The 72,089-nt window shown below is 35.0% G+C and overlaps 4 protein-coding genes and 2 long non-coding RNA genes across 7 annotated transcripts in view; 2 read left to right on the forward strand and 4 right to left on the reverse strand.

Moving 5' to 3' along the window:
• Nucleotides 1–5,584: 5,584 nt before the first annotated feature.
• Nucleotides 5,585–16,522, reverse strand: LOC135152961 (uncharacterized). The gene is made up of 5 exons (XR_010292329.1): nucleotides 15,521–16,522; nucleotides 14,898–15,426; nucleotides 14,410–14,591; nucleotides 13,535–13,581; nucleotides 5,585–5,875 (listed from the first exon to the last, which is right to left on the reverse strand). It is a non-coding gene; the product is annotated as an uncharacterized LOC135152961 (long non-coding RNA).
• An 8,388-nt stretch (nucleotides 16,523–24,910) lies between these two features.
• On the forward strand, nucleotides 24,911–26,890 carry LOC108221421 (uncharacterized). Its single transcript, XM_017395299.1, has 3 exons — nucleotides 24,911–25,852; nucleotides 25,978–26,343; nucleotides 26,708–26,890. Exons 1-3 carry the CDS (start codon nucleotides 24,911–24,913, stop codon nucleotides 26,888–26,890), a joined length of 1,491 nt encoding a protein of 496 aa, XP_017250788.1.
• A 2,871-nt stretch (nucleotides 26,891–29,761) lies between these two features.
• On the forward strand, nucleotides 29,762–30,241 carry LOC135152786 (uncharacterized). Its single transcript, XM_064093889.1, has one exon. The coding sequence runs from the start codon at nucleotides 29,762–29,764 to the stop codon at nucleotides 30,239–30,241; it is 480 nt and encodes a 159-aa protein (XP_063949959.1).
• An 18,517-nt stretch (nucleotides 30,242–48,758) lies between these two features.
• LOC108221920 (uncharacterized) lies at nucleotides 48,759–50,016 on the reverse strand. Of its 2 annotated transcripts, XR_010291931.1 has the most exons (3): nucleotides 49,753–49,978; nucleotides 49,466–49,622; nucleotides 48,759–49,386 (listed from the first exon to the last, which is right to left on the reverse strand). It is a non-coding gene; the product is annotated as an uncharacterized LOC108221920 (long non-coding RNA). The 2 variants fall into 2 exon arrangements; XR_010291930.1 differs by lacking the exon at nucleotides 49,466–49,622 and having other exon boundaries at nucleotides 49,753–50,016.
• A 19,695-nt stretch (nucleotides 50,017–69,711) lies between these two features.
• On the reverse strand, nucleotides 69,712–71,109 carry LOC108221419 (uncharacterized). The gene is made up of 2 exons (XM_017395298.1): nucleotides 70,179–71,109; nucleotides 69,712–70,130 (listed from the first exon to the last, which is right to left on the reverse strand). Exons 1-2 carry the CDS (start codon nucleotides 71,107–71,109, stop codon nucleotides 69,712–69,714), a joined length of 1,350 nt encoding a protein of 449 aa, XP_017250787.1.
• A 365-nt stretch (nucleotides 71,110–71,474) lies between these two features.
• Nucleotides 71,475–72,089, reverse strand: part of LOC108221897 (uncharacterized) — a 2,122-nt gene continuing 1,507 nt past the window's right edge. The window contains exon 2 of the mRNA XM_017395755.2: nucleotides 71,475–72,089. This exon is cut by the window's right edge and continues 162 nt beyond it. Within this exon, the coding sequence (XP_017251244.1) occupies nucleotides 71,647–72,089 (443 nt within the window). The 3' untranslated portion in view covers nucleotides 71,475–71,646.

Raw genomic sequence — 72,089 nt, forward strand, 5'->3', positions numbered from 1 at the left:
ATATTTGTTTGAAAAAAAATCAATTAAATTAAATCTGTGGGTTTTGTATGTTAGTTTTGGAAAGCAAGCAAGCAGCAACGACGAAAGCGCAGAGATTTTGGCGGAGACGGAATCACAATGCGCTTGCAAATCAGAGATTTGGAAGTGAGCAGCAAATGAAGAAACATAGTACTGGAAGAAAAAGATGCCGGAAGCAAGGGGGAAAAAGAGATCATTCGAAAAAGGAAGCAAAAGCGTCGTCTCAGAAAGCAATATGGAGAGACTGAAGAGAATGAAGAGAACAACAACGACGGCGTATTAGAGAGAGATGAATTTGTGAACGGGAGTGTTGCCTTTTAGGAGAAGATCAGTGGGGGAAGGAGATCATAGAGGTGAATGTGATGGTGTGGTGGGGACGGAGGAGGGGATGTTGGTCCGGTGGTAGGCGGCAGCGGCACGGAGGATACGAGGGAATGAGAAGTGAAAACCTGTTTAGGCTGAGTTTATATGTTTGCACAAATGGGGTTAGAAATGAAAAAGTGAATTAGATAAGGTAGTATATTTGAAAATAACATTCAAAATATAATATATTTGAAAGATTTAAGAGAGAGTAGTATATTTCTAAATAAGATCTAAAAAGTAGTATACATGGCAAATTCCCAAAAATATATTACTAAAATCTAAATTTATTCTACTTTAATTTTTCAATATTTAGAGATCATTTAGGAATAATTAATCATTAACGGTCAAAGTTTGGCCAATTTAATTTGACCACAAAAAGTCAAAAGAGTCAAAACAAGTTGGACGGGGGAGTACTATTTTCTATCTTATTTCCCAGTAAGACTTCATTTCTCTTATTTACCAATTATTTTAACTAAAATTACCCAAACACAAACACACACACACACACACACACAGATATATATATATATATATATATATATATATATATATATATATATATTTGTAATTAAACATCATGTAATCAAACAGCGATCGATAAAACAATTCGTTCCGATAAATACCCGATTAAATATTACCGAATCCGATATTTGAAGTTTAGATTTTCCTCTTAATCCTATGTGCGTCGAACCAAAATCCGAAACTCATTCCAAACCCGATCCAAACCCAAACTTGATATATTTATTAAACACAAATATTATAAGTAATAATATAGTAATATTTTAAATTCAAGACAAATAATATAAATCAGATTATTTCACCAGTTCTTTAGTACTCAAAATTTAAAAAATTCCATCATCTTATTTGCTAAAGATAATTATTTAATTTTTTTCAAATAATAACAACCACACAATTTTTATCCCCCCCACTCTCTACGACTCTGCCCTCATCCTCCGGCACTAACATTGCAGCATCATCGTCGACATCTTTGTACAACCCCGTTAGAGTTGTGCTACCATCCCTCTCCACCGTTGATCCCCAGCCTTAGTTACATATACCCAAAATCAATACACACGCCATTGCTCCATATCTCTCCCTCCCTCCCTCCAGGGGCGGACGCAAACTAAAAGTATAACCGGGGCCAAAAAAAAATTCTTACAAAAAGAGCAAAATATTTTATTATCAATTGTACTACATCAAAATAGAGATCTTCGCTCTTTTAAGTCACTAAAACCATCTATAATCGAATCCACAATAATAGTACAAGCAATTTTTTTTTTCAAGATTCAATATTAGACAATCAGTGAGATATCCATCATGCATTTTGTTTCGAAGCTTGTTTTTAACAAAACTCGTGGCTGAAAAAGATCGCTCTGTCGTAGCTGTAGAAACGGAAAGTGTTAGAATAAGAGCTACCAGTTTATACCCAAGTGGATAGATGTTTGTTTTTCTCGTCTTCTTTAACCATTGAGACAAATTTGAAATTGTTGACAAATTTCCAAACGTTTGATGTTGTCGTTCATGATCAATAACTGCATCCTTAACTGAGCCATCTCAAATTTGGCAAAAATCTTGCGGGTATAAATTCTGAACTAACTTTAGGATATCATTAATCCTAAATGATTCTTGCATCTCTTTTGGATCTTAAATTGTCCACTTAAAACAAGTAACTCAACTGTTTGTTCATTGAAACTGCTATTCAGTTCTTGTAATTGAGAGTCTAGCACAACAACAAATATATCAACATTGTAGTGATGCTCGATTGTCAAATTGCCTTCTTGATGTCGAGCTCTTCCTTTTATTGAAATATATTGAATACTCAAGTCATGTAATGGAGTATTAACTAAATCGCAAAAAGTCTTCACATCTAAAAGCAGCTGATTCTATCCGTCTTCTCACAATTTTTGAATTAATAACTTGGTTGAAGAAGCAAGTTGCATTGCATTTAATATGTCTTGATCTTTATTTTGAAGAGCATGACAAAGCAAATCAGTAATATCCATAATTTTCTTATCATGTGCAAAATTAAAACAAACTCAAATGAAGTTAGTGCCTCATATGCTACATCCGCATATGCCTTATATGTTGCATCTGCATCTGCTCGTTGAGTGGATATAGTTCCATCTTCAATAATATTGAGTAAGGCTTCACAAGTGGCACTAAAAATTTTCAACAAGTTGGAAACAGATTTTAAATGGGAACTCCAACTAGTATCCCCAGCCTTTTGTAAAGCGCCAATATGATTTTTTTCCTTTACCACTCTAAAGCTCATCATTGCAAGATAATAAGTAATATGGAAGCATGAGCAGCTTTTAGTTGATCATTACGCTTACACGAGGATCTAACAATATTGATAATGTTATTTAACTTATTAAAAAAGTGATGCACGAGAATGACATCTCTTGAAGCAGCAACTAATGCCAATTGTAGGTGATGAGCCATACAATGAACATAATATGCATACGGACAATCTCTCAAGACTAAAGCTTGCAATCCATTCCATTCCCCTCGCATGTTAATTGCACCATCATAACCTTGACCCATTATTATTGAACATTAAGATTGTGATGAGACAGAAGATCAAAATTGTTTCCTTCAATGTAATTGATGCAGTGTCCTTAACATAGACAAGGCCAAAAAACATTTCTCGCACATAGCCATCTTTGTCAACAAATCATAGCACAATAGGCATTTGTTTACATTTAGATTCATCCCGAGATTCATCAACGATCAAACAAAGTTTTTTATCGCCTATTTCATCATGAATGGCCTTCTTCACCTTTGTTGAAAAGACGTGCAAAATCTTTTTTTTGCATTCTTGGTGATGTGTAGGTTAAATTTTTTAGAGCATTACCTACCACTTTAGCCACTTTATCATTATAAGAGGCTTTGACATTCAGTTTTTTTTTATAATTTCCAGTATTTAACGAATCTTTGGTTTCATCATGACCTTTAAAAGCACTTTCTTAATATGCTAGGAACCTAGCTACATAAACTGAAACTTCCAATCAAGTCTGTTCTGGCAATTTATTCAGAATTGTGTCTCTCAAACCTCTGTACAATCTGTTGACCTTGATTTATAAGATCGTCACATTCTAGTTCAGCATTGCGATGAAAAGAAGAAGAATCTTTTCTAGCAGGTTCCACTAAAGCACAATTTCTGCAATCCCTCACTTTATTCCAAGATTAAAAACCATTTATTGTGAATGCATCAATTCCAGAAGGCCCATATTATGGTCGAAACAGGTAACACGGAAGACAAAATGCAGCATCTTTACTTACGGAATATTCTAACCATGACGGAAATTGTTTAAACCATGATGCTTGAAAATTACGTGGTGTTTTTCTTTTGATCTTGGATACTTTGAAAAAATAATTTGATATGGGCATGTCTTAATATAATGTAAGCTCTTCGGATTTCATCACGACTTTCAATAGGATAATCCCAAATTGGAGGTCGTAATCCCAGATCCCGCACCAATGAATTTATATCACCATCTCTATTTTTTTCAATTTTTTGCAATTTTGATGGGCTGACTTTCAGAATTTAAGTTACTAGAATTATAAACATTGGTTTCCGTATCTAAAGGTGTTGATTGAGGCTGAAAAGGCTGAGAAATTTCAGCATTCTTCTTTTGAAAAATTCTTCAATTGTGGTTAATTTTACCATTTATAACCGGTGACAAATTAACGATCACAAAGAGACAGAGTCACATACACACATTTTAATCTTAAGAATAACATTAATATGTAAGACAAATCCTAATTTCTAGAATCTATCATTACCCTGTATGAGAAAATTAGCCAATTAGGGATTCTACAGACTACAATAAACAACACATAGTAAATTAATCAAATAAGGATGTAAGGTATTTATAAGTTGTGTACCTTATTAGTCTTTTAGATTAACTTGTTGCTTGCGCCTTTTTGAATTTTGGCACCGGGCGAACTGAACTCCAGAATCGCAGAGAGGAAGTGTCGAGAGATATTTTCATGTACAGAGTCTGGAAACTAGAAAGGAGTTTCTTAGTATAAATTACTTTTTTTTATTTACTTGTCTATTTGGATTTACATGGGCCAAGCCAATTATGGGCTATTGGGATAATTCTATTAAATTGATTGTATGAGGGGGGGGGGGGGCATTTTCAAATTTTATAAATAATTGTATATGGAATATAAAGTATTAATACTCAGCTGCTGAAAGGATGGGGGGCTACAATTACCCATGGTCTAACACGAAGTCCGCCCTACCTCCCTCCCCCCCCCCCCACGTCACGAGCTCCGTCGCAACCGCGACCTTCGTCTATGACTTCCTCCTTCGTATCTGCACCGCGGAGGCACATACATACCATCAAATTCTCTCCCCCCCTCATTCCTCGCCCTCACTTACACTTTCAGCACCGCGGCGGCTCAATCGCCACCGCCGGCAGACACCCACACATTATCACAGTCGTCCCCTGCATTTTCCCCTCCCTTTCCCTCTATTTTGCAGCATCCAGGAGCCTTCGCTGGCGATTTTTTTTCTGGTGGTGATTTCCACTTTTTTCCTTACTTCATTTTTCTCATATTTGAGCATAAAGTCTCTACTTTTCCACCCAATTTTTGATAGAAATAGAGCTCATTCCTCTTAAGATTATCCTGAATAAATGACTCATAGGTTGTCTCCAATCCAGGGTCATGTAGATACCAATCTTTCCGGAGTCCGAAGATGAGATAATAACTGTCTCCCTAAACTCCCAATTACTTCGATCATTGTGTTTTGGCTTCCCATCATGAACAACATTTCCCTGGCTTTGAAAATTACTCTTTTTCAGACTGTTATCTTAAATCTCTGTAGTATCTGCAATCATATCGTCATCATGTGCAACTTTGCCATAAGCCTTAAAGGAGTCCCTTGATGGCATATCATATTTAAAACTAGCTTTATAGCCCGTGCAAGGCACGGGCATGTTCTAACTACGTCTATATTTGAACTGTTGGATTGTTGAAGATTTAAACATATCGATTATTGAAAAATAATGTAGATATATTAGTTATTGATAAAATCTAGAAACATGCATATGTGTGTATATGGTCATTAGGAGGAAAAATGTTTGCAAATTTACATGGAAAAAAGAAAGACAAGAGTATAAAAATTGGAGCCTGGAGTTCATCCGTGAATATGGAATTAATCATGAATATGGAATTAAATACTATTGCACTATCTTGAAAGGACCACGATAGAATTTTAGGTTGCTAGTTGTCATTCACCACAATGTTAAAATCCATTATCTGACAAAAAAAAAAAATCTGTAAAACATTGTCAATCTATACAAATGGAAACCAGTTCCTGATGATGGTGCCTACGAAGGAATATTATCGAAGAACGAATGATGTTCTTAGCGGAGAACGTACGTTCAATGTACTGGTACAATAGTTTCTTCCTGGCCAAAAAATAGTTACTGAAATCCCTCAGCACCAGGATTTATAATTCCAGCAACTGAAGGTGTCTCTCCTGTAAATACAAAAGGACATTACAGAGCATCTATCTCAATACATATTAATATCTTTCGAGCTGCACTAACTCAAATTAGCATGGTTAGAACCCAACCTTCATGCATTTGCAACTTCATTAAAAATTACAGCCTCATTATGTTTTTGGGCTACAATACGAAAATTGCTGAAATTACATTGGAAAAAGAGTTTTTTTTATTTTTGTAATATAATATTTATATACTGTAATATTATGTGTGCATATTCTTTTTGACAGGATAACCTACCTAATTTCTTGAGAAACACGATAACTATATCAGATTATTTCTTTACTAATCATAACATATAACTCGCGTTGTAACTACAATACATCGATATACTCTTCAGCTTTGTTGACTTTTTTGATGATATCCTCACAAAGAATATTAATATTGTATTACAAGCATCGTGATTATTCTGGACTAAGTACTTTGGGCTCATCATTCTGCTAGGCCGCCTCATTAATGAGCCCCCACTACTTAGAAGATATATGAAGACTTGAGAGCTCATCATTCTGCTAGGCCGTCTCATTAATGAGCCCCCACTACTTAGAAGATATATGAAGACTTGAGGGCTCATCATTCTGCTAGGCAGCCTCATTAATGAGCCCCCACTACTTAGAAGATATATGAAGACTTGAGGGCTCATCATTCTGCTAGGCCGTCTCATTAATGAGCCCCCACTACTTTGAAGATATTTGAAGACTTAAGGGCTCATCATTTTGCTAGGGCGCCTCATTAGTGAGCCCCCACTACTTAGAAGATATATGAAGACTTAAGGGCTCATCATTCTGCTAGGCCGCCTCATTGATGAGCCCCCACTACTTACAAGATATATGAAGACTTGAGGGCTCATCATTCTTCTAGGCCGCCTCATTAATGAGCCCCCACTACTTAGAAAATATACGAAGACTTAAGGATTACGCCCGGAGGGGTCATCACACTAGGGTTCATCACCCGAACGCTCATCACCCTAGGGGTCATCACCCAAGGGCTCATCACCCTAGGGCCCATCACCCAATTATTCACTACAAAGATGAATAGTGAGCCTAGGTCCACATTATCCTATGACCTCATTATTCTTAAGAGTCATCACTGATGAAGACTACTAGCCTAGGGGTCATCATCCTAGGGCTCATTCTCCAGATAGGCCCCCTAGGACTCATCATCTCTACTACAATTGTCCTCATCAGAGGGGTCACCAACCTTATTTTACTAAGTCCTTTGGGCTCTCACTAGGGCTACGCCCTCTATCTCGGGCTCCCTCGCCCCATAAAAGGATGATCGGGCTCCCTCGCCCCATAGAGGATGAACGGGCTCCCTCGCCTCATAGAGGATGAACGGGCTCCCTCACCCCATAGAGGATGATCGGGCTCCCTCTCCCCATAAGAGGATGATCGGCTCCCTCACCCCATAGAGGATGAATGGGCTCCCTCGCCTTATAGAGGATGATCGGGCTCTCTGTCCCCATAAGAGGATGATCGTGTTACATCACCTCGTAAGATGATGAATGGGTTACATCACCCCGTAAGATGATGAATGGGCTCCCTCGCCCCATCGAGGATGTACGGGCTCCCTCGCCCCATCTGAGGATGATGAAGACATGAAGGCTCGTTCCAGGACCCGGTTGGGCCCACGAGTATGGATCTCGAAGTCTTTACCTCCGCTTATTGGATCATTATCTACATTCCGACCCGCTCCATGACAGCCTCTTGCCATATTGGCCTAGGCCATGTGAGTACGGGCTTCTTCTGACAGCGGCCCTCAAGATCCTGCGGACCTGGGCTCTGATGGACCGGACTAACACTTAGCCCGTGCTAAGAAGTTTGGCCCGTAAGAACTACGTGGTAGCTTGAACCCCTATAAATAAGGGTACGTAGGCCTCTTGTGCTCATGACCCGGTTCTTGCTGAGAAATGTTTGAGAACACTTTCTCTCTTTCTCTCGAGGATCAAACACAAGATCAGCTACATCATCCATCACTTCCCGTCCCGTGTTCTTCGCGGTTCCTTCCTATATTCACTCGGATACCCACATTTGTTGTTAACCAGTTTCTCCCGTTAACAATTTGGCGACCACAGTGGGAGATCAAAACATCTTAGGGAGAAAGATGAGCCGTAGGAAGAATAAGTCCAGGAGAGCAGGGAGGACCTTTCAAGGAGCCATCGATGAGGAGAACAGTGCGGTCCCCCATACTGATGATCCCGAAAGGGGACCCCTGGACACTCCTGAAGGAGAGATCCCAATATATGATCCCATCATTAAATATCTCTGGGAAGATGGTGACTATCACATCTAAGGTGGCCAATATGGAGAAACAAACCATCAAGACGAAGAGAGGTTTTAAGAAGATTGTTCGCCTCTCAAAAGGCAGGAGAGCCTCAAAAGTGACCCCCAAGAACTTGGAGAATGATTTTGAACGAGAGGTCGAGGACGAGAGGACACTTGAAATAGACGAGGTGCCCTTAAGTCAGCTAGAGAGGCCAAGCAAGCAACAAGGAGGACAGGGAGCGCCAGCGCAGAGCGGAGTAACCCCCTCTCATAATGACGAGAGGAAGCGGTCTCACCACCCGAGGTCATGAGGGAGAGATCCCCTCCTCATCATTCCCGCCAACAATCTGGGCTGCGGAACAATGAGGATGAGGGAGAATCTAGGATTCGGGGCAGCAGGAGAAATGATCCTCCGCCTTCTCTTCATGACGATAATTATGAGCGTGGCCCCCTTAATGACGACGATCGTTTGGGGAATTTGAATGTGCAAGACTTGAGGAAGATGCTGGTACAAATGGAAGAAGAGAATAGGCTCCCTCCAACAATTTTGCCACGTGCTCCCTTCTATCGGGCTCACTTTTAACGGGGTTGATAGCGTCTCAAAGCTAGCGCGGGAGAGCCCAAGTGCCCCGAGCTAGTGTTAGAGATGCCAAGTGCCCATGCCTAGCATGCATGGGAGAGCCCAAGTGCCGCAAGCTAGAGGCCAAACATTTTGCAAGGAGAGAAAGGGAGCGCCAGCACAGAGAGGAGTGATCCCCCCTCATCATGACCAGAGGGAGCGGTCGCACCACTCAAGGTCCACGACGGGTGAGATCCCCTCCTTATCATTCCCGCCGACAATCAAGGCTGCGGAACAATGAGGATGAGGGGAAATTTAAGATTCGGGGCAGTGGGAGAAATGATCCTCCCTTTCTCTCTATGATGATAATTACGAGCGTGGGCCCCTTAATGAGGACGACCGTTTAGGAAATTTGAACGTGAATGACTTAAGGAGTACTATGGAGGGGTCGTCACCCTAGGGGGATCATTACCCTGAGGGGCCATCATCGCCCTGAGGGATCGTCACCCTGAGGAGTCGTTACCATGAGGGGTCCATGTTTGGAGGGTTCCTCGCCTTGTGGGGTCGCCACCCAGGAGGGGACATCGCCCAAGGGAGTCGCTACAAGTATCAACAACAATTTGCAAGGAGAGAAAGGGAGCGCCAGTGCTGGGAGGAGCGATCCCCCTCTTATCATGACAAGAGGGCGGTCGCACTACTCAAGGTCCACAACGGGAGAGATCCCCTCCTTATCATTCCCACCGACAATCTAGGCCGCAGAATAATGAGGATGAGGGAGAATCCCGGATGCATCTCAGTAGGAGGAATGATCCTTTTCCATCTCTCCATAATGAGCATAATGGGAGTGGCGGCCATAATGAGGATGAGCGCCTTGGAAATTTGAACGTGCATGACTGAGAAGGACACTAGGTCAAATGGAGGAGGAAAAGAGGCTCCCTCCAACTATTGTGCCACTTTCTCCCTTCTCTTGGGCTATCTTAAAGTTTCCTGCTCCCGTCAACATGACGCACCACGTGCCCAAAGCTAGAGTTGGAGAGGCCATGTCCCTCGGCCTAGCGGGGGAGAGTAAAAGTGCCCCGGGCTAGTGTTGAGAGACTAAGTGCCCAGGCCTAGAGTGGGAGAGCCCAAGTGCCCCAAAGTAGAGGTGTCCGGCCTAGCGCAAGAGAGCCCAAGTGCCCCGAGCTAGTGTTGGAGATGCCAAGTACCCCGATCTAGCATGAGAGAGCCCAAGTGCCTCGAGCTAGCGTTGGAGAGGCCTAGTATCTCGGACGAAAGGACACTTGAGACGGACGAGGAGCCCCCAAGTCAAATAAGGTGTGCCCCCGAACCTTCTCTCCGCAGCCCAACTCCATCTGCTACTCGGACCACCAGTGTACTTGATCGTATGAAAAAAAATTAATTGAGCAAGATTTGCGACTCAAGCTAGAGGCCAAGCACGCAACAAGGAGGGAAATGAAGGGCCAACGTAGGGAGAAGTCACCCCCCTCTCATCATGACGAGAGGGAGCGGTCTCACCACACGAGGTCACGACGGGAGAAATATATCCCCTCCTCATCATTCCCGCCAACAATCTAGGTTACGGAACAATGAGGATGAGGGAGAATCTAGGATTCTTGATATCAAGAGAAATGATCTTGCCCCATCTCTCCATGATAATAATTATGAGCGTAGCCACCTAATGACGACTACCGTTTGGGAAATTTTAATGTGAAATTCTTGAAGAGCACCCTAGAGGGGTCGTCGCCCTGAGGGGTCGTTACCTCGAAGGGTCCTCGCCTTGAGGGACCGTCATCGCCCTGAGGGATCGTCACCCTGGGGAGTCATTACCCCAAGGGGTCCTCGCCTGGAGAGATCCTCGCCCTGTGGGGTCGTCACCCTGGAAGCTTCATCGCCCATGGGGGTCGCTAAAAGTATCAGCAACGGGCCTAGAGATTGCTACCTCTTGGCCTCGCTGCCCCTTGGCCTCATTTTACCTCGGGGTCGTCATTGTTGAAAACTGTTAGGCAGCCTTCCTTATTTAGAAGATTTATTAAGGCTTAAGGATTTCTCAAATGAGCCTCCCTTACTTAGAATATTTATCAAGTTCAAGGTCCTACCCCACATGAGAGGGCTCATTACGAGCTCACATGATGTCCCCCGGGGTCGCTACACTTAGGCCTCGCTATCTTGGGGCCATTTCACCAGGGGTCGCTCCATCTGAGATTGCTATACTCAGGCCTCGCTATCTTGGGATCGCTTCACTAGGGGTCGCTCCCACGTGGTCATTCCCTGAGGGCCACTTCACTCGGGGTCGCTGTATCTCGGTCGCTTCATCAGGTGTCGCTCCCTGAGGGTAGCTTCACCTGGGGTCGCTCCACCGGGGGTCGTTGTATCTCAGTGTCTCTTCTCTCGGGGTCGCTTCACCTGGGGTCACTTCAGCGGGAGTCGCTGTATCCCGGTGTCGCTTCTCTCAGGGTCGCTCCTTGAGTGTCGCTTCATCTGGGGTCGCTACGCCAGGGGTCGCTGTATCCCGGGGTCGCTCCCTGAGGGTAGCTTCACCTGGGGTCACTCCACCGGGGGTCGTTGTATCCCAGTGTCGCTTCTCTCGGGGTCGCTTCACCTGGGGTCGCTCCAGCGGGAGTCGCTGTATCCCGATGTCGCTTCTCTCAGGGTCGCTCCTTGAGTGTCGCTTCATCTGGGGTCGCTCCGCCATGGGTCGCTGTATCCCGGGGTCGCTCCCTGAGGGTCACTTCACCTGGGGTCGCTCCACCGGGGGTCGTTGTATCCAAGTATCGCTTCTCTCGGGGTCGCTTCACCTGGGGTCGCTCCAGCGGGAGTCGCTGAATCCCGGTGTCGCTTCTCTCAGGGTCGCTCTTTGAGTGTCGCTTCATCTGGGGTCGCTCCGCCAGGGGTCGCTGTATCCCGGGGTCGCTCCCTGAGGGTCGCTTCACCTAGGGTCACTCCACCTGGGATCGTTGTCCTGGCCTCGGCAAGTACATACATACACATTGTTTGAAGGCCATGTTCGGATTCCTCCTCGCATCTCAAATGGCGAATAGGAATCGGGGGTAGTTGTTATGCCCAAATTTGACAGCCTCGGCAGGCCCATATTCGGTTATGGATCACCAAGGTAGGCTCATCCACCTCTATATAATAAAATTAATTGCTTTCTAATTGGGGGGAGAACTGGACCGAGTCTATTAGGCTCGTGATTATTCTGGACTAAGTACTTTGGGCTCATCATTCTTCTAGGCCGCCTCATTAATGAGCCCCCACTACTTAGAAGATATATGAAGACTTGAGTGCTCATCATTCTGCTAGGCCGCCTCATTAATAAGCCCCCACTACTTAGAAGATATATGAAGACTTAAGGGCTCATCCTTCTACTAGGCCGCCTCATTAATGAGCCCCCACTACTTAGAAGATATATGAAGACTTAAGAGCTCATCATTCTGCTAGGCCGCCTCATTAATGAGCCCCCACTACTTAAAAGATATATGAAGGCTTAAGGGCTCATCATTCTGCTAGGCCGCCTCATTGATGAGCCCCCACTACTTAGAAGATATATGAAGACTTGAGGGCTCATCGTTCTTCTAGGCCGCCTCATTAATGAGCCCCCACTACTTAGAAGATATATGATGACTTAAGGATTACGCCCCGAGGGGTCATCACACTAGGACTCATCACACCAGGGGTCATCACTCTATGGGTCATCACCCGAGGGCTCATCACCCTAGGGCCCATCACCCTATGGGTCACTACAAAAATGAACAGTGAGCTTAGGTCTTCACTATCATATGGCCTCATTATTCATAAGGGTCATCACAGATGAAGACTACTAGCCTAGCGGTCATCCCCCTAGGGCTCATTCTCCAGATAGGCCCCCAGGCCTCATCATCTCTACTACAAGTTGGCCTCATATGAGGGGTCACCCACCTTATTTTACTAAGTCCTTTGGGCTCTCACTAGAGCTACGCCCCATAAGAGGATGATCGGGCTCCCTCGCCCCATAGAGGATGAACGGGCTCCCTCGCCCCATAAGAGGATGATCAGGCTCCCTCGCCCTATAGAGGTGAATGGGCTCCCTCGCCCCATAGAGGATGATCAGGCTCCCTCGCCCCATAAAAGGATGATCGGGTTACATCATCCCGTAAGATGATGAATGGGCTCCCTCGCCCCATAGAGGATGTACGGGCTTCCTCGCCCCATATGAGGATGATGAACACATGAAGGCTCGTGCGTGGACCCGGTTGGGCTCACGAGTATGGATCTCAAGGTCTTTACCTCCGCTTATTGGATCATTATCTACATTCCGACCCGCTCCATGACAGCCTCTGGCCATATGGGCCTAGACCATGCGAGTACGGGCTTCTTCTGACGGCAGCCCTCAAGGTCCTACGGACCTGGGCTCTGATGTACCGGACTGACACTTAGCCCGTGCTAAGAAGTTTGGCCTGTAAGAACTACGTGGTAGCTTGAACCCCTATAAATAAGGGTACGTAGGCCTTTTGTTCTCATAACCTGATTCTTGCTGAGAAACGTCTGAGAACACTTTCTCTCTTTCTCTCGAGGATCAAACACAAGATCAGCTACATCATCCATCACTTCCTATCCTGTGTTTTTCGCAGTTCCTTCCTACAATCACGCGGATACCCACATCTATTGTTAACCAGTTTCTCCCGTTAACACATATCAATGATACCATCTCTAAATTCAAGAAAATTTAATATCACAAGGAACACAACAGAATGCCAGTAAGGATCAGATAATAGAACGTATGTTGAATGTACTGGTACGACAATTTCTTCCTGGCCAAAAAGGAGTTTCTGAAATACCTCAGCAGCAGGATTTATAATTCCAGCAACTGAAGGTGTCTCCCTTCCTGTAGATACGAAAGGACAGTACTGAGCATCAATCTCAATACATTAATCCAACACTGGCAACATTTCAATCCAAATGACCCAATATATAAAACAACAAGACAGGAGAATACAAAAACCACAAAGAAATTCAAAATCAAGCATTCGATGGATAGGCAGGTGCTTAAATTTGTAAAACAGTGCAAAGATTAATTGTTAGTAGACTAAATTTAAATAAGCAGAAAAGAATAATGTTCAGATAGTAAACACCGAGCGAAAGAACCAAATAGGTCTTTTATAGCTTCTAATACTTTTTCCTGATCAATCCCAGCCCCTACCCAAACAACAAACTCATACAAGACAAGATTTATCATATAATCATCCTATATTTACATAATATTTCTTATGCATCAAAAGCATTTATAAGCGACATTAAGCTTTCGCTAATTTGTATAAGATTGTTTTTCCTTCAACTTATTTAAACCCCTGAACTAAAGATGTCCACGACTGGTAATCATTCTTAACCATATCACTGAACTGGGAATAATTATGTATTTGTATGTTAAATAACATGCCAGAGTGCCACTAAAAATCTGATGCAAAGGTCATTTTATCACAAGTAATCTATATCAAACTATAAAGGTCTGCAAGGAAATCATTGGCTATTTTTTATATGTATACAGATCATTATACTTCCGTTTACATAGGAAATAAGAAGGTCCACTAAACACAAGATATTTGTAATAAAATTTATGTCAAACAATATAGATCGGTTAACATCGATCATCAGTTAGCAAAAAAAGTGTTTTAATATGCGGTACTAAAACATTGGCCAGACAACAAACTTTTACCTGACAGGGTGTGAATCTATCAAGCATGGGACTGTAGGATGAGCACAGGCTGCAATATATCTACTTCAGAGAGCCTATAAGATCTCTCTTGGAAAAAATGAATTGAGATTGTAGTTGTTCCTCCATGTCATCCTTCAAGTCTTGCAGGCATTGTTTGACCAGAATGCGAAATACATTTCCATCTACAAAATAATATTTCCTAATAAGTAACATATAATTAGTACAGTTTAGTGTTGTGTGCCCCATAAGGATATTTTACATATCGATATATCATACTACTTGATGTCTGCATCTAGATCAAATATTTTATCAATGTTTAGCGTATATAGTCTACTTTGCCAGGTTGCAATGATAGTTCCCTGCAAGATTTAGAGAGACGCCAGTTTCTTACGTGACATGTCAAGGTAAATTGTTTATATTTCGAAGCTCGCCGGAGTTCATTAATGTCAGTCATACACGATTTAAACATTAAAAGTCTTTTTATTTACCTTCTGACCAATAGTAGGTTCCCGAATCATGTCAAATAACTAAAATCCAAATACAAAGTGCCAAACTTGTAAAAAAATGCTCGGAATGAGTAGTTCTCAAGTTCACTGATTTGCTTATCAAATTTGTTGATAGTTTCAGGTAGATCACTGAGATGACTTGATTTTTGCTCAAGCAAAACAAACTCCACTGAGACACGTTTATCCGCTGCATCCAACGATATAAACCATGACTATATCAAGACACATAATGTGTATTTCAGAGAAGCCAATAATACATTAAACAGAAAAACAGGTGAAAGATATTGGCGATAGTTAGAATTACACAATTCTTGTGATTTGGCATCTTAGTGATTTCTTACAAAAATTTTAAAAACACACATCAGAAGAAAATATCTTGAAAGCATTTAGGGGACTCTCGGCTCCACCTTGAAACATATGTTGTTGGCTTGGAATAACTGAAGAAACAACTGATTGATTGGATTCAGCCTTCAAATTCGGTTTATTTAAGAGCCCATATGAATCTGAAAGTCTACTAAGACACTTTATCAAACAGTTAATTGACAGTGACACTTGATAATTGACATATCTAAAATGATGTTTCAAAAAATCAGTGCTCATTTTACCTGTTACAGAAGAGCAACACTGCAAAAACATCTATAATTGTTCATTTGGTGTCCTCTTTTTTCTCCAAATCCGGATCAGACGATGGAGCCTTCCACGCATGAGCTATGGAATAGAACTATTAAAAGGTTGTAAATCAAGATACTGATGATCTTAACGACAATTTGTCTAGAGAACTCCAGTCTGGAGTGGAGGAGCCACAAAGATATAAAAGAACGAGAGAAGTATGCGGGGAAGCCCAGGAGTTTGAAGAAGGTAAAAAGATAACGGGGTTTAATGAAGATGTAACGGGCTGAATAAAATGGCTCACAGAAACTGTCACGAAACCCCATGTTGCAGCATTATATATAATAGATATTGACGAGATTGAAAAATCACTCCACGTAGAGATGTTCCATCAGAGGATACAAAAGCTTCAGGGTGCTCATTCGCCTTCATCCTATGTGTTTCCCTTTTGATAATTTTCGTCTACAGGAAAACAAGATTTAGCCTCCCTAATCTTCACCCAATAACGTCTCCCCTCCAAAATGACCGTCAAAGTCTCCAAAATATCAATATACACAGATTCTTGTGTGGCACAAGTTCCTTCCACCACAAATTCCAGGAGTTCCATTATAAGAGAACCCTAGTCTTCTAAGATCTTCTCCCAAGTTTCTTTATTCCAAATTAGTCTTGGGAGTCCATCACAAGATAACTAAAAGTTATCATCATAACTACAAGATCATTCTTTTTTACCTCCTTAATCTCTTAGAAGAAAGTCAGAAGACCACCAAAATATATTTGCATGCCTCCCTCTTCCACAAAAGTAAAGGAAAACCGTATATTAGACAACCCAACCTTTATGACGTTTAAAACTTGACTGAAGACCTTCTCTTGTACCAAGTCTTCACAGGATGGCTCGTTATACCCAATAAAATCCGCTTAATCCATCCTTTGAAGCTATCCTTAACTTTCCCATGGACAGTCCTAATATTATGCAATATCACGCAATCATCCATCTACATATAAGCCTTCCCTAAGTTAGCCTTAAAGTTTGTGAATGTAGCTGACTATTTCCTTCCCTGTTAGAACCCTATTCTAGTATTATTGGGATTTATAGTATTGTTTTCAAATAAGCTCCCAATATATAAATTAGCAATATCTTATTACAATAGGTTTGACGATTAAAATAGTTAATCAAGAATTGGGAATCCTTCCTATCTTTTACTATTACAAATCCATATTTGAAATTGTGTCTGTCTTTTTCTTAGGAGGATGATGCATGTCCTTTATTATCATCTACATGTTGAAGTGAAGTCATATTTCTCATACACCAGCCTCTTCTAGTAAGTTGTCTATTATTATCGAAATGCATCCATTTTTTGATATCTTTCTCTGAATTGGATTATTTTTGGAGGATACTATCTTTGTTAAAGGATGAAGACCTTGTTTGAGAACCTCAGCATAAGTCTGCTTGTCGTTGATGTCCTCGTCCTGCCTTCATGGAATGATGATTTCTTTCCGCATTAGAGCAAGTCCAAGAGTATTTTAGTTGATGCCTTTAATATAATATAAAAAATTATGTTCTAGTGATTTAGGACATATTTAACTAACTTCAACTCCAACAATGTACCTTATCCTCATCACATATTTAATATTTAATATTTTATTATTAAAAGTTTTCTTTCATCATTAAAGGACAATAAAAGAAAGAGAGAAAGAGAGGGTGGGTAATATTTTACTATAAAATCTAGGATAGGGCAAGCAAAGATGTGCCTCAAAAATAAGGTTTGAAAAGTTTGTCCCAGTGATATAAGGCATCACTAGGATATTGTTGGATTAAATTTTTTTACGAAATACTCTAAATTATGACTTAAAACATTATATAGGACATTTCTTGGACATGACATAAAACCTAGTATCATTGATTTGAGATTATGAGTTTCCAATCATCCTCCGTCTGAAGAGTTAAAAATTAAAATTTGAATTTTGGTGGTTGTTTCTTTCTCTTCATCTTTTAAAACTAATGATATTAGTGGGCCTGTTTGTTTAAAGGAAGTATCCTACTTTTGGTTTCGGTTTTTTCATTTGACCAGTTTGTGTAAATAAGTAGAATCATTGAAGTTGAGGATGCTAATTTCTCTATTTTTCACTTATTTTTCAAACATTTTATTAACTTACTTATTTATTTTTCAGCACTAATCAATTTTTAAGATTAATCAATTTTTTTTGTTAAAGAGTGAATGATCCAAATCACTAAATTATTTGAAATTTGTGTATTTATTTATTTATTTTGAAAATTTAAATCTGAACGGTCAAATATTTTTTATTAAATGTGTAAATATTGTGAATTTATGATGCAAGATAAAAAAAACTTTTTATTTATGACCTTTAAATTTTTTTTTTCTTTAAAGGAAAATATTTAGTCTGTCATGTGTACGAGCTTTCAATATCTCTAATTATCTAATTTTTTTAGTGGGGCTGTTTGTTTAAAGGAAGTATCCTACTTTTGGCTTCTGTTTTTCTTTTGACCGGTTTGTGTAAATAAGTAGAAACATTGAAGTTGAGTATGCTAACTTCTCTATCAGAGATTCCACTTATTTTCCAAACACTTTATTAATTTACCTATTTATTTTTCAGCTCTAATCCACTTATTTACGAATCCACTTATTTACGTTAAACATGAAATCAATTTTTTTAAAATTGCCCAAAGGGCCCTATATAATGTTAACGGTAGAGATTAATCAATTTTTTTTTGTTAAAGAGTGAATAATCCAAATCACTAAATTATTTGAAATTTGTGTATTTATTTATTTTTTTTGAAAATTTAAATCAGAACGGTCGAATATTTTTTATTAAATGTGTAAATATTGTGAATTTATGATGCAAGGTAAAAAAAAACTTTTTAATTATGACCTTTAAAATTTTTTTCTTTAAAGGAAATATTTAGTGTGTCATGTGCACGAGCTTTCAATATCTAAACATATATTGATGGGTAGTCTCCCGCACTGTAATTATTTTTGAATTAAAATAAGTCTAATTATCTTTAGTTTAAACAAATTTTATGGATTTTTAATTTTTAAATGTAATCAGATGTCTATATTTTATTCAATCATATTGAACAAATTGATAGGTATGAAAATATACTCCCTCCGTCCCTCTGAATAGTTTACGTATACTGTTTGCACGTATTTTGAGGCTCCTATAAGGTATAGTTTCATAACTTTTTTTTTAAAAAAAAATTCTCTTGAATAAAAGTTTAAACATCAAATTTTTATTCTTAGAAAAAATTTAAAAAATATATAATGAAACTATATTTTAAATGAACGTGGAAAAACGTGACAAAAAATAACATAAGGAAATGAGTAGGACAGAGAGAGTAATATTTTTCGAATAAATGAATATAATTAGCGCTAAATTTAACCGAAAGTGGATAATAATTTTGAGATAGACAAAATAGAAAATGTAATCAAGATAAATAGGATTTGATTTGTAACGCATAAATGAATGAAACTCTGACGTCTAAAAAGTATATAAACCAAACAATTCCTAGAAAGAAATCTACTTCTATATATTAAAAGAGAACAAAGGGCAAAAAGAACCAATAAAATGGCTGTGAAATGACTAACATATCCTTATTCAACAAAAAATAACAAAAATGCCACCATTTTATCATAAATGCAAAAATTGATTAATTTTATTGTAGTGAGCAATCAAACCTCTATCCTCGAGAATTTAATGCAAGATCATAACTTAATAAATCAGCAAATCTTTTAAGATGCTTTTGATTTTATTATAACTTTTAAATAATATTACGGTTATCCTACTTTCATATATTAAAAGAGGACTATGGTAAACGTAACCTATAGAAAATTATTGTTATATCTTTATTTAACAAAAAAATAATAAATATGATAATATTTTATGATTATTGTTAAAAATAGATTAAATATTATTGTTATGGGATTGTTAAAATCAGACAGCACTCTCATAATATATATTGTATTTATATTAATTATTATTATTATTGAATAATATAATTTGATTTTATTATATATATATAATATGTTTTGTTACGTAAATGCACATTATTTATCATATCATAATTTTATTTGTTGTAAGAATTTTCAAATAATATAAATTAGTTTAATTTTTATTATGACATTACATATAAATAATAGATGTAAATTCAATTGTGAAGTTAAGTTTGTTATTTTTGTTATTAGACTTATGTTGTTTGAGTTTAAGTTTTATGCGAAATGAGTCAAGTTTGAATCACTTGTGAACACCTCAAACAATTTCAATATTTTATTTTATTTTTTTAGTTTTGGTTCATCTAGAATTTTGATTTAACATTATTAATTTAAAAAAACTTATTAAATGAATTCCAATATAATATTACCCAATATCGCAAGGAAAAAGTGTACAAGAAAAATATAAAAAGATATAATAAAAATTATTTATTTTTATCTATAACCAACTCGAGTACGAGTTTAAAGGTTGAGTTTGAATTTACACAATAATAAAACTCTACTCAAATTCCTTAACGAACAGTTTTTGTTGTTTGAACTCGACAATGAACCGAGTCGAGTCGAGTTCCTGACAAACATTTGTGTTTGTTTACGGTCCTAATTTCATTCTTTTTCTTCTTTTTTTTCAACTAAAAAGTCTAAAATCTTCAAATATAGGAAAATGGAAGATGTCATTTCGATATTGGTCAAAAGTTAGGGACAAAACATGTACGATTACCTTCATAACACAGAATATAAAAATTGTCCCTAAGAGCACAATTTTTTTTTTCATGAATAGGATGTGGATATTAAAGAGAACGTGATCAGCGTAGAAGCATTGGTAAAAAGCTTATTATCGATACTAGAAATATCCTTTTTCAAAGATCGCAAGAACGTCTTTAAAAGAGTGTATGAATATATCTTAACGTGCATGATGAAATATGTCACTTATATGATTTTAAAATGTCCACTCAACTTGAAAGAGAATTTGATTATTATTCGATTATAAAAACTTTATGTTCATTTTCAATCTAAAATTAATAAATAGTCCGACCACTTGAATAAAAAGAGCATAAGTGGATGTAACATATGATATTGAATATAAGTTTAATTTTCTCATGTCGAACACCATCAAGCTTTTTTTGTCTAACCGATATATAAATTTTGTCAATAATTTCACATCTGGCATCATTTACATTTTTCAAGTACAAAAATATATTAAAAAAAATAGATGAATTAATAAATATATATTTCAAAAATAAAAAAGTATCAAAATTTAAATTTGTTAAATAAATTAAATAACAAATTTAGAATGTGATTTTAAATCAGAGACCCGTGCCTTGCACGGGTTTCTACGCTAGTATATAATGAAAAGGGGTCTGAGATAAACAAAATAATAAAGAAAAATTATATATGATCAAAATAAAAGAGGACACGGTACCATCCATTGTATAGGTAAATAGGTTTCGTTTAGAAGTCCGAATATTTTGTAAACCGAGTCGGAATTGTTTTAAGCGTTAAAAGTTGTGTGAGGAGAGAGGCAACGAGGTGGAGCATGTAAAACAAAATAAAACTGGATACTCCATAATAGTGTGATTTTAATACGAAACCCATACATAAATGTTCGACTTTATGAATATATGGACATGATGCCATAATCATAACCCAATGAGTAGTACAACAAAAGAAGAGTCAAGAAATAGGGGCTGCCTACAGCTACTACTCGTAGAGTTCAGTTTGGCAGCACAAAATGACAATATATTTCCACAAATCGAAGATTACATGAGCGACCATGCGAAAATTAAACCCTTAGCCCATCCTTGTGCTTCTGGCAACCGGAAGCTGAGACTTTGTTTATTTATATTTTCCTTCGTCCAGAAGATAGAGTATATATTTATATATATTTTAGATAATAATTATTCTCATATTAGTTATACTAGCTTATAACCCGTGCAATGCACGGGCGGTAATAATATTTGTTATTTTATCGTATATATTTTAACTTAAACTAATATTATTGTGAGAATAAAATTTTGATATAATAATATGATTAAATAAATTTTTTATTTAACAGATGATAAATTCTTAATTGTTAATTTCGTCAAATGACTAATTAAATATTATGTCGAACATATATATTTTACTGAGAATATTAAAATACGTTTTTTTCATGTTACAATTTAAGGAGATCTATAAAATCGGATATAAATCAACCAATCAATCTTTTAATATTTCGTTGTTGATAATTAATAATATAGTATGGAACATATTAAGTTAAATAAGGCGCCTAAAACGAAATACCGACCCATCACAATAACCTAAATATTTTGGTTTAATAGATAATAAAAAAAATATTACAACATGTTATAAACAAAGAAGTTCGTGGGTCGAATACCAACCGGTTCACCAAACTCAACTGACCTACCGACTAATTGAACTTTTCATGTTTCTAATTTAACAGTATAATAATATATTATAGATTTATACTATTACTTTTAAAGTGAGTCCATTAGTGTATTTAAAAATAATGTTAATGTATTTTGGTTGAAAAATATCACAGGTTATTTATTAATAATTAGATATAATAATATTGTATTTTTATATATGTAGCTCGTGTTAATTGTAGAAGATTTGTTTTTTAGTTAGAAAATATAAAAAAGATAATGTGTTTTAGTTAAAAAAAAAGTAGTACTATGTTTCTCGATATTATTTTAAATGATGGAATTTTTTTAGTTAGAAAATATGAAAAAGATAACATAATTTAATTAAAAAGAATAATTGGTATATAGATAGGCCCGTATTTTGGCCCAAGTACCGACCGACCAAACTTTCAATATTTTCGGATTTAATAGTATAATAATATAGATATATAGGGATATGATCAAATAATTTTTTTTTAAAGTTACAAACTTACAAACTTTTATTTTGAATTTTTTTAATTCTTCCAACGTGTTAATCTTTAGTTATAGAAAGTATTCATGTTGAAAATTATTGAAAAAACATCACAATTTTTAAAAAAAACGCGTAAATAAATCGTGCATTCAACACATTTGTAACAGGGGTTCAACATTGTGCGTAGAATATTAATTATTATTGTGTTGAATATATTTATAGAGATGCTTAAACTATACCTCTGGGGTTTGGGTAGGGTCTAGAAAGATAAATATTGGTTATATAATACGTTTAACTTAGAAAAATTAGTTTATGCACTACTCCAACACAATTTTAATCGATCTTAAAAAATGTTGAACTCAAGTTATATATGTGCTGAACAAAAAAAAATTTATAAGTTTGTACCAAAACCCTCCCCTAGATATATAATATTTTTTTTATATGAATGTTGCATATGTTATTTTTGGAAAATCGATTTTTAAGTTAGTATTTTGAAAAAGATAATGTGTTTTAGTTAAGAAAGGTAGTTGCTATGTTGTCCAATATTATTTTTAGAAAATTGAGTTTTTTTAAGTTAGAACATGTAAAAAAAGATAATAGATTTAGTTAAAAATATAATTGATTATATAAGTAGGCTCATAATTTGACAAAAGTACCGACCGATCAAATTTTTAATGTTTCGTCTTTAATAGTATAGTAAACTAATATTATTATGAGAATAAAATTATGATATACATAGCCCGTGTTAATTGTAGAAGATCCGTTTTTTAGTCAGAATATATAAAAAAGATAACGTGTTTTTGTTAAAAAGGTAATTACTATATTTTTCGATGTTATTTAAAAAATGGAGTTTTTTTAATTAGAAAATATAAAAAAATAACATATTTTAGTTGAAAAGAATAATTGGTATATAAATAGGTCCGTATTTTGGCCCAAGTATCGACCGATCAAATTTTTAAAGTTTCAGTTTTAATAATATAATATTTTTTAAGGTTTGACTTTAGTTTTGGTATAGTCAAATAGGTTTTATATGTGTTTTATGTTTTGATCGTATATTTGTTTTATGTTTTGATTTGTTTATATTTTATTTGAAGCCCACTAATTTTGTTTGAAACCCGCTAATTATAAAAGTCCGTATAAAAGCCCGCGTACCGACCGACCAAACTTTTAATGTTTCGGCTTTAATAGTATAGTATAGATTTTGTATTTAATTGGACATATATTAATTATATTTTAATATTTTATTGTCGGGAGCAAGGAATTATAAATTTGAAAGGATTTGGAGCAAATTACAAGAATATTCGGATTTTTTGGCTAATTGCACAAGGAAAAATATTTGGGTCATATCTTGAGTTCTAGAAGTCGGATTTGGGCGAGTAAACAGCCCACGCGAAGATAATTTATTTTTCTATCATTCTAGATTAGTCCAGATATCAAAAGCCCGCTGAAACAGCCCAAGAACAGGGGAGAAAGTCAACTGCGAATTTTGACCTTTTGGGAAACCCATTCAGTTTCGGAATTGCCTTGTATATTCCTCTTAGAATAAAAACACTTTTGTATTAGGTTTTATTAGACTGAGTTTTACTTACGTGCTATTGTGGAGAGCCACGGAGAAGAAGAGAAAGGATCGACACTTTGTATCGTATTATATTCTTTTTATGATTCTTACGTGTTTTACTATGACTATGATTGGCTAAACCTTTATTGTTGGAGGGCTGTTTTGAAGCCCTAAACTTTATGACAATGATATTTTGATTTTCCGAGATATGTTCTTAATTGCGCTTATATATACGTCAATGCTTATAGATATTCTTCAATTAAATGTGGTATGTGGACATCCGATTCAGTTATGTGATTGATATATCTGTAAAGTCAATTAATCTTTCTATGTGGTCCATGGGATTAATTGTATCAGTGTGTAATCTGTTTTAGCCTTTCTATGTGGTCCATGGGGTTATGCGGATAGCAGAGCTTGTTTCTATATGGGCCATGGCAAGTTCTCTATAAGTGTCTTTCAGAACATATCATAAGAGTTTCAGAGTATGTCATGGGTTTAGTGGTGGATCTTCATGCTTTCCAACATGCTTCTTTAATTGTTAAAAACACACTTGATTTAGTTTAATAATTAGTTTAATTAATAGATAAAACAAAATTAAAACGTTATCTCTTTGCAAAATTTAAGTTAAGTGAACCCTTGATTCCTGGCGTAGAACGATACTCTTACTTTCACTGCATTATAAACGACATAAAAGGGTTTAATTGATTCACATCAATTTTTGGCGCCGCGCCACCGGGGATTGAAATTCGCTTTGCTTTTATTTTGTGTTAGTTTTTTGCCGTTGTGGTTTAAACGGTTTGTGTTTTCAGGTACATGGTCAAAACCCGTATATCTGAAGAACCTCTTGAACCGTTTGAAGAAAATCCTGAAAAGCTCTTTCGTAAGAAGAGTGAGACCGAAAAAGATCAATTAGACAAGAAAAGTGAAGGGAAGCTAATATTGGCTATTCATGTATGGTCTATCCCAATCCTGCTGTGGGGAAAAGCAACAGTTTTAAAATCAAGCAGAATTTACTCATGAGACTACCAGTCTTCCATGATCTTCCAACTGAGGAACCTAATCAACATCTCTCTAGGTTCATGAATATTGTGGAAAGCATGGGACCTGACATGGCAGACCCTCAAATTCTGAAGATGAAGGCTTTTCCATTCACTCTTAACGGATCAGCTCTTGACTGGCTAGAAGAATTGCCAGTAGGTTATATTACTTCTTGGGAGAAACTGGCCCAAGAATTCTTGCAGAAATTCTATCCAGCAACTCGAGTCATGAACATGGGAAGCCAAATAGCTGGAATTCATCAAAATGCCACTAAAACTTATGCTGAATATTGTACAAGATTCCAAAAGCTGCAAAAGAGATGCCCACAACATGGATTTTCCAAGGGGAGTCTTCTTCATTTTTTCTATCAAGGTCTTCATGAAGGTGAAAAGAACCTCTTGAATTCAGCTGCTGGTGGTGCTTATGTATATTTATCTCATGATGCTGCAGAGAAACTAATTGCTAAGGGAGCTGCTAATGAACTTCAATATGGTAGTCGTGCAAGTTCTGGCACAACTCAGGGAGCTCAATCTGATCAAAGGCTTTCAAATATTGAGCAGAGTATTGAAAAATTGAATGCATTACTATTGAGCGGTAAAGCACCGAAAGCTCAAGTCTGTGGTATTTGCTCAACTCAGGGACATTTTACTGATGCATGTCCTACATTGGTTGAACCTAATTTAGAATATGTTAATGCTATTGGCTTTGGAAATCAAGGAGCAAATCAGTTTTCGAATACTTACAATTCAAGATGGAAGGATCATCCCAATTTGAGGTACGGGGACACTAACAATGCTTTGAATGGGTTTCAGTTTCAAAACAATTCTGCGCCATCTGGTTTTCTACAAAGGCAGCAAGTCTCTCAAAGCACGAACAATGATAACACTATTGAAAAATTATTGTCCAAGTTGGTTGATGGGCAACGGAGATGCAAAAACAATGCACTACAAACTCTCAAGATATCAGGGATATGCAAAAGCAGTGCATTACCAATTCTCAAGACATTAGAGAGATGGAGAAGCAACTTGGGGATGTGATAAAGAAAATTAATCAAGAACATGAGCCTGGCCGGTTGCCTAGAACTACACAACCAAATCTGAAATTCGAGCATGCTAACATCATTACTACTAAGAGTGGCCGGAATGTCATTCCCACTCAAAAGGTATTGGAAAATCAGGTTGATAAGCATGGTATCGAAAAAGACCCGACAACTGAAAGAACTTCACACAACAAATTGGTTGAAGGAAATGAGAATTCTCAAGCCAAGGAGGATAGTCATGAGAATGAGGATGAAGATGAGATTGTGCACAACAATTCTGAGGAGAAACATACTTCTCCAATTTCTACTGTAAGTCTCTCAAACCTTCAAATTCAGTTATTACTAATAGTCGCTTCGATTCTGTCCCTTTCCTAGCTAGGTTGGTTCAGACAAAGAAGAGTGCATTAGAGACAATTATTTTGGAGATTTTTCGCAAGGTTCACATTAATTTGCCTTTACTGGAGTGCATTCAGAATTTTCCAGCATATGCCAAGGTATTGAAGGACTTATGTACTAAAGAAGGAGGCTCAAGGGGAGTGAAGTTGTTGAGATGAAGGAGAATGTGTCTGCAGTTCTACAAGGAAGATTACCAAGAAAGTGCAAGGATCCAGGAAGCTTCACTATTCCTTGCATCATTGGTAAATCTAAATTTGAGAATGCTTTACTTGATTAGGGTGCGTCAATTAATGTTATGCCATCTAGCTTATATGAGAAATTATGTATTAAAACTGAACTCAAAACAGATGGTGTTACCATTTTATTAGCTAACAGATCTCACGTTTACCCGAAAGGTGTTTTGGAGGATGTTCTTGTGCAGGTTGGCAGGTTTCAATATCCGGCTGATTTTTATATCTGAGACATGGGAGATGCGAATAATGCACAACTTATTCTTGGTAGACCATTCATGTGTACCGCTCAAACAAGAATTGATGTTGCAAGGGGAGAGCTCAGTATGGACTTTGATAATGAAACCATCAAGTTCAACATGTTTGAGATGATGCGATATCCTGTGGATACGGAGACATGCTTTAGAATGAGTACAACTGGTAGCATTGCTCAAAAGTACTTCGAGCTGATGAAGGATGATGTATTAGAAACAGTGATATCTCAAGGCATTGGTGTTAATAAGGAAGGAAATTTTCAAGCTCTTGAAGAGATTTCTATAACTCATATAGATAAAATTCTAGAGCAATGCAACGCCTTGCAAGGAGAAGAGATTACAGGAGAACGGAACTTTGTACTCCCTAAAACTTCTAGTGAAAAGCAGTTGCCTTCAGTTGTTCAAGCACCACAATTGGATCTTAAGCCATTGCCTTCCCATCTCATGTATGTTTTTCTTGGAAAAGACGAGACACTACCGATCATAATCTCATCAAAGCTCACATCTGTGCAAGAAGAAAAAGTGGTGGAGTTGGTTCGTAATTATATCAAGGCTATTGGTTGGAGTTCGACAGATATTAGGGGAACCAGCCCCACACTATGCGTTCATAGAATTCACTTGGAAGAAGGTGCCAAACCTGTGAGAATTCCTCAACGGCGACTCAATCCTCCTATGATGGAGGTTGTGAAGAAGGAAGTCATTAAGCTGCTAGACAATGGGATCATCTATCCTATTTCTGATTCTAAGTGGGTTTCTACTGTTCATGTTGTTCCTAAGAAGTCTGGTATTACAGTGGTAGAAAATGAGGAGAATGAGTTGGTGCCTCAACGTACAGTGACTGGTCACCGTGTTTGTATTGATTACAGGCCTCTCAATAATGCTACAAGGAAAGATCATTTTCCCTTGTCGTTCATTGATTAAATGTTGGAAAGGTTAGCCGGTCATGAGTACTATTATTTCTTAGATGGGTACTCTGGATATAATCAGATTGCTATAGCTCTAGAGGATCAAGAGAAGATGACATTCACTTGTCCTTTTGGTACCTTTGCCTTTAGACGCCTGTCTTTTGGTCAGTACAATGCCCCTGGAACGTTCCAAAGATGTATGATGAGCATATTCTATGATTTAGTTGGGAAAATTATTGAGGTTTTCATGGATGATTTCAGTGTCTTTGGGGATGGTTTTGATAATTGCTTGAAGAATTTGGGGCTTGTTCTAAAGAGGTGTGAAGAAACAAATTTAGTGCTCAATTGGGAAAAATGTTACTTTATGGTAACCCATGGGATTGTTCTTGGACATGTGATTTCTTTAAAAGGTATTTAGATCGATAAATTTAAAATTGACTTGATACGGTACCTGCCCACTCCGTCAAGTGTAAAGGAGATTCGGTCTTTTCTTGGCCATGCTGGTTTTTACAGAAGATTTATTCAGGACTTCACTAAAATAGCAAGGCCCTTAACTAATCTTCTTCAAAAGGATGTACTTTTTGAGTTCAACGATGAGTGCAAGGTGGCATTTGAGGAGTTAAAACTAAAGCTTACGTCATCTCCTATCATACAGGCACCTGATTGGGGCTTTCCTTTTGAAATAATGTTCGATGCCTCAGATTATGCTGTTGGAGCTGTACTTGGGCAACGGAAGGACAAGAAGGTGCATGCTATTTATTATGCTTCTAGAACATTGAATGATGCACAACTCAACTATGCTACCACTGAGAAGGAATTGATGGCTGTCGTCTTTGCTTTGGAAAAATTTCGATCATACTTGCTTGGTACAAAGGTGATTGTATTTACTGACCATGCAACTCTTAAGTACTTGTTGGCCAAGAAGGAGGCAAAGCCACGATTTATCCGTTGGATCTTATTACTACAAGAGTTTGACATTGAAATCAAGGATAAGAAGGGATCCGAGAATGTTGTAGCTGATCATCTAAGTCGATTGGTGAGGGAGGAAGAAGATGTGCCCCTGACTGAGACATTTCCGGATGAACAACTTCTCCAGATTGAGGTAAGTTCTCTTATTGAGGTCACACCATGGTATGCAGACATAGTGAACTATCTGTTTGACAAAAGTTTGCCTAATACTCTGACTCGTGCACAAAAAAATAAGATCAAACATGATTCGAAATTTTATGTGTGGGATGATCCGTATCTCTGGAAGCATTGTCCGGATTTGATAATAAGGAGGTGTGTGCTTGACAATGAATTTGAATATGTGTTGAAATTTTGGCATAATTATGCATGCGGAGGACATTTTGGAGGAAAAAGAACTGCACATAAGGTGTTAGAGTGTGGTTTTTATTGGCCTACAATGTTTAAAGATGCTCAAGAATTTTGTAGGACTTGCGATAGATGTCAGCGAGTAGGGAACATTACCGCTAGGAATGAGATGCCCATGAATCAGATGTTTAATGTTGAAATATTTGATGTTTGGGGTATCGATTTCATGGGTCCATTTCCGAAGTCTAATGGTTTTGAATACATACTTCAAGTTGTTGATTATGTGTCAAAGTGGGTGGATGCGAAAGCCAACCGCACTAATGATTCAAAAGTGGTTTCAGATTTCTTGAGGACTAACATTTTTGCTAGGTTCGGGATGCCAAGAGTTGTTATCAGTGATGGAGGGTCTCATTTCTGCAATAGAACCATCAAGGCACTATTTCGCAAGTATATCTCACATAAAGTTTCTACACCTTATCATCCTCAAACCAATGGACAAGCAGAGGTGTCTAACAGGGAAATCACGAAAATTCTTGAAAAGACTGTAGGATCTACACGGAAGGATTGGAGTCAACAATTAGATGATGCACTTTGGGCTTATTAGACAGCATACAAGACACCAATTGGTATGTCTCCTTATCGCATTGTATATGGCAAACCTTGTCATCTACCAGTGGAACTTGAGCATAAGGCATATTGGGCTATTAAGAAGTTTAACATGAGCCTTGATGAGGCTGGTCTGTATCGCAAGTTGCAATTGTCTGAGTTGAAGGAACTGCGTAATGAAGCTTATGAGAGTGCTCGGATTTACAAGGAGAAGACAAAGATTTTTCATGAAAAGATGATTCAAAGGAAAAATTTTGAGGTTGGCCGGAAACTTCTTTTGTATCATTCTCGGTTACGTCTTTTTCCTGGAAAACTACGATCAAGATGGATTGGCCCATTTGAAATTGTTGAAGTGTTTCCACACGGAGCAGTGAGCATTAAAAAAGATGATGGAAATGTGTTTAAGGTGCATGAACAACGTCTTAAACCGTACTTGGAGGACCCTTCTAACCACGTCAAGGAGAGCGAGACTCCTAATGATTTGATTATCTCTGATGTCTAATTTCTGAGGCATCAAGTCTACCCAAAGACGTTAAAGAAAAGCGCTTCTTGGGAGGCAACTCAAGAATATTGTACGGTTAGTTATAATATTATTATAATTATTATAGTTCTTAGTAGTAAAATTATTATTATTATTATTATTATTATTATAGATTTTTATAGATTTCAATTTTTTATTACCACAAGGTGCCTTGATAATTTTGGAAGTGTTTCAGAAATTTTGAATAAAGAAGGGGAGAAGACATATTATGAAGTTGGGCAATTTTATTTAAGAGAACTGGCATCTTTTTTTTCCCAGCGCAGACCAGAAGCACAAGACGGTTGTTTAGATTGAGGAGAGCTTCGGCTTCTGCCTATATCACTTCTTTCCGCAACAGGAGTTTGCGCCTGCATCTCTTAAGCCCAACTGCAACCAAATTCGAGCCCATTGATTCTCCGTGCTTTTTAGAATATGGAGGGTGTAAGTTAAAAAACAATCGCTCGCTCAGGAGATCGAACTCTGGACCTCCAAACTACAAGGCATAGTTCCAGACCACTCGGCCAGCCATGTTCCTTTGATGTACATTACACTCATATACAAATGTTCATGCTAGGAGCTACCGGGCCATTTCACAAAAATCATTCAGGGGAGTATTTTTCACTTTTATTTGTATAATTAATTATTGTATTGTATTATATTATATTATATATGTTATGTTATATTATATTATATTATATATGTTATATTATTCATTGAGGACAATGAACCATCCAAGCGTGGGGATGTGTTCTCACGAATAATTATTATTATATATATATATATATATATATATATATTTTTTTTTTAAATCCAAAAAAAACTAAAAATTTCAAAATTTTTGTATATAATTACTTGACTCAAAGCATGTTTAGTGAGTACTTATACACATATTGTAGACCAATTTGCATGATTAATTCTGAGCATCATATCCATGATGAAAATCATTCAATGCATGGTAATTCCTTGTGTGTGCTTGTGAAAATTTTAAAACTTGAAATGCCTCTTAGTCAATTTCTATGAGTAAAGTATGCTTTCACCTGGTGAGATTTTGAGCCTAATTTATGATTGATACAATTCATATCAATCTAATTCTTTTGTGAGTGGTGTTCATCATTTGGCTTGTTGCTCTTGAACATGGGTTAAACCTTATTGAGATGAAATGTTATGTGTATGCATGAAAATGATAAAGGTACTAGGATTAACCTCATCTATCCAAACAGTACCCGATAATTATATCCTTAGTGAACCCCCTTGAGCTTGTATCTTTTGTTTGTGGTTTATCACCAATCTATGAATTTTGAGCCTACTTGTTTATTCTTGTCTTGATGCCTAGTAGAGCATTTTTTTAATTCACTGGAGCGAAGGTTAACATTCAAGTGTGGGGATTTCTTTGTCAAAGGGTGAAAGTTAGTTGGAATCAAGAAAAAAAAAAAAACAAAGTATCAGGTACACCTTTGAGATCAATGGGTGGCAATTGCAATGTCATATGTAAGGGACGATCCATGTGCACGTGCTGGTATTAAGCACAAATGTACTAGAAATTAAGGGGAGCTTAATTCCTCTTATTTTTCTTGGTGACTTTTCACTGCCCATGATTACTGGAGAATAACTTGACTTTGAAAAAAAAAAGATGAAAAGAAAAATATCAAGTGGAGCATGTGTTCATTGGTGTTACAATATGAAAAGAGGGGAAGTACATAATTATGTGCTTGGGCTTTAATGCTTATGAAAGCTTGATCACCTTTTACATGATTCATATTTCATGTTGAATGCTTAATCAAAAGTGAACATTGTGCTCTATTAGTTATCGAGTTAGCCACTTGTTAGCTTATTTCTTTGATATCCTACCCCCTACCTAAGCCTCGTTACTATCCTTAACAAAGTCCTTTTGATTTGTGCGTGCATATATACAGAGTAGTGGAGATTTGGTAGACAACCAAGTTTATGATAGTGCATGTCCATATTGATTGAATTTGAGTGAAACATTTACACCCAAACACTTGTGTGAATTGAGAGTAATGTGAGATCTTCTATCCATAGCATGCTTACTTATTTGATGCGACTTTGATGTATATTTCATGATATTTTTGTCTATCTAGACATTGTGTGCATGCTTGGATTGTTGTGTATAAATGGTGCATAAGTGATAGTACTAGTACTTTCACACTTGTTCAGATTGATATGTAATTGAGGTTTGCATATGTGGAGTACGATGATGTTGTTAGTGCTTGAGACTTGATGATTGAAAATATCTGATTTCGTGGGTATATCTTCTATAAACCCTCACGAGACAACACTCGTCCCACTAGGGCTGCCTAGGGGTTTAACAGCTTGTTGCATACGCTCAATGCAATCGTGTCATCTACGAAAGTGATGTTAGTAGTTAGTTAGTAATATTTTTATTCTATGTTGCCCGAGGACGTGCAATATGCTAAGTGTGGGGATATTTGATAGAGTATATATTTATGTATATTTTAGATGATAATTATTCTCATATTAGTTATATTTTGCATTTAGTTGGACATATATACGTCAAGAAGCTGAGACTTTGTTTATTTATATTTTCCTTCATCTCTTGTACTTTCCTGTAATGCGTTTTTGAGCTTCAATCGGATTGCTTAACCTAACTTAAAAAACTTATTTATTATTTGAAACAAAATACTAAATTATATATGATCAATAAATCTATATAAGATAATGAAGTTATTTAAAATTTTGGATGATTTTAAACTAACAAGTTTTTCTTATATATAAAAATCAACTTGTTTAATACGAATATTTTTCATAGATGTTAAAAAACTTGAAAAATTATATTATCATTTTTTTTATTTTAATATAAATTACTCTCCATGCAAACGACCTACACATTTTACTTATTTGAAGTTTCGAAATCTGTTTGACAATTAATGAAGTAAAGGTGGAAAATTTTAATTATTTTTATCTATTTTAATGATCAACAGATTTAACATATCAATTGATCGAGTTTTAGAAGAAAGTAAAAAATAAAATTGGAGAGAAGCTTTCCACCTTCCAACTTCTCAATAAAAACCTGACCCAAACGACACTTCTCAGTAATAAAGTCCTAAAAAATCATATAAACTCTACTTATGTGTTCAAAACCTTGCATATAGAATATGGTTGACTTCTAACTCATATAACCTCCAAAGCCGGGCCTGAGGGTGTGCGGGTTGTTCAACGGAGCAGGACCCTCAAATGTTAGGGGCATATTATTTTACGTAGGTTGTATATATATATATATATATATATATATATATATATATATATATATATATATATATATGTATGTATGTATAGTCAAAATGAAAAAATAGCAAAAAAAGTAAATTTTATTTTTAAGATTAAAAAATTGTAAATGAAAAAATTGAAATATGTTATACACTTCAATAATTTTTAAATATTATCTTGAAAAGTTATATAAATTCTAAAAAATACTATTATCATAATCAATTTAATAGAAATAAATACTTGCATTGAAAATTGTCACAGTTAACCTGCTTTCGAGGTAAAATTCTAATTTAACTGTTAACTTCAGTAACTTCATTAAAGTTAATTAAATTAACTACTTATATATTTTTTTTCTTGATTCCCATATGCAGTATTATATCATTAAAATAATGATTAAATCTTTAGTAACTAATTTATTTTAAATTAATTTAACTAATATATGTTAGGTCCGATTAGGGATGGGCATTCACCCCGCCCCGCTCGACCCCGATCCAATCCCCGCCCCTAACTTCATTAAAGTTAATTAAATTAACTACTTATATATTTTTTTTCTTGATGCCCATATGCAGTATTATATCATTAAAATAATGATTAAATCTTTAGTAACTAATTTATTTTAAATTAATTTAACTAATATATGTTAGGTCCGATTAGGGATGGGCATTCACCCCGCCCCGCTCGACCCCGATCCAATCCCCGCCCCGTTTGGGTCGGGGATTCGGGGAATTTTTCGGGGGCGGGGCGGGGATCGGGGAAAGTTCTATAAAAAATTCGGGGATCGGGGCGGGGTCGGGGATTGGTGTCTCCCCGCCCCGATCCCCGACCCCGATTATATATATATATATATATATATATATATATATAAATAATAATGTATATATATTATACTAAATATATTATTTAAAATAGATAAGCTTTATAATATAATTAAATTTAAAATATAATCTTTATTTTTATTGATTGATTATAAATATATTATAATATAATATATTTAATAATATTAAATTGTCGTTTAATTATATTATAAATCAATTGTAATATGATTTGATGTTGAAATATAAGATAATATTATTTTATTAGTATATTAGGAGTTAGTAGTTTGTTTTTTTATTAAAAAGTATATTATATATTATAAATTATTATGTTTTTATTAAAAATAAAATTTCCCGACTCCCCGCGGGGATCCCCGTTCCCCCTTCGGGGCGGGGATCGGGGAGAAAAATAATCCCCGTTCGGGGTTCGGGGCGGGGTCAGGGAGGGGTCATAAATTCGGGGATCGGGGTCGGGGATAGCACTCCCCGCCCCCGAAGTTCCCCCGTGCCCATCCCTAGGTCCGATATAAGGTTAATTAAGTTAGAAGGGGGTTAAATATCTTAATCACCAATTTAAAATTTAATATAGTCAAATAAAAAGTTTATCCCCTTTTTTAAAACTTGTATCGAGAGTATGAGCAATTAATATATGCGGAGCAAATAGCAAAGAAAGAAAAATACCACACGAGAGATTTTATCCTGGTTCGCGATGACCAATTCAACCTTTGTCCACTCACACCCCTTGTCTATGTAGGAACAATCGGACCTTGGTCCTGCGTTTTATGATACTTATTAAAAGTTCGAACAGAATATTAACCTTAATCGCTACGGCGCAAGCGATTCAAATCCACGTCTTCTACTGTATTCCTTGATTCTCCTTGGACGAAGTGTGGCCTTCGATCTCCCAAGGTGTGCCTCTCCTTCAAGCTCCGAAAACCCAACCCTAGCTGTCTCCTTGAGAAAAACGTCCGCCTCTCTCAAACTCTAGGATGAATTCGTTTTGGTGTTTCTTTCAAATTTAGGAGAACGAGAATATATATAGGCTACAGCAGGGATCATGGATCATTAGGTCAGGCCTTCCAATGACATTCCGGGCCAGGCCCAATGTCATTAAATATTAATTCTATCCACTAAAGAACTAATATTTGCACTACCTTTCCTAATTCCGTAAATTAATTATTTAATTCGGCTCCCATATTAATTGCTTATAAATTCCCCATGTTTAAGATATCGCATGTCCATTAATTAAATTAATTTCTGACAATTAATTTAATTAATATCTTTTATCCTTGATCATCCACTCAACCTTATAATTATGCAAGAACAAATCTGCCTGCAGGACCAAAGCATAATTATCTTTATGAGCTTTCAAGAAGACATCATCACCCGAATATATTTTTCGGACACGGTTTCCTTTTATAGTCAATATCCCACTCTGTATATAATGTCATTGCCCAATACATAAATTCGTAATTTAAAATAAATTACTTAATTTATGAGTCAAGGCATGTGCATTAAATACAAGTGTCAATCACTATATCCGGATTAAGAACTTAAGCATTAATAACATCATAGAATCTTAGTTCTTTATTGTCAGAATTAAAGAAACAATTATTCTACTATTTTGATCCCGTTCAACATACACAAAGTATATAAGTATTATTCAATAGTCAAGATAAACTATTTCCAAATAATACTTCAGCCGTTCCAGTGGTTTGTCTAACACCACCTCGACTGTGAACCTTTATTATATTATATAAGGAGTCTGACAATCTAATCTTCTGCTATCCCATTTGATACTAGATTGTCTACAATATATAATATACAGACAATGTGAAAAACATGCATTCAAGATTCTCAAATAATTGTTATATACTTCAAACGAATATTTTAGTATAACCCTAACAATCTCCCACTTATACTCAAGATATTCTTTAAGTATATCAGTGTCTATTACAAGCAATCCACTACCAACTATAATAACTATGTGACCAAGTATCTGACTCCTATCGCTTCCACGTGCTCCTGAAAAGCCTTAGCTGGTAAGCTCTTCGTGAAAGGATCTGCCCGGTTATCCTTCGATGCTATGTCAGCCACAATGATATCTCCTCGCTTAACGAACTGTCTTATGAGGTGATACTTACGCTCTATGTGTTTCGCTGCCTTATGGGCCCGCGGTTCCTTGGTATTCGCCACAGCACCAGTGTTATCACAATAAATCGTGATTTGCTGTGGCAGATTAGGAACCACACCCAAATCCAGCAGGAAGTTTCGGAACCATATAGCCTCTTTGGCTGCCTTCGAGGCTGCCACATATTCGGCTTCCATGGTTGAGTCCGCGATGCATTTCTGCTTCACACTCCTCCATATTACGGCTCCACCTCCCAAAGTAAAAACACATCCCGAGGTGGACTTTCTCTTATCCTTATCCGTCTGGAAATCCGAATCGGTATATGCCAGAGGCAATAAATCAGAGGACTTGTAAACCAGCATATACTCCTTAGTCCTTCGCAGGTACTTGAGTATTGCTTTTACAGCACTCCAATGTTCTTGTCCTGGGTTTGACTGGTATCTGCTAACCATGCCTACGGCAAAGCAGACATCAGGCCTCGTACATAACATTGCATACATTAGGCTCCCACATGCCGAAGCATAAGGAACTGCCTTCATGTTCTCTATCTCCTTAGGTGTCGAAGGACACTGCCTCTTTGATAGAGTAACTCCATGTCTGAAGGGTAAATTACCCTTCTTGGAGTCCTGCATATTAAAACGAGCTAATACGTCATCTATGTAGGGCTCCTGAGATAAAGCCAACATCCTTTTCTTGCGATCCCTTATAAGTTTGATCCCAAGGATGTATGCTGCTTCACCTAAGTCCTTCATTTCAAATTGTTTGAACAACCATGCCTTTATTGAAGACAACATCTTAACATTGTTTCCAATGAGTAAAATGTCATCAACATAAAGCACTAGAAAAACCACTACATTTCCCTCACATCTCTTATACACGCATGCTTCGCTTGGACATTGATCAAATCCATATGACTGGACTGCCTGATCAAAGCGAATGTTCCAATACCTAGAAGCTTGTTTAAGTCCATAAATAGACCTCTTCAGCTTACAAACAAGATGCTCTTGGCCTTCTTTAATGAATCCCTCTGGTTGCTGCATATAGATGGTTTCCTCAAGATTTCCATTAAGGAAAGCTGTCTTGACATCCATTTGCCAAATCTCATAATCGAGATGAGCTGCTATAGATAAAAGAATACGGATTGACTTAAGCATGACTACTGGCGAAAAGGTTTCCTCATAATCGATACCTACTTTCTGAGTATACCCTTTCGCAACAAGTCTTGCTTTCCAGGCTTTCACCTTTTTGTCTGATCCCCTCTTTTTCTTGTAGACCCACTTACATCCAATAGGTTTTACACCTTTGGGTGGTTCCACAAGCTCCCAGACCTGATTAGAATACATTGATTCCATCTCAGAATCCATTGCCTTTTGCCAAAGACTTGCATCTTTGTCCTGTATTGCCTCTTCATATGTCCGGGGATCATCATCATGTTCACCAGAGACCAAGTCCGAAGACTCTCCCAAAAACATGAATCTGTCGGGCTGTCGAACAACCCTCCCACTACGACGAGGAACTGGTGCGGTATTAGTGACCGGTTGCACAGCCTGCTGTGGTTGTTCTACTTGTACTACAGGTTTATTATTCGTCCCTCCCACTAGTTCCTCTAAAACGATACTACTCTTGGGTTTGTGATTCATTATATAGTCTTCCTCTAAGAATCTTGCATTGGTGCTAACAGTGACATCCCGATCCTTAGGACTATAAAATAAATAACCTTTTGTTCCCATGGGGTAGCCTACCAACAGCTTTACTTCTGTACGAGATTCTAGCTTAGTCGCGTTCTTGTTCAGCACATGTGCTGGACAACCCCATATCCGAATGTGTCTCAGACTCGGTTTGTCCCCGGTCCACAATTCTAAAGGGGTTTTAGGAACCGACTTAGAAGGTACTAAGTTCAGAAGATAAGCTGCTGTCTCTAAGGCATGTCCCCGGGTAAATCCGAATAACTCATCATCGATCTAACACTCTCTAAAAGAGTCCGGTTCCTTCTCTCTGCTACACCGTTCTGCTGGGGTGTGCCTGGTGCAGTCAACTGGGATTCTATCCCATTCTCAGATAAATATTCCCTGAATTCCCCAAGCAAGTATTCGCCACCACGATCAGATCGTAGTGACTTGATACTTTTATTATGTCGCTTCTCCATTTTAGCTTTGTACTCTTTGAATTTCTCAAAGCACTCAGACTTACGGCGCAACAAATAAACGTATCCATATCTAGAATAATCGTCAATAAAAGTGACGAAATACTCATAACCACCTCTTGCTTGGATATTCATAGGTCCACATAAATCAGAGTGAACCAATCCTAACACTTCTTTGGCTCTATTCCCCTTTGCCTTGAAAGGCCTATTGGTCATTTTACCTTCCAAGCAGGATTCACAAACTGGAAATGGCTCCACTGCCAATGAGCCTAAAGGCCCGTCTACTACCAGTCTTTGAATCCTCCTCAAGTTAATATGACCTAATCTCAAGTGCCAAAGATATGTTTGGTTCAAACTAGAAGGTTCCTTTCTTTTATTAGAGGTAGAAGATGTGTTATTCAATACCCTATGTTGTAGTTGCAGTGCGGGTTGACTAGGATTAATTATATACAAATTGTCTTGCAATGTACCAGAACATATAATCCGTTTATTCATCATAATAGAAACATTACGATCCAAACAAACATTATAACCATCCATAGCAAGTTTAGAAACCGAAATCAAATTCCTATCAGAACCAAAAGATAAATGAATAACTCCTACTGCAACTACTGCTACTTTCGTAGCATCTCCCATGAACACGTAGATCTCACCATCTCTAAGCATTCTGGATTGCTGGAACCCCTGCATAGAGTTACAAACATGATCAGTGGCTCCAGTATCTACACACCAAGTGCTCGTTGATATAGCCGCTACAAATGTTTCTGTAACTAGAGAAAGAGACATACCAGTATCGTTTGTCTTCTTAGGAAGAGGACAATCCTTTTTCCAGTGACCCGACTGCTTGCACCGGTAGCACTTCCCTTTAGGCTTTTTCACACCACCTTGAACTCCCACTGCCTTCACAGCTTTCTGTGTCTGAGCCTTTTTCTTCTTCTTATTGCCTTTCGGCTTAGAGGAAGAACCTTTCTCAGCCACATTCACTTGAACACTCTGGCGAAATAATCCTTCAGCTGCCTGAAGTTCTGTCAGCAGTTCCGCAAGACTATACTGCCTCTTGTTCATGTTGTAATTCAAGCGGAACTGCTCAAAACTCTTGGGCAAGCTCATAAGGATAATGTCAATCTGGGTTTCCCCGTCAAGCTCTGCACCAAGGATCTCTATCTCATTCAGATGTGACATCATCTTGAGAACATGATCCGTTACAGGTGTACCTTCAGCCATCTGAGTGTTCATTAAAGCCTTCATGGCTACTTGCCTAGCAGCCCTATTCTGATCTCCAAAAAGTTCTTTGAGATTAAAGAGCATATCCGAAGCAGTGGCCATAGCCTGATGCTGATGCTGCAAAACACCCGACATTGCTGCCAGAATGTAACATCGCGACATCTCATCAGCCTTTGTCCACCGCTTATAATACTCTTTCTCCTCATCAGGAGCATCAGCAGCGGGCTGCTCAGGCTTGGGTTCATAAGTGCAAAACTTGTACTCCTCAGCAGTCAACACAATGTCCAAATTACGTTTCCATTCAATATAGTTAGGTCCGGTAAGTTTGTTATCCTTAAGTATGGTGAACAGTGGATTAAACCCCATTATATCCTGAGAATCATGCATGAAAAAATCACATTACACATAAAGAAGGGTGCATAAAAAATTAAGTCCTATTGGTTCCTCTAACAATTATTAAAATTAAATGCACTAACGTTTAAACACCATAAGTTTCTGGTACGTCACGATGGGTGACATGTATACCACCTAAATTTGTTTAAACGTTACTTCGGTCCTATTACTAAACAATAAGCCACGTTGGGGTGGTCTATATTATTTTTCATAGCTAAGTGTATACCATCATCAAATCTTAAATTACCCGAAACCTATGGAACTTGGTACGCCACGATGGGCGGCATGTATACCTTCCAATATTTCTGGAATAGAATACTTCAATTCAATATTCGTGTCTGGTTTGATTTCTAGGCAGTGGAGGAGTCACATCGGTCTTACTTAATACCCATAAGCCTTCGAAATCGCCCCAAATCAGGGTTAAAGAAAATCCGTATCTATTCGTATTAATTTAAGAAGTTTGTTCCAGTAATATCTATAACATTCTAGACACCATAAATTACATGCCACGATGGGTGACGTATACATAATTTATATTCGCCTTTATGTTAAATTACATACAAACAATGATGGAGACCATGGGATTTAATACCATATTAACTCCTTCTCCCACTTAGAATTTACTTTGAGGATTTTAATCTAGATGCATCGCCCTATGTTATTTCTTCGAAGTCCACATGCATACTATCATGGTTATAGCAACATAAAGAACACATAAAGAACACATAACATGGCAGCATACTAGCATGATTAAAGTATTAATTAAAAACATCCCTATGTCCATGTCATTCTAGCATGCGAAGGGTTAGTATCACATGGCATAACAACACAAACAAGAAACACATAATAACAATAATCAATAATCATAATAAAGCACATCCACTATTATGGCCCCGGAAAAATCAGCTTCGAATTCATCCTTCGTCAGAATCCAGATCTGTCCAGAAAACTTCGAGAGCCCGTTTAGAGGCCTAAACGGCCTCAGAATGCCTCGAAAAACTCCGAAAAACACCTTCGAAATCACCTCAACCAAGATTCCCCGGGTTGTGGCTAGCTTCGTCTCGTTCTGCCGTCTCCGAAAAGTGCTCATTCGCCCAAATCGGACATCGTATGCAAAAGTTACGCCCAAAACAGTGCAGCACCCCCGAAACCCTAATCGCAGCAGCGGAAGATCCTTGTTTCTTGCAGCCCCGTTGATCAAACAATTACATACTAATTGTACAGACGAACCAGCCTATTCTATTACATCAGATCATAATCTAAAACAATTACAAATTAAATTACAAGATTAAACTATCACGATCAACCCTCGTGATTTACAACAGCCACGATAAACCACGTGGAACCCAAACATAACAGAATAATTAAAACACGGCCATAATAGTGGACAACGACCTGCATCACAGAATCACTATATACATGAATATATAATCATGACATGGACTACATATCATAAATCGCAGAACCGCAACCTGGCTCTGATGCCATTGTAGGAACAATCGGACCTTGGTCCTGCGTTTTATGATACTTATTAAAAGTTCGAACAGAATATTAACCTTAATCGCTACGGCGCAAGCGATTCAAATCCACGTCTTCTACTGTATTCCTTGATTCTCCTTGGACGAAGTGTGGCCTTCGATCTCCCAAGGTGTGCCTCTCCTTCAAGCTCTGAAAACCCAAAACCCTAGCTGTCTCCTTGAGAAAAACGTCTGCCTCTCTCTGACTCTAGGATTAATTCGTTTTGGTGTGTCTTTCAGCTTTAGGAGAACGAGAATATATATAGGCTACAGCAGGGATCATGGATCATTAGGTCAGGCCTTCCAATGACATTCCGGGCCAGACCCAATGTCATTAAATATTAATTCTATCCACTAAAGAACTAATATTTGCACTACCTTTCCTAATTCCGTAAATTAATTATTTAATTCGGCTCCCATATTAATTGCTTATAAATTCCCCATGTTTAAGATATCGCATGTCCATTAATTAAATTAATTTCTGACAATTAATTTAATTAATATCTTTTATCCTTGATCATCCACTCAACCTTATAATTATGCAAGAACAAATCTGCCTGCAGGACCAAAGCATAATTATCTTTATGAGCTTTCAAGAGGACATCATCACCCGAATATATTTTTCGGACACGGTTTCCTTTTATAGTCAATATCCCACTCTGTATATAATGTCCTTGCCCAATACATAAATTCGTAATTTAAAATAAATTACTTAATTTATGAGTCAAGGCATGTGCATTAAATACAAGTGTCAATCACTATATCCGGATTAAGAACTTAAGCATTAATAACATCATAGAATCTTAGTTCTTTATTGTCAGAATTAAAGAAACAATTATTCTACTATTTTGATCCCGTTCAATATACACAAAGTATATAAGTATTATTCAATAGTCAAGATAAACTATTTCCAAATAATACTTCAGCTGTTCCAGTGGTTTGTCTAACACCACCTCGACTGTGAACCTTTATTATATTATATAAGGAGTCTGACAATCTAATCTTCTGCTATCCCATTTGATACTAGATTGTCTACAATATATAATATACAGACAATGTGAAAAACATGCATTCAAGATTCTCAAATAATTGTTATATACTTCAAATGAATATTTTAGTATAACCCTAACAGTCTAGTCCCCAAGTTCTTCCCCGGACTCGAACTTTGTACTATAAACAGAAACGAACTCCTTATAGCAGGCGGAAAAGCCTTTACAAAGATAATTATTAGAACGTAATTCCCTTTACCTCCTCGTATAAACAAGACTCGTCTTGGAACGTAACTTCCCGTTACTTCCTCAAAGTCGTATCTCGTAGTGTAGTCTTTGAACTTCTAAAGTTTTACAGGTGTTGGATCTTAGGTCTTAGTTCTTGGGTCTTTCCTCTTCCTCACGGTGCGAAGACGACTAACTCCCTGTCAGCTCATTAGGACTTGGGTCTTAGAACGAAGATCAACTCACTTCACTTCACCTCACTACAAAATTCAGAAAACTATATCTACGACAAATAACCTTGTTTATAAAAAGAGTTTTGGACTGGATATGTCCAGGACGAGTGTAATAATATTCACTAAAAAATATTTATAACTTGTATACTTTCCGAATGCTAAATACTAAATCGAAATGTACTTTATATCTCACTTCAAATGAAAGATAATATATGTGTGGAGTAATATGACTATTCTTTCGTTGATAAATATGGGATCTTGAATAATCAAAGAATACTTGTGTTTATAAACTCCGTTTAGATCGAATAAATTATATTCAGAGTTTTAAGTTTATTTAGACTCGATGGCACAAGACTTATATTATTACTTTGTTATATGAAAATACGTTTATTTTCGAAGTAATAAAATCGAGAAGTCCTTGTTTAAGCTTTGGAGCTAACGACTTCTTTTTGATATAACTCTACTCTTTATGTAGTCTTCCGAGACTAGATTAAATCAATGAAGTTCGTAGAGAGAGTTGAGAGATCATATAACTTTTACACATGCCAATATAAATTCCGCAAATCCACGATACGAATTATACACTTACAATGATAACAACTATAAAGTGCAGAAAGTATATAAATACGTATAGTAGGCTTATCCGATTATTTTTTCCATGGAGCGTGAAGGTACTACCAGGATGTTAACCAAGCAACAAGAGAAAAATAGCGAAACAAGTTAATCGCGGAAACATAGATCAGTTGGCGAGTCAAGTGCTACATAAAATGTTAAGGCAAGAAATAATAGCCTTTAGATATTTTTATTCCCAACGAAACACAAGGTGCTAGTAGGGAATTTAATCAAGCTGTAAAATTGATTTTAGCCGTCGTCAAATATAATCCTCTTTTTCGAGATGTATTACGAATCTTTGGTTCAGATACAAAAGATGATACACATCGTTGTTAGTATGTGTCTTATCTTGATATTTGAGATATTAGCTTGAAAGACATAGATAGTTTTTCTTGTATAATATATCTCAAATATAACGAATCTTTAGTTCGTTTAAAAATATATCACAAAACTTTAGCTCGTGTTGGTGTATTTCATATTTCATGAATCTTTAGTTCGTCTATGTAATTTATTCGAAATAATATTTTTTTTTATTAGAGATATGAGATGAAGAGCTTTTGTAGAGAGAGTAAATCTATGAAAATAACAAGCTCTTGTATAAATAAAATGGTCGGTTATGAAGCGGATATGAAGCTAAAAATATAACCACTTACGAGAACGATCGGAAAGTTTGCCGGTGGTTCGGTGTGACTTTAAGCACACAGACTAATTTGCGCAGCCCTTCGGGAGGCTGGAAATAAGTGGTAGATGAGCTTGAGTGGTGAGAAAAAGCTTGGTTGGGTGAACAAAGATTGTATATGTAAAACCTTGTGTACTTATGAATATATATATATATATATATATATATATATATAGGTGCTTACTCCATTAGAAACTAAATTAGCCTAGAAACTAGAAACTAGTATCTGACCAATATTTTTATCACTATTTTTAACTGCAAATATCACTCGTTTGTACATCACAAATCACTATTTCCTATACAAGAAATCTCAGAAATATAGATATATAAATATACATATATACAACATATATCATCATCATCTTCACTCATACCACATTGATGAACCTCCGGGCATCATTATCAACCCATTCCACTACTACCGCGGTCACCTATACCCATGATTGACCTACCACCGCTTGTCACCATAATTTGCCATCACTAGTGATTATTTACCACCACCACACACCTCATCTCATCATTTTTTTTACCATCATAGACCTATTACAACTATAATTGATCATCGATAATCAATAACCAATAGCAAACATCAGTAAATTTTTTCAATTATCAACAATAAAAATTGATGATTTAACTGCATAAAATAGTGATAAATAGCGTATAAACGAGTGATATTAGTAGTTATAAACAGTAATCATGGGAGTGGTTTTTAGTTTCTAGAATAACATTAATTTCTATTTGATCACTTGCCTATATATATATACATATATACATATATAGGGACAGGATCAAATAAAAACTTTTTTAAGTTACAAACTTACAAACTTTTTTTTATTCTCCCATCGTGTTAATCTTTACTTATAGAAATTATCCATGTTGAAAATTTTTGAAAAAATATCACTATTTTTAAAAATAACGCATAAATAAATCGTGCATTCAACACATTTGTAACTAGGATTCAACATCGGGTGTAGAACACTAATTATCATTGTGTTGAATATATCTATAAAGATACTTAAACTATACCTCTGGGGTTTGGGTAGGGTCTAGAAACATAAATATTAGTTATATAATACGTTTAACTTAAATCTTACATTGAAAAATTAGTTAATGTACTTTTCCAACACAATTTTATTCGATATTCAACAAAATATATTAAAAAAAATGTTGAACTCAAATTATATATATGTTGAACGCATAAAGTTTGTAAGTTTGTAACTTTGTACCAGAACTCACTCCTATACATATATACATATATACATATACATATACATATATAGATATATATATATATATATATATATATATATATATATATATATATATATATATATATATAGGGGAGGGTTCTGGTACAAACTTACAAACTTACAAACTTTTTTTGTTCAACACATATATAACTTGAGTTCAACATTTTTTTAACGTATTTTGTTGAACATCGATTAAAATAGTGGTGGAGAAGTACGTAAACCAATTTTTAAATGTAAGAACTAAGGTAAACATGTTATATAACTAATATATATGTTTCTAGACCCTGCCCAAACCCCAGAGGTATAGTTTAAACATCTTTTTAAATATATTCAACACAATGATAATTAGTGTTCAACACCCGATGTTGAACCCCGGTTATAAATGTGTTGAAAACGCGATTTATTTATGCGTTATTTTTAAAATTTGTGATGTTTTTTGAAGAATTTTCAACATAGATACTTTATATAACTAAGGATTAACACGATGGGAGAATAAAAAAAAGTTTGTAAGTTTGTAACTTAAAAAAGTTTTTATTTGATCCTATTCCTATATATATATATATATATATATATATATATATATATATATAGGGGTAGGATCCTAAGAAAACTCATGGATATGAGAAAACCAGAAAACTCAGCTAATCACCGTTGATTTGATTATAATCTCGACGGCTAAGATAATTTAAAGATTTTTTAATAAGATGCTATAAATAAATAGAAGGACAATTTTGGTATTCAAAAATTCAATATCTTTCCTGTATTAAATATTAATATTGAGTATATCTGATGATTTAGTTACCCTAATTAGTAGTTACCGTAATTAGCTTTGCCCAAGCTAATTTTGCTAACGAATTGAATTAATATCAGTTTCCATATTTATGCGTGACTGCTTGTAATCGATGCGTGTATAACGTTACACAAAACCTTGTCATGAATCTCTCATTAAAATAATCATTAAAATCCACAGCTCCCTGTTAACAAGTTACATGCTTTACAAAATATCTTGGAGAATAATCTAGACAATTTTCATTTATATCAATAATTTAATATTCAAACAATACTTTTATGAGGATTGAGAAAAACGCTTAAGGAAAATTTTATAAGAATCTCGAATATTACTATATCATCATAGTAAATTGATGTTGTATTTTTTGAATTCTAATAAATTTTATACTAATAATTCTATAATTATTCTGGTGTGAACGTCTACTTGGTAGAATAAACAAATAATTTAATATATTTATCCCAATTAAGATTCTCTCAAGTATATAGTTGAATAAGGATCATTGAATAGAATCTTAATAAAATACATGTCAATAGAAAGAATTTAAATTTCCCAAATAAAAATTTCTTAATTATATTTAAATCATAATAGAACGTAAAATTTATATTAAAATATTTAGGATAATTCTAGTAAACAATAATGAAAGGGAGTAATTACAAATAACGAAGTCCTTTATTTTTTCAATAAATATGCAATAAACTTTATTGTTTTTGGTATGCAAAATCTAATTAAGATTCTATAAAGTATTTTATGTAGACAAGGAGCATTTAAGAAATTTTTCTTACAAAATCACCTAGAAAAACACTTAACAAATATAATTAGTTATTAAAACACGATAGTATTATATACTATAGAGAATATAGAATAATAGATTATATTTTTAAAAATAACAAACTATCATGTCGTAATATATGATAGAGTTTGAGATTCTTAAAAAAAATTTAAATATATTTTATAATATGAAGATTCTTTTAATTATTTCTTTAGGAATCTCAATTTTAAACTCTAATTGATTTTCTATTTGGAATTCTTTAATTATTTTTTTATGAATGTCTATTTGGTTGGACATATAAAAATTATTTAATTTAAGCTTCTAACAAAAATTAGTTATTTATCTCAATTTAAATTTTTATTCAATTCAATAAAATTTTAACAATAAGATTCTCTCAAGTATATAGTTAAGTAAAGATTATTGAATAGAATCTTAATAAAATACATTAGAAAGAATTTAAATTTTCAGAATAAAAATTACTCAACTATATTTAAATTACAATAGAATGTAAAATTTATATTAAAATGCTTAGGATAATTATAATAAACAGTAATTAAAGGGAGTAATCACATATAATGAAGTCTTTCTTTTTTCAATAAATATGCAATAAAATTTATTGATTTCGGTATGAAAAATCTCAATATTTAAATTAGTGAACACTTAAATTAGTTAATAAAACACAGATATTATATAGGTGAACACTTACTAGAATCCTGAAGAAAAAAAACACTTACTAGAATCTCAATATTTATTTAAATTATATAATATATAAGTGAACACTTACTAGAATCTCAATATATATAAGTGAACACTTACTAGAATCTCAATATTTATTTAAATTATATAATATATAAGTGAACACTTACTAGAATCTCAATATTTATTTAAATTATATAATATATAAGTGAACACTTACTAGAATCTCAATATATAAGTGAACATTTACTAGAATCTCAATATTTTATTTAAATTAGTTAAATAAAACACAGATATTATTATATATAAATGAACACTTACTAAAATCTCAATATTTATTTAAATTATATATTATATGATAGAAATTGAGATTCTTAAAAATATTTTTAAATATATTCTATAATATTATTATTCTTTTAATTATTATTTTTAAGATTCTCAACTTTAAAATTCTAATAAGTTTTTTATTAATAATTCTTTAATTGTCTTTGTGGGAATGTCTACTTGGTAGGACAAATAAAACAACTTAATATAAATTAAAATTCGACAAATAATTAGTTATTTATCTCAATCTAAGATTTTATTCAATTTATTAATATTTTAATAATAGATTCTCTCCAAGTGTATAGCTAAATAAAGATCATCGAATAGAATCTAAATAAAATACATGTTAATACAAAAATTTAAATTCTTAAATAAAAATTATTTAACCATATTTTATATATTAATAGAAATGTAGAATTTATATTAAATTATTTAAAATTATTTCCTAAAAAGCTGCAAGAGAAAGTGGACAAACTAGATCGTTTTTTTTTTTAACGCAAAGAGAATCGTTCATAATACAATTGAGAACTTTCTGAGGTACATCAACTCTACCAAACACCACGGATGGAATAGTGAGGAATACCAAGCTCTAGCTAAACTATGGGCATGCCAATTGCCACCCTGCTAGCCAGAACATTGGAACACTGCTTCGTATTGCCAGGACTATCACCAGGCAATTCGTATTGCCAGGACTATCACCAGGCAATCAGATTCAATCATGACCTCCTGGTCAGTTGTATTAGTCTCCTTACACCAACTTAAAGCCTCCTTGATTGCCATGGCTTCAGTCATATCTGGACCAACCATACCCTAATGCCTAACAGTGCGTGCAAAGATCACCTCTCTGTCTGAGTTTCTAGCTAAGATACCCAGCGCAATTGCATTATGTTCTTGAAAGATGGCCGCATCAACCAATACTTTGATTGAATTCCTCTGAGACTAAAATGGTGACATGACTTGGTTGACATCTTCATATATATCTTTCTATAGTTAACACTACCAGCAATCAAGATTGACATTATCTTCATGTGATTGTCAATGGTATATGAGAATGCAGAAGTCTCTGTCTATCTCTCTATTAACGTCATATGGATCTGCAATTTAACAAGCCCAAAAACTCTTAAAAATAAAATCTTTATAGAACACCATATCGAATATAAACAGTATGAATACCTCAACAGAACATCTTAACAAATCTTGGTTAAAGAATACGAAAACCAATTCTCAAAACCCGTTCCAATCACCATCCACATCATTTTATAAGGTTATGTTCAACCTTATTGAATGATTAAGTTTGCTTCTTTACAACGATTGAGTAGATGAATTTGATCTGCAATCAAACAATTTTTGATTTGATTTAACAACACATCCATGATTACAGAATAGTATAGCCACACTGATTACTATAAAAAGACTATATCATTCTTGAATGTGCAACTCAACAAATTAGAAGGTCTTACCGTGATTGACATCGAAATTCTTCTTCATCATGGCTGGATTTGTTCCCTCGATCTAAAGTAGTTTTATCGATTTGTAATGATGTGTAAATATACAGCTTCCATACGTATTGTAATTAACCAGCTAATCAAATCTTATTCAGTTACCTTAATTAGGAGATTCAGATCATAGCATCCACTACCCTAAAATCTCTAAAATCACGATGCTTCCATAATTAACAAGATTCAGACGACTAATTGATTTTGTTTGAAATATAAGTGTCCTCATTAATCATAATATTCACAAAAATGCCATTATATTTTTTTATTAAAGATTCAATTAAAATTGGAATTAATCAATGGTCTATAATGATCTATAAGAGTTTCCTCGGTTTTCTTGATAGTTTGGTTTTCTCTGGAAGCTCATATATATATATATATATATATATATATATAGGCAAGTGATCAAATACAAACCAACTCTTAGATACAAACTAAAAACCAGTTTCCCTATCACTATTTATAATTACGGGTATCACTAATTTATACTGCACTAATCACTGTTTTTATACAATATATAACAACGATTTGTATTATCAAAATTGAGATAATCTACTTACCTAAACTATTCATAATTGTTTATAGATGATCAATTTCAGTCGTAGGAAGGTTCTTAGCGGTAGGAAGTCGCATGAGAAGTTGTATGATGGTGGTAAGTAGTCGTTAGTTTTGGTAAGTTATCATGGAAAATGTATGTGACTAGTGGTGATGGTAGACAATGGTGGCAAGTCATGGAAACGTATGGTAATAATGGTAAGAGGTCCATTATTACGGTTCAGGTGAAGATGATGGTCATATACGTTGCATATATGTGTATATATATATTTATATTCGCGAGATATGCTATATATAAATTAGTGATATGTTATGTACAAATTAGTGATTTCTGTAGTTAAGAATAGTGATAAAAAAATTGACCAGAGACTAGTTTTTGGTTTTTAGGCTAATTTGGTTTGGGGTTAATAGGCAAAAAGGTAACTGAACTCATGGCCAACTTGCAGTCGGGTCACTGAACTCAAAAAGTTTGCAAACGGGTCACAGAACTAAATTTAATTTGTAGTCAACTCACTGAACTAATAAAAACTTGCATTTAGGTCACTGCGCCGTTAAGTATTGGTTGACTTTAACAGAATCCGTTAAAAAATAAAAAAAAACTCTGGAAAAAATATAAAAACTTTGATTTTCTTAAAAATTTTGAAAACTTAAAAAAAATCTGAAAATTTTGAAAAACTTTAAAAATATGAATTTTTTAAAAAATATGAAAAAAATGTAAAATCTTCCAAAAATATCTAAAAATTTTGTTTTTTTTTTTAAAATCAAAAAAATCTGGAAATTCAAAAAATACACCTAAATTTTTGAAATTAAAAAAATTCAAAACTTTTTCCAAATTTCCAAATTTTATCGAAGTTTTAAATTTTCAAAATGTTTCCGAAATTTTTACATTTTTTTTCATATTTTTCAAAAAATTACATATTTTAGAAAGTTTTTTCAAAAGTTTTAGATTTTCTTAATTCTCAAATTTTTTTAAAAAAATCAAAATTTTATAACTTTTTTCAAATTTTTTTTATTTATCTAACGGATTCCGTTAAAGTAAACTGATACTTAACGGTGCAGTGACCTAAATGCAACATTTTATTGGTTCAGTGAGTTGACTGCAATTTAAATCTAGTTTTGTGATCCGTTTGCAAACTATTTGAGTTTAGTGACCCAATTGCAAGTTGGCCATGAGTTCAGTAATATTTTTGCCTATTAACCCATTTGGTTTGTATTGGAGCAAGACACTCTCTCTCTCTCTCTATATATATATATATAGGCTCATGATCAAATAGAAACCAATTTTAAAATAAAAACTAGAAACCAATACAAGTTAGTGATATTCTCTTTAGGATTTAGTGATCTGTGTTGCATGAATTAGTAAAAACTTAATCTCCAGATATGTTTCAGCTTAGAATCTCCAGATCTGTTCATATTTTTGATTCAGATGGTGGTGATAGTGGTGGAGATGGTGGAGGTGAAGGTGGAGATGGAGGAAGGATGATTGTAGCGGAGGTTTGGGCGGCTTGAGGTGGGGGGTTGGAGCGTTGCCGGAATAGTGCGCGGCTCCGCGTTTGAAGTTGAGTCGAGGTGGAGAAAGAAGTATGAACGGGATTGAAGGAGGTTGAAGCATCAATTAAGATGGGGTTGGTGAAGATGGAGGTGTGGAGGTTGTGTTGTTAGAGAAATAATGGAGGTGGAGGTGGAGATGGAGGTGGTGGTTGGGGGGGGGGGGGCGGGGGGCGGCATAGAGGTGGTAGTGGTTATGAAGAAGGTGACGACGGAGGTGGTGAAGATGGAGGTGGGTTTGGTGAAGATGGAGGTGGAGATGGGGTTGTTTAAGAATTTAGTGGTATTTGCTTTAGGATTTAGTGATATTTCAGTTTGGTTTTTAGTTTCTAGGATAAGGAGGTTTCTATTGGAGTAAAACTCTCTCTCTCTCTCTCTCTCTCTCTCTCTCTCTCTCTATATATATATATATATATATATATATATATATATATATATATAAGAATAGAGGTTTCAGAGAAGAAGCATATCTAAATATTATGCTTGGAACCACTGGTGGGTCTGTGCTTAACATGGTTGTTGGTGAAGTTGTTGCTTTTGAAACCAATTACGGGTATGTTAATTACAACCCTGAAATACTTTCCACTTATCTAGTCTAATGAGTGGTTGATTAATATTGGAGTTAATGTTCATATTTTTGCTGATATTACTCTGTATCTTATCAACAAACTCATGAGATGACAGTGACCATGGGGAATGCTATTGCTGCTCAAGTTCTTTTAATCGAAAACGTGGACCTGAAGTTTGCTTTTGGGCGTGTTCTATCCCTGACTAGAGTGCATCATGTTCTCGAGATTCGTAGAAACATTATTAACAGAAGCTGTTTAGTTTAAAAATGGCTTTGATCTTTCGATGAAATGTAATAAAATAGTTATTACTCAGACTGGTGTATTTTTTTGGCAAGGTTACTTGTCAGACGGCTTGTTTTTAATAAATGTGCAGCCTGTTTTGGGCAGTTTTATTAATGAAAGTGTTGTTCCTTCTGTTAATCGTGTTGAATCATCTGATTTATGGTACTTTAGACTTGGTCATTTAAATTTTGATGCTCTAAAGAATATGATGAACTTAGAGTTAATTCCAAAGCATGTCATTGATAAGAAAACTAAATGTCAAGTATGTGTGACAGCTAAACAAACAAGGAAACCTTTTCACAATGTGGTTTGGGATTCAGGCTTGTTAGATATAGTGCACTCGGACATATGTGAATTTAGTAGTGTGTTGACTAAGGAACACTGTAGATATTTCATTACCTTTATATATGATTGTAGTAGATATTGTTATGTTTATATGCTTAAACATAAAGATGAAGCACTTGAAAAATTCATTATATCTAAAACTGAAGTTGAAACAAAAACTGGTAAAGTACTTAAACGTTTGAGATCTGATAGAGGTGGTGAATATACGAGAACCACCTTTAATGAATTTTGCAAAAGCAACGGTATAATTTATGAGGTGACTCCACCATATAAACCTGAGTCTAATGGGGTTGCAGAATGTAAGAACAGAAATTTTAAAAATATGATTAACAGTATGTTAATTAATTTGGGGTTGCCTATGTACATGTGGAGAGAGGCTCTGAATACGGCTAGCCATATTCTGAATAGAGTCCCTCTGAAACATATGGACAAGACACCTTTCGAATTATGGAAAGGCAAGAAAACTAGTTTAAAGTATCTTCGTGTGGGGGGGTGCGGCTAAGGTACTTTTCCCGAAACACAAGAGAAAGAAACTAGGGCCAAATCGCATCTTTCTAGGCTATCCTGAAACCACTACAGCTATGAGATTTTTAGTATTAAAATCTGACATAGATGGTATAGTATCAAACACGATAGTTGAGTTTCGTGATGCAACATTCTTTGAGGATGTGTTCCCTATGAAGACTGGTATACCTCAAGGTTCTTCTAATGTGGATCCTACTCACACATCTATTTCTACTCCCGGTCATGTGGAAAAGATGACAAATATGGGGGTAGATCCTGCTAGTAGTTCTACTCCTAATGAAGTAAAGGAACATAGAAGGAGTGAGCGTGCAAAGGTAGTTAAGGACTTTGGAAGTGATTTTATCACTTACAATATCGAGGAAAAATCTTTGGCTTTCCGACAAGCTACGGATTCTTCGGAGTCTAGGCAATGGAAAGGCGTTGTGAAGAGTGAAATTGACTTAATTTTTTAACGGAACATGTGTGTTAGTTGACCTCCCTCATGGGTGTTCTACTATAGGATATAAGTGGATCTTCAAAAAAAAGATGAAACCAGATGGCTCAATTGATAAGTATAAGGCTAGATTGGTTGCTAAGGGTTTTAGACAAATAGAAGATATTGACTACTTTGATATAGACTCTCCTGTTGCAAGATTGACAACAATCCGAATGCTTGTAGCATTGGCTTCCGTACATGGTCTTATCATCCATCAAATAGATGTAAAGACAACTTTTCTACATGGTGATCTTGAAGAAGAGATTTATATGGATCAGCCAGAGGGATGTTGCATCTGGCAATGAGAGGAAAATATGTAAGTTAGTCAAATCCATCTATGGCTTGAAACAAGCACCTAGAGATTGGCACAAGAAGTTTGATGACACTGTTTTGACTTTTGATTTTATAGTTAATGATAATGACAAGTGTGTCTACTATAAGGTTAAAGGAAATGAACATATTGTGTTGTGCTTGTGTGTGGATTATACTGCTATTTGGAACCAATATTGAGATTATTAACGAGACAAAGAATTTCTTGGAAAGGCACTTTGAAATGAAAGATATGGGTGAGGCTAGTGTGATTCTTGGACTTAACTTGACTCAGTCTACTGAGGGAATAACCTTGTCACAATCTCATTATATAGATAAATCTATACTTGAGAAGTATGGTTATTCAAATTGTAGAATTGCTAATACACCATATGATCCGAAAGTTGGACTTATCAAGAATGCATCAGGTGTACCCATGTCTCAGTTAAGATATTTTCATATTTTTGGGAGTTTGCAATATCTTGATAATGGTACTAGACAAGATATATCATATTTTGTGTTTAAGTTAGCAAGATATACTAGTTGTCCAAACAGAACTCATTGGGATGCTCTATATAGAGTACTAAGATATCTAAAAGGCACCATATATTTTGGGTTGCAGTACTGGGGATATCCTGGTGTGCTTGAGGGATATAGTGATGCAAGTTGGATAGCTAAGAAGTCTGGTTCCAATGGGGTGACTGGATATCTATTTACCTTTTTGCGGGTGGAGTAGGAACCTGGAAGTCAAGTAGACAGACTATAGTAACTCGGTCTACGTTTGAGGCTGAGTTGTGTGCATTGGATGCCACGGGGACGGAAGCTAAATGGTTACATGGACTTATGTATGTGTTACCCGTAGTAAGTCGTCTGCTACCGGCAATTTCTGTTCATTGTGATAGCCGTACAACTATCGACAAGATCAGAAGTGTCAAGTATAATGCTAAAACAAAGAGACACATCCAAGTTAGACTTAAGTCTATAAGAGGTTTGGTGTCTGATCAGACTATTGCTATTGAGTTCATTGGAACTCAAGATAACATAGCCGATCCACTGACTAAAGGACTTGAACATGCTTTTGTCCTTAAGTCGAAGTTGGGGATGGAACTAATAATCCATCATTATTCATCTACAGTGGGAACCCAATACACCTGAGAGGAGATCCCTCGAAGTGTATTCAATGAGGTAATAACAAGCTGTAATGGTGGATCAGTAGTACCTTTAACTACAATTTAAGATACCAATGTATCTAAGTCTATCCCTTATAGACTTAAAAGGTACTAACACTACTAGTATAGCAAGAGTTTTTAGAAGTCTGAATGGGGTCAAGTCATTAGACGAGATGGTAGCAGTACATATCTAGAGATACCCAGCTAAGCGAACGTAATTGTGTGGTCGCAATTAAAGGAAAGGGTTATTCCTTGAAACATTCGACAAACAGGATCGAGACACGATCATTAATGTCTCAAAGCCATAGATTGGCACCATAGCCTTTGACTTGTCGTCGTCCATAGAGTGTAGTTACACCCAACAGATAAAGATTCAAGGTAAAACAATCCATCTGTATCTGGTAGCCACCGAAGTAGGGGGCTTAGGAGGGTTTAAACCCGGAAGGGTACCGACTCTGAAAAACAAGTCATGATGAGGACTAATATGCATATCTGTATGGATTTGTAGGGGATTGTTAGAAATTTGAAAGTTTAAGGCATATTTTTAATATGTTATCTCCAAAAACTGATGTTCGGAAGTTTTTCCTTTTTATGAGGACTTAAACTTTCATGTTTTGGATCTAAGACATTTTCTTAGTGAAATCCATAGAGAAATAGAGTTCTTGAAAGAGCTTGAAATGAGAATGTGATTCATTAAATATGGACAAATGAATCCGGTCAGTAACTCTGATAGATACAGATTCATTAAATCTAGACAAATAAATCTGGCCGGTAACTCTGATGGATACAGATTCATGGAATCTGGACAAATGAATCTGATCAGTACCTCTGATAGATACAGATTCATTGAATCTGGACAAATGAATCTAGATAGTAGCTTTGTGTTTTGTGGCTTCATTTACAGCTTGGCCTCACTATAAATAGTGAGCCTGGACAGCTGTGTTGGAACATAGACAAAAACACACTCGTCATTCTCCTTCTTTACTTACACTCTCTCCCTCTATTCTAATATATACACATATACATATTGTTTTCGGGAGAACTGAGGTGTTTATCGCCATTGATCGTTGTCGTGTCTGTGAACGGATCGATCAAAGCTGTTTTATCTTGGAAGCGAACATTGCAGCAACCCATCACAGCATAAGTGGGGCAATATTCACCTCAAAAACAGCCTAGTCTTCATCGTCGGGTTAGGCAACTCAGCGGTCTTGTTTGTTATTCGTGTGTATACGATCTTCGTGCATGCTATTTTGATTTGGTTTCGTTGGCCTGTTCTTATTTATATTATATAAATGCTCTGTACATTGTTGCTGTGATTTTCACTGTTATTTCCAACAGTATTTTTATTCAAAAATTTTATTTTAAAAATAATGATTTAAATCATATTGTTGAACAATTTAAAAATATATTTCAAAAATTTGATTCTATAATTCAAAACAGACAAAAGTTCGAATGAGGAGGGAAAAAAACAAAAGTTTATCGTGGATTCCTAGTTTTTAGGACCGAGCAAAGTTATTAACACACCCCAAGATGATAATAAATGCAGCACATTGGTGGGAAGCACGAGGTGGTACAGTTGTAATTATCCATGAAATTCAGGGGTTTTAGTTACTCACACTGCCTCTCGTTTTCCTAAATATTTGTTGGGGTTTTGTTTTGTTTATGAATAATTTGAATTTGACACATAATCAGCAGAAAATAAATGGGTTTTTCTAGTGTGTGCCCAAGGGCACACATTAAGCACTAAATTTGATGAGTTTAGTGGATTTTGATTGGTGGAGTTGGTGTAAATGCAAGGGGGGCCATCCATATTTATGATTACATGACCAATAAAAATACACCAAATTCATAAAAATTAGTGCTTAGTGTGTGCCCTTGGGCACACCATAAAAAAACCGAAAATAAATACAACCGAACCGAGGAGGTTAAAGTCCACCTTAAACAGGTCGGTTTAACAAAAATATTATTATATAATATTAAAATAAATTAATTAAACGGTTAATATATACTCCCTCTGTCCTATTTAATTGTATACGTTTTTTTTCAACTGCTCGAAACGCATTTCAATACTCTTATAAAATATAGTTTTGTAACTTATTTTAGAGATTTTCTTTTTCTGAATAAAAATATAACATTCAAATTTTAATTCATAAAAAGAAAATTTTAAAAATAAATTACATAATTACACTTTACAGGAGTATTAAAGTCCGTGCCGCGTCCCCGTCCCCCAGTGTATACTACTCAGGGGGACGGAGGGAGTAATATTATACGTCAATATTTTTAATGATTATAACTTCTAATTTATAAAATCAACAATTCTATTTGCAATTTGAAATATAAATTGATATCAATAATATTAAAATTAAATGTTAACAAATTATGTAATATTTTCTAAACGTAACACAAATAATTATATTATATTACCTCCATCCCAAATTAGATGTCCCCGTTGACTTTGGGCACGTAACTTTAGGTGCATTGACCGTCTACTTCCGAAATTTATTTTTTATTTTTTCTTTTATAAATAAAAATTTCATATTTTAATTTTTATTTGCAAAAATAAAATTTTAAAAATAAGTCACGTATCTATGCGGTCAATGAACCTTAAATTGTGTGCACAAATTCAACGGGGCCATCTAATTTGGGATGGAGGGAGTAATTGGAGACAACACAAATAAAATTCACTAAATTTTAGAGTAATGATTTAAATTGGAGACAACACAATTTAAATTGAATCCAGCTTGATTTGATATGATGAACATTTGTTTAACTATTATCTTTTAGTATTCAAAATTCAAAATTTGTTATTGAACAAATATTAAATATTTTTAAAATTAATAAATATTACATACTATTAAAAATATAAAATTCACTAAATTTTAGAGTAATGATTTTAATTTTGTTAGATAAATTGAAATAGGGTTATTTTCCAGAGGTTGAAGTAAAATCATGTTCGACATTAATTACATATATGAAAACAGTACAAATACGATATATTCAGTTATTACTTTTAGAAAATAGTGGTTGTGTTTGTTCGTATAATATAAAGTTTATTATTTTTTAAAAAAATTAAAATGTAAAAAACTGAAAGGAATTTTTAAAAAATAAAGCATAAAGAAATCTATACTGTTACTAAAACAATCATGCTTAACAATGACTATAATTTCTGTCAAAATATATATATATATATATATATATATATATATATATATATATATATAATTTTAGAAGAAGCGATATTAAAAATCAAATATTTATTTTAAGGGGTTCATTTTATCTGTAAGATATTCAATAATAAAATATAATCAAATATGTCGGAAAGAAATTTTTAAAAAATTTAATATTTTATAATTAAATGTGAATGCATGCATATAAAGATTAGAGATACATTGAATAAGTTGGATATTGAATAAGTTGGATGTATGTATAACCTTCTTTTGTTAAAAGATGCATGTATAGCATTTATTGTTAAATAGTTGATAAAGTATAGATATAATGAAATAGGGTGAGGTTCAAATTAGATTCCGTTTTAAATTAGAACTTAGAACCCATATAGAATCATTAGATTATTGTTAAATCAATTGTTATGATCAAATGTTGCATTTAATATTAGTTATTTAATATCTTTTTTTACTTGATTATAGGTAATTAATGAATGCATTAAATGCTATAATGATATGTATTAAAATTTAAGTATTGCCTTCTAATCAAATTGTTTGTCATATTAGTTGATACTCCCTCCGTCCCACCCATTTCTTATCAAATGGGTTGGACACGGAGGTCAAGGAATATGCATAAAGTAGTGGAAAAAAGGAAGAAAAGTGGGTAAAGTGGTGGGATCCATTGATTTTTAATGTATAAAAAGAAGATAGTGGAGTAAAAGTAGTGTGAAAAGGAAAGAAAAGTGGAGAAGTGGTGGGACCCAATGACTATTTTTGGTAAGTTTTGAAATGTAAAGAATTGGGTGGGACATCCCAAAAAGGAAAGTGTAAAGAAATGAATGGGACGGAGGGAGTAACATACTTCCTATGTTCTACAGCAATATTTGTATAATTATCAAATCATATTAGTGTATAATATCTACGTGCTATAACAGTATTTGTAATTTTCTACAAAAATATTGCATTATAAAATAATTTTCTACTATATTAATATATGTTCCGTAGCAGTATGACGTAATAATTTGTATTTTCCTATAAAAAAATTGCATTATAAAATTGTTTTCTAATGTATTAATATATGTTCTGCAGCAGTATAATGTAGTAATTTACAAAATATATTGCATTATAAAATCATTTTCTATTATATTAATATATGTTCCGCAGCAGTATATGCATAATTTGTATGTTCCTACAGTTTGTAAAATCATTTTTAATTATATTAATATATGTTCCGCAGCAGTATGACGTATTTTCCTACAAAAATGATGTATTATAAAATCATTTTTAATTATATTAATATATGTTCCGCAACAGTATGACGTAGTAATCTGTATTGAAGATCGTTAACAAATATTCTGCAGCAGTACAAGCCTATAAGTTATATGATTGAATTATATAATTTTGGAAAATTTACATTAATCATGGAATTAAATATTGTCATTCAATGAAGGTTCTAAGGTTTTAAAATTAAGAGGTTCTACGTGGAACCTGACCCTAGTGAAATATACCAAAAATACTGAGATAAGGAGATAAGGATAGGGAATTATATACTTATATATAATAAGCGTAATGGAGATAATTTGATCGCATGGTTCCATTGTCCAAAAACTTATCATATTATATATTGAACATATAAGCACCATTAGATTAGAACAAAATTAACATAAATTTTGTTTGGTGTAAATTTAAGGTTCCTAAATTTGCTTTTACCACTTGGCTAGTCGTGTTGGAGCGTCTTCTTACGAAGGACAGAATGAGAAATTTTCATATGCATGCTGACCTCGGTTGTGTAATGTGTGGTGCTGCTAATGAGAGTCATGCTCATTTATTTAGTCAATGTCCTTATGTTCAATCTATTTTTACCACATGGAATGATTCTTTATCTAATTCTTGGTCAGATTTATGTTGCGGTAATATTTTATCTGACATGAGATGTGGGGATATTCAAAAGGAGTTAGCGTATCTTTTCGTCTCTGCCGTTTTCTTTCACATCTGGAAGGAGCGGAATATTCGAGTTCATAATTCTGGGATTCACAGTGATGCTGCAACTTTGTTGGGAATTATTAAAAGAAATATCAGGGAGAGGCTGGTGGGGTCCAAGTCTTTACGGAAGATTATTAGTAATGACTTTAGTTTGACTTCTTATCTGTACTAGTCATTTACCAGCTTTCGAGTCTGTATTAGATTTTGGCAGTTTGCCTCCTTTGCATTTTCTTAACAGGTCTTTTCTTTAAAGATCTGTCGAGTTAGTCTTTATTTTGGTTCTCTCGCGGGGGATGCCCCTAGAATTGTATCTTTTCTTTCTTAATTCATCTTAATTTAGCAAAAAAAAAAAAAAAAATTAACTTCTGCTCTATAAGGCAACTGATAGCTATTTGCATGTTTATGATTTTTTTCTGAATCCAAAACAAATTCTGTCTTTCATATGTTTATAATTTTTTTTAATGTACAGTGTTACAGAAATCGGGAATCGGACCCAATCGGTTGAGCTACCGATTCAAGGATTAATCGGAAATCGGGGATTAATCGGAAGGATTAATCGGAGTTAAAATCGGGTTTATTTTAATATTAAAATATTATTTAATATTTAGTTATTATTATATTAGCTATTTAGTAACTAATATATTTATCATATTCATAAACTCTATAATTATTCATATTTAAAGTAATATATTATTTTAATTTTAATAATTTATCACATATACTTCGATTATGAAATATATATAAGGATTAATCGGATTTCAAAAATCGGATCGGTGGCCGACCTTGCAGGGGATTAATCGGGGATTTATCGATTAAATCAGGGATTTTTAGAACACTGTTAATTTAAATTAAATATTTCCTACCAGTTTTATTTGTAAAAGTATATAAATCGCACCATCTGTTTCAAAATATATATATATAAATCGCACCGTCACAATTTTTATATAATACGATTTAAAATTAATAAGCCTGATTTATGTGAGGAACGAATACAAAAAGTTTTTCTTAATCCAAAATAGATTCCACCTTCTTATTGCATGTTTATGATTCCTTTTTATGTTTATCAATTTTAATCAATAACCATAATTTAAAAAAAATATTTAAATTATATTATAATAATTTTAACATAAAATATATTTATAAATATATTCTAATAGAAGTTGGCCTCACATATTCAACTCAAAATTTTATTAAAATTTGATAAAAAGAATTTAATACTCTGACATGAATAAATGATACATACGAGAAAAGGAATGGCTTGATTACAATAATTTATTTAAAGTCATTAATGGCTGTGATGGTGTAATTACAGCAGTTCTAACTTACAAACAAATCATAATTTCAAATTTTATTTTATTGAAAATTTTGATTTATTATTTATAAATTAAATTTTTTTCACACCATTTAATATTTATTTAAAAATTTTATAAATAATTAAAAAGTTCCCGTGCCTTGCATGGGCTATAAGCTAGTATATACAAAAACATGTACTCCCTCTGTCATATATTAACTGATGTTTGACTTTTTGACACGTATATTGAGGTGTAAAAAAATAGTATCTACGCTCAATAAAAAGATTTAATTCTTATATCAAATAAAAGTTTAGATTCCAAACTTTTATTTGATATAAATTTTATAAACAATAATTATGTTTAGATGTGATTTTTTTAACACCTTAAAATACGTGTAAAAAAGTCAAAAGCAGTTAAAATGGGACGGAGGGAGTACAATGTACTATACATATCAATAAATGCTAAATATTTGAGAAGCTGTGCCACGCGGGGATGCTGATGTCATCTGGAGTTTGTTTTAGTAATAATAATAATAATGATAATTTGAATTTGACACGTAGTCAGCAGAAAATAAATACAACCGAACCGAGGAGGTTTTAGTCCACCTTAAATAGGTCCGCTTTTTGTTCTTCCATCAGTTTCAAATTACATGCTCACTTTTTAAAAATCACATACAGTTAAACTTCTTTAAACTAATAATATCAGAACCAACGAAAAAAATTACTTTTTCGAGTTTATTACTTTATTGAGAGTAAAAATACATTATTTACATTATGTTGGAACTAGAAAAAATATGACTTTAGTGAGCATATTACGTTATCGATTATTACTTTACCGAGATTCAACTGTAGTTTAAGAAAAGTAAATTTTGAGAAAAAAAAGGTGTACTAGTCATTAGTTGAACATAATATGTGGCATATGGTTGATCTTGGAAATGTAAATTACAAATATGTGAAGAAGAGTTGATCTTGGAAATATAAATCGACATTGAAAGTTGAAGTGTACAAGTATTTTGAAACAATTCTTTTTCTTCGAGTGGACATGTATTTCCCTCCGTCTCTTTTTATTGTCACTTTGACTTTTTGCTCGTAATTTAAAATGATTAAAAATATATTTATATTTATTATTTTCAATTTTTTTATGAATAAAAATATATAATAAAAATTTTGGTTTGGAAAAAGAAAATTTCAAAAATAGCAAGTGGGAGCATTGTTTTTTAATCATCTTAAATTCAGTGCAAAAAGTGAAAGTGACAACTAAAAAGGGACCGAGAAAATATTAATTTTTTGACTTTTTTCTAAATATTTTGAAAATTTTGACTACACGTTCATAGATATTATCTTTAAAATTTTTATTTTTAAATGAAATATCATGTTATATTTTTATTCATGAAAGAAAATTTTAAGAAAGATAATTTTAAACATGCGGTTAAATCCTTAAAAATATATGAAAAAATTATGAATATTATTGATGCAGGAATTTGGTAATCAACAAAGATGAGGTTCATTGTCCAGAATCAAGATCTATGACTGTGTGGTTGTGTGTTTTGAGGGTGGCTGAGATTAGGGTGTTGAGTTGCTTCCTTGTGCCTTCTAACTAGTGTCCCCCTAATGTGCCTATGTACCCCTATATATAGGAGATCAAGCCATATGTAGTTCTAACAATATCTAATTTGATTAGAACTAGGTCTTATAGGGATAAGTCTTAGCCAAGTGGAGCGACTTATCCGTTAGTCTTTTAAGGAGATTCCTACTCCAGTCAAGACTAGTCTTGAGGCCAACTACCTGATTCCTAATCCAAGTACATAACGGATACGGTATTATCCCTAACTATCGGAGATAAAACTAACCGCTACTTTTCGTATCATGGAAGGAGTCGTCCGGTAGAGTCGTGACCATTCTTGAGGTTTAAGGACGCGTCCTTACCCCCGGTGAGGATACCCACTAGAATACAGGGTAAGGTCTCTCCCTAGCAGATGGAGACATATGATGACCTCGATCAATCCCCGATGAGGGTAACTCACCAGAATACAGGATCCAGGCATGCGACCGTTCTTCACACCATCTTGAGGGCCTACGATTCAGGATGGCCTTCGATAAGAATCGTGATCACCTCAAACCCGCACGAAGACAACTCGGCAGAATATAGGATTGAGGGTTGTAGATCACGCTGGATGAGTCTGGCAACTATAGTCTTCATATTTCCCAAAAGGGTGTCTTCATATCCCTCGGAAGGGTATGTCTTCGTGTGCTCTGGAGGGGGAGTCTTCGTATCTCCCGGAAAGGTTGTCTTTACGACTACACACTCTCCCATAGGAAGAGCCTTCTTATAATATATGTTGTTAAAGCATTATTTCGTAGAACCAGACCCCTAAGGGCACGCTTAATGTCTCAGACATGAAATTATACGAATCAAGCCTCTAAAGGCAATTCCTGTCTCAGACAAGGGGTCATTTTGTATAGCTATCTTGCCACTTAACACATTCATCTTCCAAGGGTCGCACCTACATGGGACGTGCCCTCTTCACAATATGCCCTTTCAGAGGATGCATCCTCTCAACCTAGATCATTAAATATTTTTTGATTATGCATCAGGTACGTTTAAGAAGGACTGCGCCCTTCTGTGCGGACTGAAACCTTCAAGGCTCGCACCCTTCCTTTATGACCAAGGGCGCACCCTTTCATCTCAGGTAAGACTTTCAACCCAATTCATACATGCTCAGTCTAGATAAGTACATACTCGACCCAAGAGGGATCTAGCCAAATTTAACTATAACAAATATTAATATATCGTGATATGTAATTGTCGAAGGTAATTGAATTTTATCTGATTATTTTGTTCAAATCTATACTATACTATAATGTTGAGTTTACGCTTTCCTTTAACTTATACTATATTTTATACTATACGGTCATGTTCTATGGTTTTATTTTAAACATTGGTTCTCTGTTGAGCGCGGCCTTATACTATATTATTAATTATTAATAACTAAATATTAAAAAGCTGATTGGGTTGTTTATATCTGGGTTTATGAGTCTCCTTTGATTATAACATATAAAAAATATAATATATTTTAACATTCTCATTGAAATATATATTTGATTTAATTTTAAATTACCTATTTGGCGGATTTAACTATTAAGAATTTATTCAGCTGTTAACTAAAAGTTTTATTTAATCATATTATTCTATCATAATTTTACTTTCAATAAAATTAGTTAAACCTAAAATATATACGATAAAATAATAAATATTATAACCGCCCGTGCATTGCACGGGTTTTAAGCTAGTATATATGTAAAATGGAATATAAAAAAAATTCGAATTACATCTCATAACTTTATTCAGCACTCTTTTGTTAATGTTTCGTTAGCTATTGTTTTTATTGCTCAATAACAAGGGGCAAAACACGAATTTTAATATATTTTTAATAAAAAATTTAAAATTATATTAATAATTGAAATTTTAAGCATGATATTTAAAAATATATTCCCTTCAAAAAAAAATTATGCATTAAATATCAAGTTTAGTTTAAATATTTTATTATTTGGATGTAGTGGAGGAAAGTAGTGGGCATAATAGTATTTTATATTATTATAAAATAGAGATAATAGAAAAAAGTAACGTGTGTAATAATATTTAATATTATTAAAACTTGCTATTTTTAAAATGTATGGAAATGGAGGGAACATCACAAAATTGAAAATTGTATTTATTTTAAAAATTGTATAGAAATAAATGAGACATAAAGAGTAACATACCATCAATGAAATATTTATATATTTCAAATTCCGGCACACTTCCATTTTTGAACAGAATATAGGTGCGAAATACCATTACCTCTTATTATTATAATTTTAATCTAAAAATAGCGTAATATTAATAGTTTAAAACTTGTTACAAACTAAACTAACTATGAAGTGTATACTATTTTGTATTGAAATTTAACTAATTTTGGAAAATCCCATATTTTCAATTATTTTTTATTGGTTATATATCCATTTTTAAAATATTTTAGCCATTATACTTAATCTATCAATTGTTTTAAAAATAGAACAAACTATAACATTATTCATTTTAGCAAACGACACATATATAGATAAAAATAAAATATATCATTTCAAAGCGAATTTTATGTTCTAACTAGAAAGAAAAAAAAGAATATTTTCTATAATATCATTATATTTATGATTTCTCACATGTAATATTCTTTATGTTATGTAAAACGTAATAGAATTGATTTCAAATTGTAAAAAAAATTATATATATGAAATATTTATTCGGAAAATACATTAACAGACATTCGAATCATGTAAACTGAGTTAAAATAATTGACTTCATTGCTGAATTTTGATCATTTATATGTCATTTAGTTTGACTCCGATTTATATGATTTAAGAATGTCTTTTATGGGTTTTTCTTACAAAGATTTCCAATATACAATATAATTTATTTTACGATCTGAAATCAATTATATTACATTTTACATGATATGAACAATATTATTATATATAGAAATAAAAAATATGATCTCCCTCAATTTCAAATTAGACCATTGACCGCATAGCTACGTTATTTATTTTTTAAAATTTTACTTTTGTAAATAAAAATAAAAATATTAAATTTTTATTTAAAAAAAAAAATTAAAAGATAAATTTTAGAACTAAACCGTCAATTATGTATACCCCAAGTTAAGCAAGTCATCTAATTTGCGAACCTGGAAGTATTATATTGACATAAGTTAGTTAAACAAAACGGAATCGACTCTGACTCACCCCGAGAATTATTATTAAGACGGATACTAATTTATAAGGCATATAAGCCTGCATTGTAAAAATATATATATATATATAGGCTCATGATTAAATAGAAACCAATCTTAAAATAAAAACTAGAAACCAATACAGGTTAGTGATATTCCCAGTACAATTTAGTGATATTCTCTTTAGGATTTAGTGATCAGTGTTGCAGAAATTAGTGAAAACTTAATCTCCAGATATGTTCCAGCTTAGAATCTCCAGATCTGTTCACGTTTTCGATTCAGATGGTGGTGATAGTGGTGGAGATGGTGGAGGTGAAGGTGGAGATGGAGGAAAGATGATTGTAGCGGAGGTTTGGGCGGCTTGAGGAAGTGGGTTGGAGCGTTGCCGGAATAGTGGAGGCTCCGCGTTTGAAGTTGAGTCGAGGTGGAGAAAGAAGTATGAACGGGGCTGAAGGAGGTTGAAATAACGATTAAGACGGGCCTAGTGAAGATGGAGGTGGAGGTTGTGTTGTTTGAGAAATAATGGAAGTGGAGGTGGAGATGGAGGAGGTGGTTATGGAGGGGGCAGGCGGCATAGAGGTGGTAGTGGTTATGAAGGAGGCGACGACAGAGGTGGTGGCAGTGGAGGTGGGTTTGGTGAAGATGGAGGTGGAGATAGGTTTATTTAAGAATTTAGTGGTATTTGCTTTAAGATTTAGTGATATTTCAGCTTGGTTTTTAGTTTCTAGAATAAGGAGGTTTTTATTGGAGTAAGACTCTATATATATATAGAGAGAGTTTTACTCCAATAGAAACCTCCTTATCCTAGAAACTAAAAACCAAACTGAAATATCACTAAATCCTAAAGCAAATACCACTAAATTTTTAAACAACCCCATCTCCATCTCCATCTTCACGAAACCCACCTCCATCTTCACCAACCCCACCTCCACTACCACCACCTCCGTCGTCGCCTCCTCCATAACCACTACCACCTCTATGCCGCCCACCCCCTCCATAACCACCACCTCCATCTCCATCTCCACCTCCACCTCCATTATTTCTTTAACAACACAACCTCCACACCTCCATCTTCACCAGGCCCATCTTAATCGCCGCTTCAACCTCCTTCAGATCTGTTCATACTTCTTTCTCCACCTCGACTCAACTTCAAAGGCGGAACCGCCACTATTCCGGCAATGCTCCAACCCCCTACTTCAAGCCGCCCAAACCTCCGCTACAATCATCTTTCCTCCATCTCCACCTTCACCTCCACCATCTCCACCACTATCACCACCATCTGAATCGAAAACATGAAAGATTCTAAGCTGGTTAATATCTGGAGATTGAGTTTTCACTAATTTCTGCAGCACAGATCACTAAATCCTAAAGAGATAATCACTATATTGTACTGGGAATATCACTAACTTGTATTGGTTTCTAGTTTTTATTTTAAAATTAGTTTCTATTTGATCATTAGCCTATATATATATATATCAGAAGAAAAATTTGGGTCAAACATGCCGAATCTAAGTTTTGATCTACGGATGGAATAAACTTCCACACTACACATACATAATTTTAGTCATGATACAAACACCAGTTATAAAAAATTATTTGATACCATCTTAAATTAAAATTACTATCCCTATGTTTTAATATTTGACATTTAATATTTTTGCGCATATTTTATAATATGTCGGCAGTATATTCAATAATTTTAATATAAATATAAATAATAATATTAAATTTCACCTAAAAATATAAGATACTCCCTCCGTCCCTTAATACTTTTCCCACTTTCCTTTTTGGGTAATTCAAAATACATTTCCCCTTTCTATTTTTACACATAAAATACACACACTCCCACATTAAAAAACACACCCCCACATTAAAAGAATATACTCCCATTACCCCATCCCACCCCACCGACTCCCACTCAACCCTATCTCTCTGTCTCTCTATTCTCTTGCTCCTTCCGCCACCAAACCCTAATTACTCTATCGCAAACATGAGTGCACATTATGGGTTTTCCGATTCCGATGATGAATCTTCTAATATGGCTATCTACGAGTGCTCCGATCCTGATCACTGTGACAAAGGTGATTCGTGTGATGGGGAACATGGTTATAGCCGTCACTATATTGAGGAATCAGTGGTTCAATCGGATGCTACAGTGGATGAAAGTGATATTCAAGTCCCCTTCGATGAAAATGATTCTCCTCCAGCTCCTCTTTCTTCAGATCCAGTTGAATTGGCCACCGTTGTTGCTCAGGACCCGGACCCGGACCCGTCGAGCGATGACTTGGATGTGGAGGCCGATTCAGAAGATGCATGCTCTCGCTCGTAATCAGAGTAAAAATCTAGTCACTTGTTGTTTCGTTAGTTATTGCGTTAGTTATTTCATTGTTGTTGTATGCTCTCGATAGTTATTTGGATGTTGCTTTAGTTATTTTGTTGTTGTCGTTGTAATCAATTGGCTGTTTATATAATTATTTGGTCGTTTTGTATGTAATCGATTGTTGGTCTAATTCCCAGTTATGTTTAATTGGTTGTTTATGTAAATATTTGGTCGTTTTGTATGTAATCGATTGTTGGTCTAATTCCCAGTTATGTTTAATTGGTTGTTTATGTAAATATTGGTCGTTTTGTATGTAATCGATTGTTGGTCTAATTCCCAGTTATGTTTAATTGGTTGTTTATGTAAATATTTGGTCGTTTTGTATGTAATTCCCAATCCTGTACTTATTCCCTTGTTTAATTACTTGTTTAATCGCTTGTGTTATTCATTAATCGCTTTTTTGGTGATAATGTAAATGATTCTTGGGGGCACTCTGAGATGAAATACTTGTATATACATGAACTGCTTAAAACTAAGCTTACTTTTAATACATTGACTGCTTAAAACTAAGCTTACTTCTAGTACTAGTTCATTAAAAACAAAAGTCAGATCACATGTCCCCTTCCACTTAAGCTGTTGAAGATGATGCTCTATTCCCCTGTATGTAATTCCATGCCTCGTGGACAGCCCACATTGGTGCAGTGACTTGAATTGGTAGCTTCCCCTCAGCTGCCAATTTTTTCTTATTGACATGAGGCACAAGGTAATCATTCGAACCTTTCACTTTTAGCACTTCATTCATGACATATTGATAGGATAACCAAACATTTCCCAATGTTGTTGGCTCTAATTCATTATATGCATGATGCACTGCCTCCAACATATCATCAACATCCTTTGGCATTTTTTTGTGCATTAGAGACTGTATGCTTCTAAAAAAACCCAAGTCCAAGATATTCAAATCTGGACTGTTTGGTGGCTGTTGCACTAGAATGAATGTGAAGTCACCTTGTTGATGAGCTGCTTGCCACTCTAGGTCATCTTGACCTATATGTGTCCTCGCATTATCCTGCTATATGTATATAGTCTTATGACCTTCTGTTTGTGGCCATTTCTGCATGATTGCTGGTATGATTTCATTGATCAACATGTGCCTTGTTTCCTTTTTACCAACAGATTCAACTATCTTGGTCATAACTGTCCCCTTTGCTCTGTATTTGGAAGCTCTCTTTGCTGGCTCTTGGTAAGTGAATGGGAAGATACCTATCTTCCCATCAAAGGTACACTCTTTATCTGCATTAAATCTTGGTCTTGCTACAGCTGCTGTGAACATTACTTTGGGTATAAACTTGCTTGACTTGGCTGCCCTGTACTTGCCCTTTTCATTTCTTTCCAGGTAAACCCTCTGTGATTTTTTGCTTAGATAAAACCATTTTTCATCAATATGTACAAAGTTGTACATGGGATAATACTGCCTCTTTGTTGTTGGTGTGTCTCCCATCAACAAATTTAGAACCCATTCAACCCTTTGAAAAAGGTTTGCCTCTTTCAAAGCAGGATGTAATGGATTTGTATGAGGTTTAATAAGTCCCCTCTTTATCATTCGGTTTGCTGTACTTGAAGAGACTTTAAGCTGCACTGCCAAGTCTCTTATGCATGCTCTGTCCCCCATATTTATCTCAGTTATTGCATTAGGTTGCACTTGTATTCTTTTTCTCCCTGAGTTGTGACCCTTTGTTGTCATGTTGTATGGCTGACCTGCTGCCTTCTGCATTTTTGCAGTGCTCCATATTGTGCTGATTGTTCTCCTGGTTACATTGAAGAGATTGGCCACTTCTTGAATTGCACCATGGTTAAGCTTCCCCTCTGTCTGGTTGTTCAACAGCCACATGACTACTTGCATCCTTGAGTCACAGCTGAGCTTTGCCCTTGTTTTGTGATGATGTAGATCAACTGGTTCATGTGTTTGCCCTTCTGTGTCTTCATCTGCTGGCTCATTCAAATCAAAAGGCATTCCAGAATTCATTCTGAACAAATGGGGGCAAAGCAATGATGCATTGTTTTTTTTTTTTTGTCAATTTATACTTGTACATATGGTTGTGTAATGAATCTGTGTGTATGTAATCCTCATTTCTGATTGGTTAATTAACTTTGTGTAATGTAATCTTATTGGTGGATGTACTTAATTGTGGATTGCCCACTTGTAATGTAGATTAGGAGGGAAACTAAGTTTCCCACTTGTTTTCAAATTTTGTACTTAACAGCTAATGATTGCATTTTAACAGCATTTCTTAAAACCTGTGACATTCAGCAAATGAGCAATGTATTTAGGTACGGAGGGAGTATTAATTTTAATTAAATACGTAAAAAGGTTTAGTTATAAATTAGTAATATAGTAAAAAACAGGATGAGTATATAGACTTATATCGGTCCCATGAGAAAAAGAAAGACATACATTGTACATAAGTGTTTTGTGGAACCGATGACTTTGGGTAGGAGAGATTACAAATCTTAAGCAATATCATCAGCAAAGGACATTGAAATGACCAAATGATCCCTCCATCTAAAAGCCCCCATAGATAACAACAAAACAAGGCAAAATAGCTTTTGCATTAAAAACATACAACTCATCAAAATTAGCATAAACTCCGGCAGCTCCGGCGACGGAATCATACTCCTCCGACCCCCCTTCTTCGCCTTTCTTCACCTTTCCAGCAATCACCCGGCACACCAACATGGCCCTTTTCTCATTCTCCGGCCCCACCCCAGAATCATCATGAGCTTTCCCACTGGTGGCCGTCGTCAGAATCCCATTTCCGGCGACCTTAAAACCATTTTTGATGATACTGCAAACCCCACAATGCGGGATTGAGTTGCAGAGATTTGATGACCCATTGAGGCCTAATGAACACATGAAAGTCGTGCAGTGGAATCGGAGAAGCTCATTGCCGTCTGCAATACACCGGGGGTGTTTCTTGGGGAGCTTGGTGGCTTTGGTCTTGATGG

The sequence above is a fragment of the Daucus carota genome, chromosome 5 (genome assembly GCF_001625215.2).
Source record: "Daucus carota subsp. sativus chromosome 5, DH1 v3.0, whole genome shotgun sequence".
Lineage (NCBI taxonomy): Eukaryota > Viridiplantae > Streptophyta > Magnoliopsida > Apiales > Apiaceae > Daucus > Daucus carota.

Excerpts from the sequence above, each read along its gene's own strand:
- LOC108221421 (XM_017395299.1), top strand. The coding sequence starts at position 24,911 with ATGGTCTATCCCAATCCTGCTGTGGGGAAAAGCAACAGTTTTAAAATC. Across the intron at positions 25,853-25,977 it reads GTTTTCTACAAAGGCAGCAA|TGCATTACCAATTCTCAAGA; the intron begins GTCTCTCAAAGC and ends ATGCAAAAGCAG. Across the intron at positions 26,344-26,707 it reads ATACTTCTCCAATTTCTACT|GGTGCGTCAATTAATGTTAT; the intron begins GTAAGTCTCTCA and ends TTACTTGATTAG.
- LOC135152786 (XM_064093889.1), top strand. The coding sequence starts at position 29,762 with ATGTCTCCTTATCGCATTGTATATGGCAAACCTTGTCATCTACCAGTG.
- LOC108221419 (XM_017395298.1), bottom strand. The coding sequence starts at position 71,109 with ATGAATTCTGGAATGCCTTTTGATTTGAATGAGCCAGCAGATGAAGAC. Across the intron at positions 70,131-70,178 it reads GAAATGGCCACAAACAGAAG|GTCAAGATGACCTAGAGTGG; the intron begins GTCATAAGACTA and ends GGACACATATAG.